We start from the raw sequence: 72,089 nt of genomic DNA on the forward strand, positions 1-72,089 counted from the left end.
CTCACGTGTTGTTCTGCCCAGCGAAGGATTCTTGTGGCCTCCGCAATAGCCGCCCTGCTACTTGTTACGCCTTGACGGTTTATATGCGCCACCACTGTGATGTTGTCCGACTGTACGAGGACAGGACGACCCTGAAGTAGGCTTCTTGCTTGTAGCAGGCCGTTGTAAATGGCTCTTAACTCGAGAACATTTATGTGGAGACAAGCTTCCTGTAGCGACCATTTCCCCTGGAAATTTCTTCCTTGGGTGACTGCGCCCCAGCCTCGGAGACTTGCATCTGTTGTCAGTAGTACCCAGTCCTGGACACCGAACCGGTGCCCTCCTAGGAGGTGAGAACTTTGTAGCCGCCACAGGAGAGAAATCCTGGCCTTGGAAGATAGACTTTTCTTCCGGTGCATGTGCAGGTGAGACCCGGACCATTTGCTCAGCAGGTCCCACTGAAACACCCGGGCATGAAACCTGCCAAATGGAATGGCTTCGTACGCCTCAACCATTTTTCTCAGAACCCGAGTACAGTGATGAATCGACACACTTGTCGGCCTCAGAAGTTCCCTGACCATCGTCTGCAGTTCCAGAGCTTTTTCTTCCGGAAGAAACACTCTCCGTAACTCCGTGTCCAGAATCATGCCCAGAAAAGGCAGCCGAGTGGTCAGAATCAACTGAGATTTTGTCAAATTTAGCACCCAACCGTGCTGTCGCAGAACCGACAGTGACAAACTCACACTTCTCAGCAACCGTTCCTTGGACCTCGCCTTTATCAGGAGATCGTCCAAGTACGGGATAATGGTAACCCCTTGCTTGCGAAGGAGAACCATCATTTCTGCCATGACCTTGGTGAAAATCCTCGGGGCCGTGGAAAGCCCAAACGGCAACGTCTGAAAGTGGTAATGAGAATCCTGTATCACAAACCTGAGGAAGGCTTGATGCGGAGGATATATTGGGACGTGTAAGTAGGCATCCTTTATGTCGACTGACGCCATAAAATCGCCCCCTTCTAGGCTGGAAATCACAGTTCGAAGAGATTCCATCTTGAACTTGAAAACTTTCAAGTATGGATTGAGGGATTTTAGGTTCAGAATCGGTCTGACCGAACCGTCCGGTTTCTGTACAACAAAGAGGCTCGAGTAGAACCCCTTCCCCCGCTGGGACGGGGGAACGGGAACAATGACCCTCTGTTGACACAACTTTTGTATTGCTGCCAGCACCACCTCCCTGTCCGGAAGAGACACTGGTAAGGCCGAAATGAAAAACCGGTGAGGGGGCACCTCCTGAAACTCCAGCTTGTATCTCTGAGATACAATCTCTAGGACCCAAGGATCCAGGCCTGATTGAATCCAGACCTGACTGAAGATTCGGAGACGCCTTCCATTTTTCCCTGTCATCAGAGGGGAAAGGATACGCCATGTAAATTCTCTTGGGAATCTGCCACCTCTTGTCCGGCGACTCCCAAGCCTTTTCACAAAGAGTATTCATTTCATGAGAAGGGGGAAACTTCACCTCAGGTTTTTTCCCTTTGAACAAATAAATCCTTGTTTCCTGCACCGCAGGTTCATCAGAAATGTGTAAAAATAAGAATTTACTCACCGGTAATTCTATTTCTCGTAGTCCGTAGTGGATGCTGGGAACTCCGTAAGGACCATGGGGAATAGCGGGCTCCGAAGGAGGCTGGGCACTCTAGAAAGATCTTAGACTACCTGGTGTGCACTGGCTCCTCCCACTATGACCCTCCTCCAAGCCTCAGTTAGGACACCGTGCCCGGACGAGCGTACACAATAAGGAAGGATTTTGAATCCCGGGTAAGACTCATACCAGCCACACCAATCACACCGTATAACTCGTGATATGAAACCCAGTTAACAGTATGAAACAACTGAGCCTCTCAACAGATGGCTCAACAATAACCCGATTTAGTTAACAATAACTATGTACACGTATTGCAGATAAACCGCACTTGGGATGGGCGCCCAGCATCCACTACGGACTACGAGAAATAGAATTACCGGTGAGTAAATTCTTATTTTCTCTGACGTCCTAGTGGATGCTGGGAACTCCGTAAGGACCATGGGGATTATACCAAAGCTCCCAAACGGGCGGGAGAGTGCGGATGACTCTGCAACACCGAATGAGAGAACTCCAGGTCCTCCTCAGCCAGGGTATCAAATTTATAGAATTTTGCAAACGTGTTTGCCCCTGACCAAGTAGCAGCTCGGCAAAGTTGTAAAGCCGAGACCCCTCGGGCAGCCGCCCAAGATGAGCCCACCTTCCTTGTGGAATGGGCATTGACAGATTTTGGCTGTGGCAGGCCTGCCACAGAATGTGCAAGCTGAATTGTACTACAAATCCAACGAGCAATAGTCTGCGTAGAAGCAGGAGCACCCAGCTTGTTGGGTGCATATAGGATAAACAGCGAGTCAGATTTTCTGACTCCAGCCGTTCTGGAAACATATATTTTCAGGGCCCTGACCACGTCTAACAACTTGGAGTCCTCCAAGTCCCTAATAGCCGCAGGCACCACAATATGCTGGTTCAGGTGAAACGCTGACACCACCTTAGGGAGAAACTGGGGACGAGTCCTCAATTCTGCCCTATCCATATGGAAAATCAGATAAGGGCTTTTACATGATAAAGCCGCCAATTCTGATACTCGCCTGGCCGAAACCAAGGCCAATAACATGACCACTTTCCAAGTGAGATATTACAGATCCACGGTCTTTAGTGGTCCCAAGGTGCCACAGGAGGCACAAACGGGGGCTGAATATGCAGCACTCCTTTTATAAATGTCTGAACTTCAGGTACTGAAGCTAGTTCTTTTTGAAAGAAGATCGACAGAGCCGAGATCTGTACCTTAATGGAACCTAATTTAAGGCCCATAGTCACTCCTGCTTGCAGGAAATGCAGAAAACGACCTAGTTGAAATTCCTCTGTTGGGGCCCTTTCGGCCTCACACCATGCAACATATTTCCGCCATATGCGGTGATAATGATTTGCTGTAATCTCTTTCCTGGCTTTAGTAAGCGTAGGAATGACTTCCTCCGGAATGCCCTTTTCCTTCAGGATCCGGCGTTCAACCGCCATGCCGTCAAACGCAGCCGCGGTAAGTTTTGGAACAGACAGGGCCCATGCTGCCGCAGGTCCTGTCTGAGTGGCAGAGGCCATGGGTCCTCTGATATAAATTCTTGAAGTTCTGGGTACCAAGCTCTTCTTGGCCAGTCCGGAACAACGAGTATCGTTCTTACTCCTCGCCTTCTTATTATTCTCAGTACCTTTGGTATGAGAGGCAGAGGGGAGAACACATAAACCGACTGGTACACCCACGGTGTTACCAGAGCGTCCACAGCTATCGCCTGAGGGTCCCTTGACCTGGCGCAATATCTTTTATAGCTTTTTGTTGAGGCGGGACGCCATCATGTCCACCTGTGGCCTTTCCCACTGGTGTACAATCCTTTGGAAGACTTCTGGAGGAAGTCCCCACTCTCCCGGGTGGAGGTCGTATCTGTTGAGAAGATCTGCTTCCCAGTTGTCCACTCCGGGAATGAACACTGCTGACAGTGCTAACACATGATTTTCCGCCTATCGGATAATCCTTGTGGCTTCTGCCATCGCCATCCTGCTTCTTGTGCCGCCCTGTTGGTTTACATGGGCGACTGCCGTGATGTTGTCTGATTGGATCAGTACCGGCTGGTTTTGAAGCAGAGGCCTTACAGGCCTCAGGGCATTGTAAATGGCCCTCAGGTCCAGAATATTTATGTGTAGGGAAATCACCTGACTTGACCAAAGTCCCTGGAAGTTTCTTCCCTGTGTGACTGCCCCCCAGCCTCAAAGGCTGGTATCCATGGTCACTAGGACCTAGTCCTGTATGCCGAACCTGCGGCCCTCTTGAAGATGGGCACTCTGCAGCCACCACAGTAGAGATACCCTGGTCCTCGGAGACAGGGTTATCAGCCTATGCATCGGAAGATGCGATCCGGACCACTTGTCCAACAGGTCCCTCTGAAAAGTTCTTGTATGGAACCTGCCTAATGGGATTGCTTCGTAGGAAGCTACCATTTTTCCCAGGACTCGCGTGCAATGATGCACCGCTACCTGTTTTGGCTTCAGGAGGTCTCTGACTAGAGATGACAACTCCTTGGCTTTCTCCTCCGGGAGAAACACTATTTCTGGTTTATGTCCAGAACCATCCCCAGGAACAGTAGACGTGTCATAGGAACCAGCTGTGACTTTGGACTGTTTAGAATCCAACCGTGCTGTTGTAGCACTTTCCAAAATAGTGCTACCCCGACTACCAACTGCTCCTTGGACCTCGCCCTTATAAAGAGATTGTCCAAGTACGGGATAATTAAAACTCCCTTTTTTCGAAGGAGTATCATCATTTCGGCCATTACCTTGATAAAACACCCTCGGTGCCATGTACAGTCCAAACGGCAGTGTCTGGATTTGGTAATGGTAATCCTGTACCACAAATCTGAGGTACTCCTGGCGAGGATGGTAAATGGGGACATGCAGGTAAGCATCCTTGATGTCCCGGGATACCATGTAATCCCCCTCGTCCAGGCTTGCAATAACCGCCCTGAGCGATTCCATCTTGAACTTGAATTTTTTTTATGTATGTGTTCAAGGATTTTAATATATAAAATGGGTCACACCGAACCATGCGGTTTCGGTACCCCAAAACGTGTGGAATAGTAACCCCGTCCTTGTTGAAGTAGGGGCACCTTGAGTATTACCTGCTGGGAATACCGCTTATTAATTGCCTCTAGCACAGCCTCCCTGCCTGAGGGAGTTGTCAGCAAGGCATATTTTAGGAAACGGCTGGGGGGAGACATCCCGAATTCCAGCTTGTACCCCTGAAATACTACTTGAAAGAAACAGGGATCCACCTGTGAGCGAGCCCACTAATTGCTGAAATTTTTGAGACGGCCGCCCACCGTACCTGGCTACACCTGTGGAGCACCCGCGTCATGCTGTGGACTCACAGAAAGGGGGGAAGAATTTTGATTCTGGGAACAGGCTGACTGGTGCAGCTTTTTCCCTCTTCCCTTGTCTCTGTACAGAAAGGAAGCGCCATTTGACCCGCTTGCTTTTCTGAAGCCGAAAGGACTGTACCTTTGTCTGTGAGGAAAACCTGAGGTAAAAATATTTCTTCCCAGCAGTTGCTGTGGATACGAGGTCCCAGAGACCATCCCCAAATAATTCCTCACCCTTATAAGGCAGAATCTCTATGCGCTTTTTAAGTCAGCATCACCTGTCCAGTGACAGGTCTCTAATACCCTCCTGACAGAATGGACATTACATTCATTTTGGATGCCAGCCGGCAAAATATCCCTCTGTGCATCCCTCATATATAAGACGACGTCTTTAATATGTTCTCATATTAGCAAACTAGTATGCTTGACAGGGTCACCGACCACGCTGCAGCAGCACGATCTGCAGGTTTCAGTCTAGTACCTGAGTGTGTAAATACAGACTTCAGGATAGCCTCCTGCTTTTTATCAACAGGTACCTTCAAAGTGGCCGTTCCTAAAACGGCAGTGCCACCTTTTTTGACAACCGTGTGAGCGCCTTTTCCACCCTAGGGGATATCTCCCAGCGTAACTTATCCTCCTGGCGGGAAAGGGTACTCCATCAGTAACTTTTTATAAATTACCAGTTTCTTAACGGGGGAACCCACGCTTTTCACACACTTCATTTATTCATCTGATGGGGGAACAAAACACTGCCTGTTTTTTCTCCCCAAACCTAAAACCAATTTTTAGAGGTGCTTGGGTTAATGTCAGAAATGTATAACACATTTTTTATTGCCGGGATCAAGTCACGGATGTTCCTAGTGGATTGTGTATATGTCTCAACATTGTCGACACTGGAGTCAAACTCCGTGTCGACATCTGTGTCTGCCATCTGAGAGAGCGGGCGTTTTTGAGCCCCTGATGGCCTTTGAGACGCCTGGGCAGGCGCGGGCTGAGAAGCCGGCTGTCCCACAGCTGTTACGTCATCCACCCTTTTATATAAGGAGTTGACACTGTCGGTTACTACCTTCCACCTATCCATCCACTCTGGTGTCGGCCTCACAGGGGGCGACATCACATATATCGGCCTCTGTTCCGTCACCATATAAGCCTCCTCATTCAACATGTCGACACAGCCGTACCGACACACCGCAGACACACAGGGAATGCTCTAAACGAGGACAGGACCCACAAAAGCCCTTTGGGGGGACAGAGTGAGAGTATGCCAGCACACACCAGAGCGCTATATAATGCAGGGACTAACTGAGTTATGTCCCCTATAGCTGCTTTTTTTATATATGTATACTGCGCCTAAATTAAATGCCCCCCTCTCTTTTTTAACCCTTTTCTGTGTTGTAAACTGCAGGGGAGAGCTAGGGAGCTTCCCTCCATCGGAGCTGTGAGGGAAAATGGCGCCAGTGTGCTTGAGGGAGATAGCTCCGCCCCTTTTCCGCGGCCTATTCTCCCGCTTTTTTATGGAACCTGGCAGGGGTATTTACCTCATATATAGCCCCTGGGGCTATATATTGAGGTATTTTTGCCAGCCAAGGTGTTTTTATTGCTGCCTCAGGGCGCCCCCCCCCCCAGCGCCCTACACCCTCAGTGACCGGAGTGTGAAGTGTGTGAGAGGAGCAATGGCGCACAGCTGCAGTGCTGTGCGCTACCTTGGTGAAGACTGAGTCTTCATGCCGCCGATTTTCCGGACCATCTTCTTGCTTCTGGCTCTGTAAGGGGGACGGCGGCGCGGCTCCGGGACCGAACACCAAGGACTGGGCCTGCGGTCGATCCCTCTGGAGCTAATGGTGTCCAGTAGCCTAAGAAGCCCAATCCGGCTGCAAGCAGGCGAGTTCGCTTCTTCTCCCCTTAGTCCCTCGCTGCAGTGAGCCTGTTGCCAGCAGGTCTCACTGAAAATAAAAAAATCTAAGACTATTACTTTCTAAGAGCTCAGGAGAGCCCCTAGTGTGCATCCAACCTCGGCCGGGCACGAAATCTAACTGAGGCTTGGAGGAGGGTCATAGTGGGAGGAGCCAGTGCACACCAGGTAGTCTAAGATCTTTCTAGAGTGCCCAGCCTCCTTCGGAGCCCGCTATTCCCCATGGTCCTTACGGAGTTCCCAGCATCCACTAGGACGTCAGAGAAACATCTTTTATAGCCACAATCATGTACTGAATACTCTTAACTAATCGTGGATGTAAAGCAGCCTCAGTGAAATCGACCTCGGAATCAGAATCCGTGTCGGTATCAGTATCTACCACTTGGGTAAACGGCCGCTTTTGCGACCCCGATGGGGTCTGCACCTGAGACAAAGCATCCTCCATGGATTTCCTCCACACCTGTGTCTGCGACTCTGATCTATCTAACCTCTTTGATAAAGAAGCCACATTTGTATTAAGTGTACTTAACAATGTGAGTAAATCAGGTGTCAAGCTGCGCCGACAGAGCCAATTCCAGGCCCGCATCTGATCCCCCAGTAACCTCCTCCGGGGAATAACATTCAGCCTCAGACATGCCGACACTGAGTATCGACACACCGACACACGCACACAATGCCTCAGCTAGGGGACAGGCCCACAAGGAAGCGTGGATAGAAAAACACGGAGGGAGTATGCCAGCTCACACCCCAGCGCCCATATATCACTCCAAATAATATATGTAAATAGCGCTGCTTCAAGGACAATTAAAATGCACCATAAAACTGTGCCCCCCCCCCCCGATTAGCTCCCCGTTACTTGTAGTGGAGCGTTTGGAGGTCCCGGGCCAGCGTCTCATGCAGCCGCGTGTATGAGGGAAAATGGCGCTGGTGAGCCGCGCGACTAATCTCCGCCCCTTCCCGGCGCGCTTCAGCCCGCAAAATTTGAAAACTGAAAATGCCGGCGGGGGCTTGAAAAACGGTGCCGAGGCCCCGAAAAGTCTTCTGCCGGTATCCTAAACCTCAGTAACTGCTGCCTAGGGCGCCCCCCCCAGCGCCCTGCACCCTGTGAGTGCTGTTGGTGAAGTGTGTGGGAGCATGGAGCGCAGCGCTACCGCTGCACTGTACCTCGTTACTGAAGTCTTCTGCCGTCACTGAAGTCTTCTGCCTTCTGCATACTCACCTGGCTTCTTTCTTCTGGCTTCTGTGAGGGGGGTGACGGTGCGGCTTCGGGAACAAGCAGCTAGGCGCACCAAGTGATCGAACCCTCTGGAGCTAATGGTGTCCAGTAGCCGAGAAGCAGAGCCCTTGAAGTAAGAAGAAGTAGGTCCTGCTTCTCTCCCCTCACTCCCACGCTGCAGGGAGCCTGTAGCCAGCAGGTCTCCCTGAAAATAAAAAACCTAACAAAAGTATTTTCTAGAGAAACTCAGGAGAGCTCCCCTAGTGAGTGTCCAGTCAGTCCTGGGCACAAAGTCTAACTGAGGTCTGAAAGAGGGGCATAGAGGGAGGAGCCAGTTCACACCTAGTTAAAGTCTTTTCAGTGTGCCCAAGCTCCTGCGGATCCCGTCTATACCCCATGGTTCTTTTGGAGTACCCAGCATCCTCTAGGATGTAAGAGAAAAGGGAAAATTATGTTCCTGGACAGCGAATAAATGGCGTATAGGTTTCAATAATTTATAGGTTAAACCTATGCAGGTACATTATAAATAGTGCGTGGATTTTATGGACCAAAATATTATTCGGACTGCCCGTATACACACACCAACGCGCCAATATATCTAACGATATATTGGCCGTCGGCTTTACAGCAGGGCTGACGCGATAGGTCTGTGAACTACGGAGTTCACAGACCCATCGCTCGTACACACTGGCTGACGGGCCCGCAATATATCACCCGTTCAAGTGAACGGCCGATATATCGGCCAGTGTGTACGCACCTTTAGGGAAGGTGATATGGCCAGATGACAGTCATCAAGCTTTTAACAGATGAATGCACTTTTGGCACCAACCTACCAATCTCTAGAGCTCTACTGCTGTTTTCCAACAGTAATGGATGTGGATCTGGACTCTGACCCCTCCCCACCATTGATGTCACTTCAAGAGAGTTTTTGCATTAAACACAGGGCCTGATTCTGAGTTGCACACAGTGTCGAAGACGCACACAGTTAGCTGATGTTTTAAGACTGTGCATGCATCCTGATTATTGCGCTTGAAAACACAGAAAAAAACTGGATGCATGGTCTGTGGAATTCAGTGGGATGGCTAAGCAAATGTGGGAGTCTCGCTAGAAGCAGCTCCGTACAAAGACGCACAACCACCCGAACAGACATGTTCAGCCATATGGCCGGTGGATGTTTCTTTGGTGAGACCGATCATCTTGTAGGGTTGGGCAACATGCAGCCCGCGAACCGATCCTGCGTGGCCCACTGTACCCCACCAGTGCGCAATGACAAGCGGCCCGATTGGCTGAGCCACTTGTCATTGCGCTACAGCAGCTCCAAGACGCGGCGCCGCTGAGGAAAGACCGGTCACGTCACAGGGGCTGCTGACCGGGATTTCCTTTTCGACGGCAGGCGCTTGGCGGAGCCAAAGCAGAGGCAGAGTGTGGATCTGTGCAGCGGGCAGCAGCGAATCACCTGGGCAGCTGGACGCCCGGCTATCTCCTGCCCCCTGCCTAACCACCTCGGCCAGCTCTGCCTCATGCCCCTGCTGCAGGTGGAGCATCATGGAGGAACAGCGGCAGCATCCCCCGCACCCTCCCTCCTCCAGGGAGGAGGAGGCAGACCTTGGCCTCCCGGTCACAGTTCCAGCCTCACACCCGAAATTACTGGCGGCACGGCTCCATGGGCTGCACAGCACTTGTTGGGTGACCAGCCTGGATTCCCCTGGCCTGCACCTGGGTCCCGCATGTGACGCCCTGCAGCTCAGTCGAGTGGTGCAGAGAGGTGAGCACCCTGGGAGCCCTGTGCCCCCCCCCCCCCCCTGTGTGTGACCCACTATACCTCATACCTCTGTGTGTCACCCCCACTACCCCTCCGCACCCCTGGTGTGTGTCCCAGTGCCCTCCTACCCCTGTGTGTGTGATACACACCTTCTGCCCCCCCCCCCCGTGTTTTATAGAACCTGCCCGGCAAGGGGGGACAGGGGTGCTAGCTCTGCCCGGTATTGGGGGGGACGGGACTAACAACTGTGCCCAGGGGGGGAGAGTAGCTTGTAACTGTGCTCAGGGAGAGAGAGGAGCTGGCAACTGTGCCCTGGGAGGAGATATTTTGTGTGCGGCCCTCAAATATTCGCTGGAATGTATTAAGTGGCCCCCCAGCTGAAATAATTGCCCACCCCTTACTTAAAGACTCACTGAGATGGATTTGCACTGTTGCTGGAAGTAAGCTCCTCAGTATTCACAAAATCAGCTGCAGCACTAGCAGAAGCAGCCTCCAGTCTCCTATGTAAGCTATTAGGTGGCTGCATGCTCTGATTGCATTGTGTAACAAGTTGTGCAGGCCAAGAAAGTGGCATGTACAGTGAATGTTTCAGTCAGTGGGGAAGATGTATTAAGCCTGGAGAAGTGATAAGTGGAAGGTGATAACACACCAGCCAATCATTATGGTTTTGAAATATAACAGTTTGGAGCTGATTGGTTGGTGTATTATCACCTTTCACTTCTTTATCACATCTCCAGGCTTAATACATTTACCCCAGTGTTTGCTCAGCACACCAACTGGGAAAACTGAAAATGTGCAAGCAGAGGAGGTACTAGAGCTTTAGGAAAAAAATAACAAAAAGAGAGAAGGTAAAGAGCAAGAAACAAAGGGACAGAGGAGAGAAAAAGAGAAACAGGCAGAGGAGCTGGAGAGCAAGGGGGAGGGTAAGAAGGCAAGTGAGAAAGAGACCGTGAAATAGAAAAAAAAAGGAAATAAAGTGATAGGAGGGGAAAGGTGCCAGATGGAGAGGAGGGATGAAAGGGGGTGATAGAGAGATAGAGAAACACTCAGGCAACGTCTGGGGCAACAGCTGTTGGGTGAATATACTCATTTTGTTCTGTGCAAGCAATGGGGGGGGAGCAATTGTGGCCAACTCCAATATTTTATTATTCTCACAACTAGTATATCAGTAAAGACCCAACAAGTAGTTTCAAATTTAACTACTTAGAGGGTAGATATATGTAACTGCACAGAAAAATCAAAAGTAATTTGGCCAACATTTTTATTTCTCCTGGGCAGGACATAACCCCTTTTTAATTCACTGACAGTGTTATCTCAAGAGGCTTTCTGCTGCCAGATGGGACACAATGCTACAACCTCCCCAGTTTTAGGGGTCTATTTACTAAGCCTTGGATGGAGATAAAGGTGGTCATTCCGAGTTGTTCGCTCGTTGCCGATTTTCGCTATGCTGCGATTTGCTGCTAAATGCGCATGGTACGCAGAGCGCATGCGCTAAGTTATTTAACACAAAACTTAGTAGATTTGCTGGTGTTCGTGCAACGCTTTTCAGTCGCACTGCTGATCGGTGAATGATTGACAGGAAGTGGGTGTTTCTGGGTGGTAACTGAGCGTTTTCCGGGAGTGTGCTAAAAAACACAGGCGTGTCAGGGAAAAACGCAAGAGTGTCTGGAGAAACGGGGGAGTGACTGGCCGAACGCAGGGCGTGTTTGTGACGTCAAACCAGGAACTAAACGGACTGAGCTGATCGCAATCTGTGAGTAGGTCTGGAGCTACTCAGAAACTGCAGGGAATTATTTAGTAGCAGTTCTGCTAATCTTTCGTTCGCTATTCTGCTAAGCTAAGATACACTCCCAGAGGATGGTGGCCTAGCCTGTGCAATGCTGCTAAAAGCAGCTAGCGAGCGAACAACTCGGAATGAGGGCCAAAGTACTTTACCAGCCAATCAACTCCTAACTGCCATGTCACAGGTTGGGTTTGAAAAACTGGCTGGTACTTTATCTCTGTGCACTTTATCTCCACCCAAGGCTTAGTAAATAGACCCCTTAAGGAGGGTACACATGGGCCCTCATTCCGAGTTGTTCGCTCGCTAGCTGCTTTTAGCAGCATTGCACACGCTAGGCCGCCGCCCTCTGGGAGTGTATCTTAGCTTAGCAGAATAGCGAACGAAAGATTAGCAGAACTGCTACTAAATAATTCCCTGCAGTTTCTGAGTAGCTCCAGACCTACTCACAGATTGCGATCACCTCAGTCCGTTTAGTTCCCGGTTTGACGTCACAAACACGCCCTGCGTTCGGCCAGCCACTCCCCCGTTTCTCCAGCCACTCCTGCGTTTTTACCTGGCACGCCTGCGTTTTTTAGCACACTCCCTGAAAACGGACAGTTTCCACCCAGAAACACCCACTTCATGTCAATCATACTACGAACACTCGAGCGACTGAAAAACGTTATTCGAGCCTCTGTAAAAATACAAAGTTTTGTGTGAAAGTACTTAGCGCATGCGCTCTGCGTACCATGCGCATAAATGCAGTTTTTTCACTTGATCGCTGCGCTGCGAAAAACGGCAACGAGCGAACAACTCGGAATGACCACCATGGAGAGATCCGTTCTTAAAATCTAAGCAATCTGACTAGATTGCTTAGATTTTAGGCACGGATCTCCTCATGTGTATGCCCCACAGCGATGCGCGGCTCTATCGCCGGTGCTAGATTGGCCTGCATGCAGGCCTCCCCTCACTCAGCACACATCGCGCTGATTGCAACAGTACTCTGGAAAAAAAAAACAACCCTAATACAATAAAAAAGTATGTGCAGGGAGTCCAGCAGTCGGACTGTCGGGTATCTTGCATATGTGCTGTCCGAGTCTATTGTTAGGTACACACTAGACCAGTGGTTTCCAAAATTTTTGAATCACGGCGCCCTAGAATATCAGAATTTTTTTCACGGCACCCCTAGGCCAAAAATTTCTTATTGAGAAATTTAGAAAGAAATATTACATTAAGTAGATCGCGTTTATATGTCATCCTTAGGGTCAGGTGTATGGTGAGGGACAAGATTTGCTTCTGTCTGGCCACATATTTTATGACTGGCAGCCACCAGCACTGGTTTTGCCTATTATATTGACCATGAATAATTTGAATTGGTCCTGGACCACCAACCCAGGGAACCCCTGCAAGTGTCCCGAGGCACCCCAGGGTGTCACAGCACAGTTTGGGAACCTCTGCACTAGACGATATTCTGAACAATATGCCCGATTCAGACATTTCAGGATGCCATATCGTCCAGTGTGTACGCAATACATCAACGACGCACACTCCCGTTGTCCGTACATGCAGGTCAATCTGGGAATGTCGTTGCTGTCGAATTCAGCATAGCACCCTCATATGTTGACATTTTATCCATTTCCTGGGTGTTTACATAAATGTCGATTCTGAATGTATATATAACCTGCAGCCCCCCGGACTCCGAGCCACCTCTGTGCTGCTGCATTCCTATCATGTGAACCGGTCGGTGACAGCGCTAGGGGCAGTTGTTGCTGGTCTTTGCTACACGGTCTCCGTGTACTGCCTAGACCTTGAGGACTAATTCAGAGTTGATCGCAGCAGCAAATTTGTTAGCAGTTGGGCAAAACCATGTACACTGCAGGGGGGGGGGGCATATATAACGTGCAGAGAGAGATAGATTTGGGTGCGTTGTTTTGTTTCTGTGCAGGGTAAATACTGGCTGCTTTATTTTTACACTACAATTTAGATTTCAGTTTGAATACACCCCACCCAAATCTAACTCTCTCTGCACGTGTTATATCTGACCCCCCTGCAGTGCACATGGTTTTGCCCAACTGCTAACAAATTTGCTGCTGCGATCAACTCTGAATTACCCCCTTAGCCCGATTACTTAAGGTAATGAAGGGATGTACTAAAAGGATGATCACAGACAGGGATGATCGGGATGATTACATGCAGTTCACCTCCAAGACACTAGATGTCAGAATTTTTTACTTAAATTTAAAGATTAACAAACAAAAAAAAATCATATAACATCAAATTTTATGTAAGTCAGGCCCAAAAAGTGACTTATAATATATTTATAATTTGCAGTAAAAAGTACATCCCACATTTATTATATAGTATAATATATGTACACATACACATACCATTGCATAAGGTGTTAAAGTACACCTAATTTCTGTTTTATAAACTGTATAAAAATTGATTAAAATTTACATTGGATGACCGCGTTATAATCACATTTCCATATACCTGGGACTGTTTTCTATGCGTTTCCAGTAGGATAATGGCTATATCGCTTTGATTTTCATGGGATGATCACGTTTTTAGCGCAAATATACATACCTGGGACTGTTTTCTATGCGTTTCCAGTGGGATGATGGCTATATCTTTTTTATTTACGTGGGATGATCACGTTATAAGTGCAGATATACATACCTGGGACAGTTTTCTATGCGTTTCCAGTGGGATGATGGCTATATCTTTTTTATTTACGTGGGATGGTCAAGTTTTTAGCGCAGATATACATACCTGGGACTGTTTTCTATGCGTTTCCAGTGGGATGATGGCTATATCTTTTTTATTTACGTGGGATGATCACGTTATAAGTGCAGATATACATACCTGGGACAGTTTTCTATGCGTTTCCAGTGGGATGATGGCTATATCTTTTTTATTTACGTGGGATGGTCAAGTTTTTAGCGCAGATATACATACCTGGGACTGTTTTCTATGCGTTACCAGTGGGATAATGGCTATATCTTTTTGATTTACGTGGGATGATCACGTTTTAGTCCCAGGTATGAAAATGGTAGAGGGTGCCAGGACTCAATATTGATATTAGGATGCTAGTATCCTTATTTAATTATATGGCTTTGTTGATATAAACCGATGCAGAAACAATATAAATGCTGTAACTTTTTTTTTTAACTATGAATATATCATTTAAAAGCTTTATGTGCTTGCTGTAGTTTGTAAATTCTTAGTTGAGGTAAAAAAATATAGTGACATCTAGAGGTGTGAATAGGAACTACAGGCAATCATCCCGATCATCCCTTTCTGTGATCATCCATTTAGTACATCCCGGTAATGAAGCACCTCCATAGCAGCCCCCTCCGGCCTGTATACACACATAGCCGCATTCCTCTACGCAGCGTACAACACCGCCGAACGGCGCCCTGGCCTGCACGGAAACCGGAACAGGAACACGCTCCAGGGCAGCAGCCGGCTCCGCCCACGGTTCAGCGCCAATCGCTCCCCTCCAGCTGGTCCCTCCCTTCCTTTGCCTGCACAAATCAATGATCAGCTGTTGCTGGAGCGAAAGCCTGGCAACGACCTGACTCGGGGATCATCGGGCACAGCAGAGCAGCCACAACAACAATCTGTCTGGGGGCAGCACGGCCACAGCCGACCCGCAGCGCTGTACAGCCCGATGTCGTGGCGCTGAGTAGTTGCGGGGGTATCGCAGAAGACCCGGAGCAGATATAACATGTTGCGATGTGAGTTGGTGTAGTACTGTGTGTTATGTTCTCCGAGTCGGAGCGAGTCAGCCGGCGGGGTATAAAAGGCGGGGCGGAGTGCGGGATCTGTCACACTGGGAGCTCAGGGCAGGCTGACAGGGTGGCGCTCGGAGCAAGTGCCGTGCTAGAGTACAGCGCCCCTCACCCACTACACACCCTCCTTCCCTGTAGGCTGCTGCTAGCGAGCTGTATGAATAGGGCCCGCGCACGTCAGTCATTTGTCCTGCAGCTTGCTGAATGTACCAGTGTCTGACACCACATGTGCAGCTTGTGTGTGTCTAATCTCTTAGCATGTATTAGGCCTACATGGTTTTCATCACCTTATTTATATGTGTTGCTGATTATAAACTAACTTTAGTTTATTATTTGTTACTTAGCAGACTTGTCTATAAAGTTAGCATCACGTGTGCACACCTGGTTATTTTGGCTTTATCACCAAGGTGATTTGTCTGTGACTATTTCTAGCACGTGAAAGACTAGATTGCACAGTATAGGGGCATGGCTGGGTGGCTGATCACTTAGCACACACTGTTATGGAGAATTTGCTTACGTGAGTCTTCATCCAGTGCAATCAAACTTGAAAGGTTTTTAACTGTACATAATAATCCTCTGTGTCTGGGACAGGTCCAGTATGTAAAACCGACAGTCTGTATCCCGGCACTCAGGAGACCACTTCGGGCCTGGTGGCAAGTTTACCACACAGTTATTTTCCCCCTCGGGTGGTGGCGGCTTTGGTCGGAATTCCAACTGGTGGCATTTTGCCGGCAGTCGGGATTCCAGCGTTGGTCTCCTGACTGCCTGGATCCCGTCAGGAACTGAGGTGACGAGGCCAAACCATGAAAACCGCCTCAGACTGTCATTTGTCCTCCACCAAACTTTACAGTTGGCAGTACACAGGCAGGGAGTGTTCTCCTAGCATCCGCCAAACCCAGATTCGTCCATCAGACTGCCAAATTGTGATTTGTCTTGCCAGAGAATGCTTTACTTTTCTCCAGCCGATGTTTGGCATTATAGGTGGTGGTCTGAGGTTTTTGTGTGGCTGCTTGGCCAATTCATAAAGCGCCCAAAGAACAGTTCTTGTGCTAGGGAACTTGGCAGTCATTGGGATCTCTCGTACCTAATCAATTCAGCGCGATGTTATGCCAGAGCTGAGGATTTCTTCTCGCATCCCCGAAGGGTTCAAGCAGAAATCCAACAAAACCCATGGCACAATGCTGTTTTCTGCACTTAGCACGCCAGAACCAGCGTCACTCCTGGCACCAAAGTCGGAGAATGCCATTTCTCGAGACTGAACGTTTAAGGCACAAGAACCAGCATTCTCTGACTTAACCTCAAGCTGAACTGAATAGCTCTGGGAGCTTCCTCCTGACACTGCTCAGGTTGCGTTGAATTGACTCCATTGTTTCAACCAAGGGCAAATCATTTTTACACACTTCAGCACTTGGTGGCCTCATTTTCTTATGTGACCTACTGCTTGGTGGCAGTTGTTGTTACTTTGAGATGTCAACAGTATTTACAGTTGACTGAGGCTGAAATTTTACTAACTTCTTGATAAAGTGGCATCCTATGACAGTTGCACATAGAAAGTTACTGTTCACTACAAACTAATTAATTAATTAATTAATTTGGAATAATGAGATAACTATCCGGTATGTTGATACATGTGTTCTGAAAACGATTGCAGATCACCGCAGTCAGTTTGTTCAGTGTTACAGCACCAACAGGCCACAGTTATGTTTGGTCTTGTCCCATGTATGTGTGGCTAAAATTTAAATTGTGCACTTGCCAGGTTACGGTAACACAGTCTCAAAACAGCTTTAAACAGTGATGTATAGAGTACATCAGAATCGGATAACATGATTGCCTTTGTCCTGTACAGTGTTGCCTGTTTGTTATCTTACCTTTCTCTAACGTCCTAGTGGATGCTGGGGACTCCGAAAGGACCATGGGGGGAATAGCGGCTCCGCAGGAGACTGGGCACAAAGTAAAAGCTTTAGGACTAGCTGGTGTGCACTGGCTCCTCCCCCTATGACCCTCCTCCAAGCCTCAGTTAGATTTTGTGCCCGAACGAGAAGGGTGCAATCTAGGTGGCTCTCCTGAGCTGCTTAGAGTAAAAGTTTAAATAGGTTTTTTTTATTTTCAGTGAGACCTGCTGGCAACAGGCTCACTGCATCGAGGGACTTAGGGGAGAGAAACGAACTCACCTGCGTGCAGAGTGGATTGGGTTTCTTAGGCTACTGGACATTAGCTCCAGAGGGACGATCACAGGCCCAGCCATGGATGGGTCCCGGAGCCGCGCCGCCGGCCCCCTTACAGATGCTGAAGCAAGAAGAGGTCCATAAATCGGCGGCAGAAGACTTTCCTGTCTTCATAAGGTAGCGCACAGCACTGCAGCTGTGCGCCATTGCTCTCAGCACACTTCACACTCCGGTCACTGAGGGTGCAGGACGCTGGGGGGGGGCGTCCTGGGAAGCAATGAATTTACCTTAGTTGGCGAAAAATACATCACATATAGCTCCTGGGCTATATGGATGTATTTAACCCCTGCCAGTTTTCCAGTAAAAAGCGGGAGAAGAGCCCGCCGTGAAGGGGCGGGGCCTATCTCCTCAGCACACAGCGCCATTTTTCCCACACAGCTCCGCTGGTAGGAAGGCTCCCAGAATCTCCCCTGCATCCTGCAACTACAGAAACAGGGTAAAAAAGAGAGGGGGGCACTTATTTGGCAAAATAACAGATATAAGCAGCTATAAGGGATAGACACTTATTGTAAGGTTGTCCCTATACATATATAGCGCTCTGGTGTGTGCTGGCAAACTCTCTCTCTGTCTCCCCAAAGGGCTAAGTGGGTCCTGTCCTCTATCAGAGCATTCCCTGTGTGTGTGCTGGGTGTCGGTACGTGTGTGTCGACATGTATGAGGAGGAAAATGATGTGGAGGCGGAGCAGAGTGTCTGTAACAGTGATGTCACCCCCTAGGGGGTCGACACCTGAGTGGATGTACTGTTGAAAATTACGTGACAGTGTCAGCTCTATATAAAAAAACAGTGGTTGACCTGAGACAGCCGGCTACTCAGCTTGTGCCTGTCCAGACGTCTCATAGGCCGTCAGGCAGATGGCAGATACAGACGCCGACACGGATACTGACTCCTGTGTCGACGGTGAAGAGACAACCGTGATTTCCAGTAGGGCCACACGTTACATGATTGAGACAATGGAAAATGTTTTATACATTTCTGATAATACGAGTACCACCAAAAAAGGGGTATTATGTTCGGTGAGGGAAAAACTACCTGTAGTTTTCCTGAATCTGAGAAATAAAATGTGTGATGATGCGTGGGTTTCCCCCCGATAACAATTAATAATTTCTTAAAAAGTATTGGCTGCATACCCTTTCCCGCCAGAGGTTAGGATGCATTGGGAAACACCCCCTAGGGGGGATAAGGCGCTCACACGCTTGTAAGAACAAGGGCTCTACCCTCTCATGAGATGGCCGCCCTTAAGGATCCTGCTGATAGAAAGCAGGAGGGTATCCAAAAAAAGGTATTTACACACATACTGGTGTTATACTGCGACCAGCTATCGCCTCAGCCTGGAGGTGCAGTGCTGGGTTGGCATGGTCGGATTCCCTGACTGGAAATATTGATATCCTAGATAAGGATAGTATATTATTGCCTATAGAGCATTTAAAAGATGCATTTCTATATATGCATGATGCACAGCGGAATAATTGCCGACTGGCATCAAGTATAAGTGCGTTTTCCAATTCTACCAGTAAAATGGTCAGGTGATGCGGATTCCAAACGTCATTTGGAAGTATTGCCTTTGAAAGGGGACATTTGGGGTCGGTCTTTTAGACCTGGTGGCCACGGCAACAGCTGGGAAATCCACGTTTGTACCCCAGGTCGCCTCTCAAAATAAGACGCCGTATTATCAGGCGCAGTCCTTTGTTGGCAAGCGGACAAAAGGTTCCTCTTTTCTGCTCGTGACAGAGGGAGAGGAAAAAGGCTGCAGAGATCAGCCAGTTCCCAGGAACAGAAACCCTTTCCAGCCTCTGCCAAGCCCTCAGTATGACGCTAGGGCTTTACAAGCTCAGGCACGGTGGGGGCCCGTTCTCAATGAATTTCAGTGCGCAGTGGGCTCACTCGCAAGTAGACCCCTGGATCCTTCAGGTAATATCTATGGGGTACATATTGGAATTCGAGACGTCTCCCCCTCGCCGTTTCCAAAAGTCGACTTTACCGACGTCTCCCTCGGACAGGGAGGCAGTTTTGGAAGCCATTCACAAGCTGTATTCCCAGCAGGTGATAATCAAGGTACCCCTCCTGCAACAGGGAACGGGGTATTATTCCACACTATTGTGGTACCGAAGCCAGACGGCTCGGTGAGACCGATTCTAAAATCTAAAATCTTTGAACACTTACATACAGAGGTTCAAATTCAAGATTGAGTCACTCAGAGCAGTGATTGCGAACCTGGAAGAAGGGGACTACATGATGTCTCGGGACATCAAGGATGCTTACCTTCATGTCAAAATTTACCCTTCTCACCAAGGGTACCTCAGGTTTATGGTACAGAACTGTCACTATCGGTTCAGACGCTGCCGTAGGGATGGTCCACGGCACCCCGGGTCTTTACCAAGGTAATGGCCGAAATGATGATGTTCCTTCGAAGGAAGGGAATTTTAGTTATCCCTTACTTGGACGATTCCCTGATAAGGGTAAGATCCAGGGAACAGTTGGAGGTCGGTGTAGCACTATCTCAGATAGTGTTGCGGCAGCACGATTGGATTCTCAATATTCCAAAATCGCAGCTGGTTCCGTCGACGTGTCTTCTGTTCCTAGGGATGATCCTGGACACAGTCCAGAAAAAGGTGTTTCTCCCGGAGGAGAAAGCCGGGGAGTTATCCGAGCTAGTCAGGAACCTCCTCAAACCGAGCCAAGTCTCAGTGCATCAATGCACAAGGGTTCTGGGTAAAATGGGGGCTTCCTACGAAGCAATCCCATTTGGCAGATTCCACGCAAGAACTTTCCAGTGGGACCTGCTGGACAAATGGTCCGGGTCGCATCTTCAGATGCATCAGCGGATAACCCTGTCACCAAGGACAAGGGTGTCCCTCCTGTGGTGGTTGCAGAGTGCTCATCTTCTAGAGGGCCGCAGATTCGGCATTCAGGACTGGGTCCTGGTAACCACGGATGCCAGCCTGCGAGTCTGGGGAGCAGTCACACAGGGAAGGAATATCCAGGACTTATGGTCAAGCCTGGAAACAGCACTTCACATAAATATCCTGAAGCTAAGGGACATTTACAATGCTCTAAGCTTAGCAAGACCTTTGCTTCAAGGACAACCGGTGTTGATCCAGTCGGACAACATCACGGCAGTCACCCACGTAAACAGACAGGGTGGCACAAGAAGCAGAAGGGCAATGACAGAAGCTGCAAGGATTCTTCGCTGGGCGGAAAATCATGGGATAGCACTGTCAGCAGTATTCATTCCGGGAGTGGACAACTGGGAAGCAGACTTCCTCAGCACGACCTCCACCCGGGGAGAGTGGGGACTTCACCCAGAAGTCTTCCACAGGATTATAAACCGTTGGGAAAAACTCGACAGGTATTGCGCCAGGTCCAGGGACCCTCAGGCAATAGCTGTAGACGCTCTGGTAACACCGTGGGTGTACCAGTCAGGGTATGTGTTTCCTCCTCTGCCTCTCATACCCAAGGTACTGAGATTGATAAGATGGTGAGGAGTAAGCACTATATTCGTGGCTCCGGATTGGCCAAGAAGGACTTGGTAACCGGAACTTCAAGAGATGCTCACGGAGGATCCGTGGCCTCTACCTCTAAGAAGGGACCTGCTCCAGCAAGGACCATGTCTGTTCCAAGACTTACCGCGGCTGCGTTTGACGGCATGGCGGTTGAACGCCGGATCCTGAAGGAAAAAGGGCATTCCGGATGAAGTCATCCCTATCCTGATCAAAGCCAGGAAGGATGTAACCGCAAAAACATTATCACCGCAATTGGCGAAAATATGTTGCGTGGTGCGAGGCCAGTAAGGCCCGACGGTGGAAATTCGACTGGGTCGATTCCTACATTTCCTGCAAACAGGAGTGTCTATGGGCCTGAAATTGGGGTCCATTAAGGTTCAAATTTCGGCCCTGTCAATTTTCTTCCAAAAAGAACTAGCTTCAGTCCCTGAAGTTCAGACGTTTGTAAAAGGGGTACTGCATATACAGCCTCCTTTTGTGCCTCCAGTGGCACTTGGGATCTCAATGTAGTTTTTTTTTTTGGATTCCAAAAGTCACATTGGTTTGAACCACTTAAATCTGTGGAGTTAAAATATCTCACATGGAAAGTGGTCATGCTGTTGGCCCTGGCCTGGGCCAGGCGCGTGTCAGAATTGGCGGCTTTATCCTGTAAAAGCCCTTATCTGATTTTCCATTCGGACAGGGCGGAATTGAGGACTCGTCCTCAATTTCTCCCTAAGGTGTTTTCAGCATTTCACTTAAACCAACCTATTGTGGTGCCTGCGGCTACTAGGGACTTGGAGGATTCCAAGTTGCTGGACGTAGTCAGGGCCCTGAAAATATGTTTCCAGGACGGCTGGAGTCAGAAAATCTGACTCGCTGTTTATCCTGTATGCACCCAACAAGCTGGGTGCTCCTGCTTCTAAGCAGACGATTGCTCGTTGGATTTGCAGTACAATTCAGCTTGCACATTCTGTGGCAGGCCTGCCACAGCCAAAATCTGTAAAAGCCCATTCCACACGGAAAGTGGGCTCATCTTGGGCGGCTGCCCGAGGGGTCTCGGCTTTACAACTTTGCCGAGCAGCTACTTGGTCAGGGGCAAACACGTTTGCTAAATTCTACAAATTTGATACCCTGGCTGAGGAGGACCTGGAGTTCTCTCATTCGGTGCTGCAGAGTCATCCGCACTCTCCCGCCCGTTTGGGAGCTTTGGTATAATCCCCATGGTCCTTTCGGAGTCCCCAGCATCCACTAGGACGTTAGAGAAAATAAGAATTTACTTACCGATAATTCTATTTCTCATAGTCCGTAGTGGATGCTGGGCGCCCATCCCAAGTGCGGATTGTCTGCATTACTTGTACATAGTTATTGTTACAAAAATCGGGTTATTGTTGTTGTGAGCCATCTTTTCAGAGGCTCCTTCTGTTATCATGCTGTTAACTGGGTTCAGATCACAAGTTGTACGGTGTGGCTGGTAATGAGTCTTACCCGGGATTCAAAATCCTTCCTTATTGTGTACGCTCGTCCGGGCACAGTATCCTAACTGAGGCTTGGAGGAGGGTCATAGGGGGAGGAGCCAGTGCACACCAGCTAGTCCTAAAGCTTTTACTTTGTGCCCAGTCTCCTGCGGAGCCGCTATTCCCCCCATGGTCCTTTCGGAGTCCCCAGCATCCACTACGGACTATGAGAAATAGAATTATCGGTAAGTAAATTCTTATTTTTTTTGTTTCGTCCCTCCCCTTCATGTGTTTTCTTTTTGGTTGGAGGTGAATTAGGAAAGGTGTCATTGTACTTTTGTGAGCATATCTAGGCAAATTATAACTGCTGTCTTAGCAGATGTGTCCACTTACATATTTGCTATTTTGCTCAATTTGGCACAACATGCAAAACACGGCTGTTTTTCTCATACGTCCTAGAGGATGCTGGGGGCACTTCAAGAACCATGGGGTATAGACGGGATCCGCAGGAGACATGGGCACTTTAAGACTTTGAATGGGTGTGAACTGGCTCCTCCCTCTATGCCCCTCCTCCAGACTCCAGTTTAGAATTGTGCCCAGGGAGACTGGACACACAACAGGGGAGCTCTACTGAGTTTCTCGAAAAAGACTTAGGTTTTTTATGTTCAGGGAGCACTGCTGGCAACAGTCTCCCTGTATCGTGGGACTTAGGGGAGAGAAGTCAGACCTACTTCTAATGAGTTCAAAGGCTCTGCTTCTTGGCTACAGGACACCATTAGCTCCTGAGGGTTTGGAACACTAGGTACGCCTAGGGGTTCACTCCCAGAGCCTGCCGTCACCCCCCCTTGAAGAGTCAGAAGATAGGTGAGTAGAAGAAGATAGAAGACTTCAGTGGCGGCTTCTGAGGTACCGCAGAGCGATCGCGCTGCGCGCCATGCTCCCACACACAGTGGCACTACAGGACGCCCTGGGCAGCATAAAAAATCCTCATACAAGCTGGCAAAGTGGATAAGATGTGCCAAGGCACAAAATCCTGACCCCCACCAGCGTTTTTATATTATAAAATAGCGGACTGAAGCGCGCCATTGAGGGGGCGGGTCTTAGCCCTCACAGCTCTCAGCGCCATTTTCTCTTCACAAGAAAGCTGTAGAGACGCTGGTCCTTGCCTCCAAAAACGGGGGGGGGGGGGGGGGGGGGGGAGGTCACAGTTAATTTGGCGAGCGCTGGGTTGTGAGCTGGCAAACTCCCTCTGTGTTTCTCTGACAGGCTTTACTGTAGGTCTGTACCCTATCTGTCCAGTGTGTCAGTGGGTGTCGGTACACGTGTGTCGGCATGTCTGAGGCTGAGTTTTCTTCCCAGGAGGAGACTGTGTTAGGGACAGAAACGGCTGTGGGAGTGACCATGTCGGCACCGCTGACTCCTGATTGGGTAAATGTGTTGAATGCCTTGAATGCTAATGTAAATCTATGGAGGATGTGTTATCACAGGTCCAGACCCCCTCGGGGTCATATAAACGTTCATTTGCTCAGTTGGCAAACACAGATACCGACACGGACAGTGTCGACTATAGTGATGCCAAATTAGACCCAAAGTTGGCAAAGACTATTCAGTACATGATTGTGGCAATAAAAGACATGTTAAATATTACTGAGGACCCTGCTGTTCCTGATACTAGGGTCTGCATGTATAAGGGAAAGAAACCTGAGGTAACGTTTCCTCCCTCTCATGAACTGAATACTTTTTTTGAGACAAAAGGATTCAGGTGACGTATCCAATCCCCTCTGGGGATAGAGAAAAGTGGGAGTCTTCCCCCATTTTGGACAAGGCTCTGTCACGGTTGTCTAAAAAAGGTGGCTTTACCGTCTCCTGACACGGCAGCCCTTAAGGATCCTGCGGATCGTAGACAGGAAAATACGTTAAAATCCATTTACGTCACCACAGGTTCACTGCTCAGACCAAACATTGCATCGGCGTGGGTGAGTAGTGCTATGAAAAGTGGGCAGATAACTTGTCATCTGACATAGATACCCTAGATAGGGATAGTATCCTGTTAACTCTGGGTTATATCAGGGACGCTGCGGCCTACCTAAAGGAGGTGGCGAGGGATATTGGCATTTTGGGAGCAAAAGCCAATGCCATGGAAATTTCAGCTAGGAATGCTGATGCTGGCTCTAAGAAGTCTCTCCCATATAAAGGTAGTGTCTTGTTTGGTGAGGGTCTCACTGATTTGGTATCTACGGCTACCGTGATTAAGTCGTCTTTTTTGCCTTATGTTCCTACACAACAAAAGAGAGGCCATTTTCAGATGCAGTCCTTTCGGCCAAATAAATACAAAAAAGGCCGAGGTTATTCCTTCCTCGCTAATAGGGGAAGAGGAAAAGGTAAAAGATTTCCAGCTGTCGCAGCTTCCCTGGAGCAGAAGTCCTCCCCGGCTTCTGCCAAGTCCATCGCATGATGCTGGGGCTCCACTGAGGGAGTCCGCACCGGTGGGGGCACGTCTCAAGCTTTTCAGTCAATTCTGGGCTCGTTCGGCCCTGGACCCATGGGTTTTAGAAATAGTGTCCCAGGGGTACAAACTGGGGTTTCAAGACTTTCCCCCTCACCGATTTTTCAAATTGGCCTTACCAGCTTCTCTTCCGGACAGGCAGGTTGTATGCGATGCAATACAAACGTTATGCCTAAATCAGGTCATTATCAGGGTTCCCCCGTCTCAACAGGGAGAATGCTTTTATTCCAGCCTGTTTGTGGTCCCGAAGCCGGACGGTTCGGTCAAACCAATTTTGAACCTAAAGTCCCTTAATCTTTACCTAAGAAAATTCAAATTCAAGATGGAATCTCTCCGAGTAGTGATCTCCAGTCTGGAGGAAGGGGATTTCATGGTGTCGGTCGACATAAAGGATGCCTACTTACACATCCCCATATATCCTCCGCATCAGGCTTACCTAAGGTTTGCTATTCAGGATTGTCATTACCAATTTCAGACGTTGCCGTTTGGTCTGTCCACGGCTCCGAGGATTTTCACCAAGGTAATGGTGGAAATGATGATTCTCCTTCGCAGGCAAGGAGTCACAATTATCCCTTACTTAGACGATCTCCTGATAAAGGTGAGATCCAAGGACAAACTGGTCCAGGACTTTACGCTATCCCTGACTGTTCTACAACAACATGGTTGGATCCTAAACTTGTCAAAGTCACAGTTGAATCCGTTCTTGGGAATGATTCTGGACACAGAATTACAGAGAGTGCTTCTTCCAGTAGAAAAAGCTCTGGAAATCCAGAGTTTGGTCAAACGGATTCTGAAACCGGCGAGAGTGTCGATCCATCAATGCACTCGTTTGCTGGGAAAGATGGTGGCGGCCTACGAGGCCATTCAATTTGGCAGGTTCCATGCCAGAGTGTTTCAGTGGGACCTGTTGGACAAGTGGTCCGGATCCCATCTACACATGCACCGGAAAATAATCCTGTCCTCCAGGACCAGAATCTCACTCCTGTGGTGGCTGCACACCTCTCACCTCCTAGAGGGATGCAGGTTCGGGATCCAGGACTGGATCCTAGTAACCACGGATGCGAGTTTCCAGGGCTGGGGAGCAGTCACACAGGGAGAAAACTTCCAGGAAAGATGGACAAGCTAGGAAGTTTGTCTACACATAAACGTGCTAGAGTTAAGAGCCATTTACAATGGTCTTCAAGCGGAACGTCTCCTTCAAAACCTGCCCGTACTAATTCAGTCGGACAATATAACTGCAGTAGCGCACATAAATACAAACAAAAAAAACCCGCCAGGGCGGAGCAATGACAGAGGCCACAAAAGTTCTCCGCTGGGCGGAAAGACATACAAGCGCTCTGTCAACAATCTTCATTCCAGGAGTGGACAACTGGGAAGCAGACTTCCTCAGCAGACACGATCTCCATCCAGGAGAGTGGGGTCTTCATCAAGAGGTCTTCACAGAAGTGACAAGTCTTTGAGGAATTCCTCAAATAGACATGATGACGTCTCGCCTCAACAAGAAACTTCAGAGATATTGTTCCAGGTCGAGGGACCCTCAAGCAATAGCTGTGGATGTGCCAGTGACGCCATGGGTGTTTCAGTCGGTGTATGTGTTCCCTCCGCTTCCGCTCATACCAAGGGTGCCAAAGATCATAAGAAGAACAAGGGTTCAGGCGATCCTCATTGTTCCGGACTGGCCAAGGAGGGCTTGGTATCCAGATCTTCTGGAATTACTCATAGGAGATCCCTGGCCTCTTCCTCTACGAGAGGATCTGTTACAGCAGGGGTCGTGCGTATATCACAACTTACCGCGGCTACGTTTGACGGCTTGGCGGTTGAACGCTGGATCTTGGCCCGAAAGGGTATTCCCAATGAAGTCATTCCCACACTTCTTCAGGCTACGAAAGATGTAACGGAAAAACATTATCACCGTATTTGGAGAAAATATGTGTCTTGGTGTAAATCCAAGAGGGCTCCTACGGAAAAATTTCAGCTGGGGCGTTTTCTCCATTTTCTGCAAGCAGGTGTGGATGCGGGCCTAAAGTTAGGCTCCATAAAAGTACAAACTTCGGCTTTATCAATTTTTCTTTCAAAAAGAATTGGCCTCCCTTCCAGAAGTTCAGACTTTCGTGAAGGGCGTTTTGCACATCCAACCATCCTTTGTGCCCCCAGTGTCACCATGGGATCTTAATGTGGTGTTGCAGTTCCTTCAATCTCGTTGGTTTGAACCTATACAGAAGGTAGAGTTGAAATTTCTCACTTGGAAAGTGGTCATGTTATTGGCCTTAGCATCCGCACGACGGGTGTCTGAGTTGGCGGCTTTGTCTCACAAGAGTCCGTATTTAATCTTCCATGAAGATAGAGCAGAGTTGAGAACTCGTCAACAATTTCTGCCGAAGGTGGTTTAATCGTTCCATATGAACCAGCCAGTGGCTACTAAAGCCTTGACGGAATCGAAGTCTCTCGATGTGGTCAGAGCTTTGAAGATTTATGTCACCAGAACGGCTCCACTTAGGAAAACTGAAGTTTTGTTTGTCCTGTATGCTTCCAACAAGATTGGAAATCCTGCTTCTAAGCAGACTATTGCGTGCTGGATCTGTAATACGATTCAGCATGCTCATTCTACGGCTGGATTGCCGTTGCCGAAATCAGTGAAGGCCCATTCTACCAGAAAGGTGGGCTCATCCTGGGTGGCTGCCCGAGGGGTCTCGGCATTACAAATCTGCTGAGCAGCTACGGGTTCAAACACTTTTGCGAAATTTTACAAGTTTGATAGCCTGGCTGAGGAGGACCTCATGTTTGGTCAATCGGTGCTGCAGAGTCATCCGCACTCTCCTGCCCATTCTAGAGCTTTGGTATAAACCCCATGGTTCTTGAAGTGTCCACAGCATCCTCTAGGACGTATGAGAAAATAGGATTTTAATACCTACCGGTAAATCCTTTTCTCTTAGGGGGTAATTCCAAGTTGATCGCAGCAGGAATTTTGTTAGCAGTTGGCCAAAACCATGTGCACTGCAGGGGAGGCAGATATAACGTGCAGAAAGAGTTAGATTTGGGTGGGTTATTTTATTTCTGTGTAAATACTGGCTGCTTTATTTTTACACTGCAAATTAGATTGCAGATTGAACACACCACACCCAAATCTAACGCTCTTTGCACATGTTAAATCTGCCTCCCCTGCAGTGCACATGGTTTTGCCCAACTGCTAACAAAATTCCTGCTGCGATCAACCTGGAATTACCCCCTTAGTCCGTAGAGGATGTTGGGCGCCCGTCCCAGTGCGGACTCTATCTGCAGTTCTTACTTGCTAAGTTTTGGTTATGTTACACACAGGTTGTGTTTCTGTTGTAGTCAGCCTGTTGCTGACATTGTTCATGCCGTTGACTGGATTTCTGTTTAAATGCCATGTTGTACGGCGTGTTTGTGGTGTGGGCTGGTATGTATCCCACCTTAGTTTAACAATAAATCCTTTCCTCGAAATGTCCGTCTCCCTGGGCACAGTTCCTATAACTGGAGTCTGGAGGAGGGGCATAGAGGGAGGAGCCAGTTCACACCCATTCAAAGTCTTAAAGTGCCCATGTCTCCTGCGGATCCCGTCTATACCCCATGGTTCTTGAAGTGTCCCCAGCATCCTCTACGTAGCGAGTGGATGGATTTTACATTTTTTGTTTGCCAAAGTAGCACATTAAAGAAGCAAATTAAGAAAAATCACAAGATATAGCTATATCTGAGTCTATGGCATGCAAAACCGTGCCATACATGGCGGGATATAGCAAAGATGTATGTGGACACATCTGTATACCCAGGCTTTCAGACATCAGACCCAGGAAACTGCTGGGTTTAGCACGCCGGCAAATTCTCTGGTCTGAGTACCATGACCCTGGTCAGGAAAAGGGTCGCTTGCATTCAGACATACCAAAATCCCAGGTTGATGTGCGTTCACGTATAAAGTCGCAGATTAAGCATAAGTGGCGCGAGGCATGGCACGGTTGCTCCTATAGGAACTCAGGTTAGCGACTTATTCGCACACAGAAATACATGAAATGCCAGCGCCAGTCATCAGTGTAATTTCGTTTTTGCATTAATAATGTGAATAAGACCCATTTTGAGAGAAAGTCTCTGCTGAAATGCTTGGTGTGGCTACGTTTGTGGCGTGCCAAATGGGGCTATTTGGTGTGATTGGAGCTAAATGTACTTGTTTACATGTTTGTTTGTTTTCTTAACCTTTGTTCAATATAACGCATAATGATAAATCTTGGACAATAAAAAGTAGTGGATAAAGTGTTGCCCTCTATCGCCTAACATAGGGTGCATGCCGACCAGCAGGGATTTTTCCCACTTCCATCAGACACCCTCCCTGAAAACGATTGGGAACGCCTGCGTTTTTCCAGTCACTCCCAATAAATTGTCAGTTGACACCCACATACGGCCGCCTCCTGTCAGTCACCTTGTGCACGCCTATGTGATCGGATTTTTCGCACCATCCTATCGCTGACTAGAGATGCCCTATGTTGTTATCCGACGCACGTGTGCATTACGGTACATATGCATGCGCAGTTATGACCTGATCGCCCGCTGTGCGAAAACGCACAGCAGCGATCAGGTCTGAATCACCACCATGTTTTTTCCCCTTGGAGAAAGATTTTGCTGCTGCGATCAGGTCTGAATTAGGCCCATAGTCCTATTTAGCCAATAAAAGGTATCGCATCAAAAAAACCTGAGAACTTTTTCTTGCTTATATCAATGTCTAACACGGAACAACACTACAATTAGACAATCCTAGTAAGAAAGGAGATGAGCAGAGTGGGTGTTGGGGTTTTTTGAACACAAGAGCGGTTAATCCCATTCATCTGAGGGAAGAGGTCAGGAAACAAAGGATCCTGACAGACTAACTGGGTGGACACCAGAGGTGGAGTTAACCTTTTGTTCTCCCATTAAAGAGCTGGGGGTGGAAGCGTATACTCTCTCATATGTGATGTGTGGTTCATGCATCTCCCATGAATGCTCAATGTTGCTGTGTTTTCAATATCCCGCAACAGCGATTTAATGCACTCACAGAATATGCGTATCCATCGGAAAGTTACATTACTGGCAGCAGGATTATCAAAAGCAGGTAAGAAGCTTATAAACATAACACGATTGATTCAAGGAATTTTTCTGATTGCTGTCCTTAAGGTCAAAAGGAATCACCCCTTATGTGATACTGACGTGGCAGCAGTCACACTGGGGGGTTTATGCCCTCCCCTGGATAAAGGAACAATGAATAGTATTTTTGAAAGGTTGATCTTAATAGACTTGTGCCTTTTTTCAACCTTACTTATGAATTATGTAAAATAGGAAAATCTTCCAGTTCCGGGACACCCAGAAACCTAGTACTAGTAATACTTGTGCCTGTAAGTACTGTGACCAAACATAAATGTTGTTCTAGAGCAGTCACAGGTCTAGCAGTACTGAACTATGTACCCTGCTAACAAAATATAAACTGTGGCCAATAAGATGGGTATTGGTACATTTAAGCACAGAGTGACCAGAGAACAGCAGCTAATGGTCATTAGTAAACCATGAAGACATAACACACGCATGTGCAGACACTCACACATACAGGGGGTAATTCCAAGTTGATCGCATCAGGATTTTTGTTAGCAATTGGGCAAAACCATGTGCACTGCAGGTGGGGCAGATATAACCTGTGCAGAGAGAGTTAGATTTGGGTGGGGTGTGTTCAATCTGCAATCTAATTTGCAGTGTAAAAATAAAGCAGCCAGTATTTACCCTGCACAGAAACAAAATAACCCACCCAAATCTAACTCTCTCTGCAAATGTTATATCTGCCTCCCCTGCAGTGCACATGGTTTTGCCCAATTGCTATCAAAAATCCTGCTGCGATCAACTTGGAATTACCCCCACAGTATATAATATTGAGTCAGTGTTTACACAGCACTTTGCAAGAGACCATGCAGGGAAGGGTGACCATGCAGTGCAATAAATGCAAACCAGACTTGGACAATATGAGAAGACCAGACCATTTATCTTTAATTCAGTTTGGTATGTATTCAGGCTGAAGGTGCAGGATGAATGGTTGTGATTTGACACAAGGTAAGTGCCAGGCATGCCTGAGCCTGCCTAAATTCTTTATTCACTGAATGCTTAATTTTGGTGTAGGGGAATTAAGGACCCATGATGTGGGAATAAATGTTTTGATCAAAATATGACTGACTCATACTTTCATGTGGGGGGGTGAAAATGGAGAAATCTGCCTGTACCCCCCAAAAAAAACATATAGAATAACTATATAAGTGTATTACTGGTCACAAAATTATTTAGGGGGAACTTAATTGGGTCAAATGGGTGTTATATGCGTTTTTCTATTAAAGTGAAAAATGATAGCAAGCAAGTGGTTTTTGTGCAGAACAAATACTCTACATATATTAGGTGTGAATAAAAACGGGTATAAGTATATATATATTTGGGTTATTATTTTAGACCACTTACACAAAAAAAAATCACTCTCACCTGCAAGCCTAAAAAACTCGCCCCAATAATAAAGCACCTCAATTTACCTTTCTCTATCGTCCTAGTGGATGCTGGGGTTCCTGAAAGGACCATGGGGAATAGCGGCTCCGCAGGAGACAGGGCACAAAAAGTAAAGCTTTTCCAGATCAGGTGGTGTGCACTGGCTCCTCCCCCTATGACCCTCCTCCAGACTCCAGTTAGATTTTTGTGCCCGGCCGAGAAGGGTGCAATTCTAGGTGGCTCTCATAAAGAGCTGCTTAGAGAAAGTTTAGCTTAGGTTTTTTATTTTACAGTGATTCCTGCTGGCAACAGGATCACTGCAACGAGGGACAGAGGGGAGAAGAAGTGAACTCACCTGCGTGCAGGATGGATTGGCTTCTTGGCTACTGGACATCAGCTCCAGAGGGACGATCACAGGTACAGCCTGGATGGTCACCGGAGCCGCGCCGCCGGCCCCCTTGCAGATGCTGAAGTAAGAAGAGGTCCAGAATCGGCGGCTGAAGACTCCTGCAGTCTTCTAAAGGTAGCGCACAGCACTGCAGCTGTGCGCCATTTTCCTCTCAGCACACTTCACACGCAGTCACTGAGGGTGCAGGGCGCTGGGGGGGGGCGCCCTGGGAGGCAAATGTAAACCTATATAAAGGCTAAAAATACCTCACATATAGCCCCCAGAGGCTATATGGAGATATTTAACCCCTGCCTGTATTCACAAAATAGCGGGAGACGAGCCCGCCGAAAAAGGGGCGGGGCCTATCTCCTCAGCACACGGCGCCATTTCCTCTCACAGCTCCGCTGGTCAGGACGGCTCCCAGGTCTCTCCCCTGCACTGCACTACAGAAACAGGGTAAAACAGAGAGGGGGGGCAAATTTAATGGCAATATCTTGATATATATAAAGCAGCTATAAGGGAGCACTTATTATAAGGCTATCCCTGTCATATATAGCGCTTTTTGGTGTGTGCTGGCAGACTCTCCCTCTGTCTCCCCAAAGGGCTAGTGGGTCCTGTCTTCGTTTAGAGCATTCCCTGTGTGTCTGCTGTGTGTCGGTACGTGTGTGTCGACATGTATGAGGACGATATTGGTGTGGAGGCGGAGCAATTGCCAAATATGGGGATGTCACCTCCTAGGGGGTCGACACCAGAATGGATGCCTTTATTTATGGAATTACGGGATAGTGTCGACACGCTAAAGCAGTCGTTTGACGACATGAGGCGGCCGGACAATCAATTAGTGCCTGTCCAGGCGCCTCAAACACCGTCAGGGGCTGTAAAACGCCCTTTGCCTCAGTCGGTCGACACAGACCCAGACACAGGCACTGATTCCAGTGGTGACGAATCAACCGTATTTTCCAGTAGGGCCACACGTTATATGATTTTGGCAATGAAGGAGGCGTTACATTTAGCTGATACTACAGGTACCACTAAACAGGGTATTATGTGGGGTGTGAAAAAACTACCTATAGTTTTTCCTGAATCAGAAGATTTAAATGACGTGTGTGATGAAGCGTGGGTTGCCCCTGATAAAAAGCTGATAATTTCAAAGAAATTATTGGCATTATACCCTTTCCCGCCAGAGGTTAGGGAGCGCTGGGAAACACCTCCTAGGGTGGACAAGGCGCTAACACGCTTATCAAAACAAGTGGCGTTACCTTCTCCTGAGACGGCCGCACTTAAAGATCCATCAGATAGGAGGATGGAAAATATCCAAAAAAGTATATACACACATGCAGGTGTTATACTACGACCAGCTATAGCGACTGCCTGGATGTGCAGTGCTGGGGTAGTTTGGTCAGAGTCCCTGATTGAAAATATTGATACCCTGGACAGGGACAATATTTTACTGTCGTTAGAACAAATAAAGGATGCATTTCTTTATATGCGTGATGCACAGAGGGATATCTGCACACTGGCATCACGGGTAAGTGCTATGTCCATTTCGGCCAGAAGAGCTTTATGGACGCGACAGTGGACAGGCGATGCGGATTCAAAACGGCATATGGAAGTTTTGCCGTATAAAGGGGAGGAGTTATTTGGAGTCGGTCTATCAGATTTGGTGGCCACGGCTACAGCCGGGAAATCCACCTTTCTACCTCAAGTCACTCCCCAACAGAAAAAGGCACCGACTTTTCAACCGCAGCCCTTTCGTTCCTTTAAAAATAAGAGAGCAAAGGGCTATTCATATCTGCCACGAGGCAGAGGTCGAGGGAAGAAACAGCAACAGGCAGCTCCTTCCCAGGAACAGAAGCCCTCCCCGGCTTCTACAAAAGCCTCAGCATGACGCTGGGGCTTCTCAAGCGGACTCGGGGACGGTGGGAGGTCGTCTCAAAAATTACAGCGCGCAGTGGGCTCACTCGCAGGTAGATCCCTGGATCCTGCAGATAATATCTCAGGGGTACAGGTTGGAATTAGAGACAGATCCACCTCGCCGTTTCCTGAAGTCTGCTTTACCAACGTCCCCTTCCGAAAGGGAGACGGTTTTGGAAGCCATTCACAAGCTGTACTCTCAGCAGGTGATAGTCAAGGTACCTCTTCTACAACAAGGGAAGGGGTATTATTCCACTCTATTTGTGGTACCGAAGCCGGATGGCTCGGTAAGGCCTATTCTAAATCTGAAGTCCTTGAACCTGTACATAAAGAAGTTCAAGTTCAAGATGGAGTCACTCAGAGCAGTGATAGCGAACCTGGAAGAAGGGGACTTTATGGTATCCTTGGACATCAAGGATGCGTATCTCCACGTTCCAATTTACCCCTCACACCAGGGGTACCTCAGGTTCGTTGTACAAAACTGTCACTATCAGTTTCAGACGCTGCCGTTTGGTTTGTCCACGGCACCTCGGGTCTTTACAAAGGTAATGGCCGAGATGATGATTCTTCTTCGAAGAAAAGGCGTATTAATTATCCCATACTTGGACGATCTCCTAATAAGGGCAAGGTCCAGAGAACAGCTAGAGATGGGATTAGCAATATCTCAAGAGGTGCTAAAGCAGCACGGATGGATTCTGAATATTCCAAAATCCAAATTAATGCCGACAACTCGTCTGCTGTTCCTAGGGATGATTCTGGACACGGTTCAGAAAAAGGTTTTTCTTCCCGAGGAAAAAGCCAAGGAGTTATCCGACCTGGTCAGGAATCTCCTAAAACCAGGAAAGGTGTCTGTACATCAATGCACGCATCTTCAGATGCACCTGCGGATAACCCTGTCTCCAAGGACAAGGGTATCTCTTCTGTGGTGGTTGCAGAGGGCTCATCTATTGGAGGGCCGCAGATTCGGCATACAGGATTGGATCCTGGTGACCACGGACGCCAGCCTGAGAGGCTGGGGAGCAGTCACACAAGGAAGAAACTTCCAGGGAGTGTGGTCGAGCCTGGAAAAGTCTCTTCACATAAACATTCTGGAACTAAGAGCAATCTACAATGCTCTAAGCCAGGCGGAACCTCTGCTTCAAGGAAGACCGGTGTTGATCCAGTCGGACAACATCACGGCAGTCGCCCATGTAAACAGACAGGGCGGCACAAGAAGCAGGAGTGCAATGGCAGAAGCTGCCAGGATCCTTCGCTGGGCGAAGAATCACGTGATAGCACTGTCAGCAGTGTTCATCCCGGGAGTGGACAACTGGGAAGCAGACTTCCTCAGCAGACACGATCTTCACCCGGGAGAGTGGGGACTTCATCCAGAAGTTTTCCACATGCTAATAAACCGTTGGGAAAGACCAATGGTGGACATGATGGCGTCTCGCCTCAACAAAAAACTGGACAGGTATTGCGCCAGGTCAAGAGATCCGCAGGCAATAGCTGTGGACGCGCTGGTAACACCTTGGGTGTACCAGTCGGTGTATGTGTTTCCTCCTCTGCCTCTCATACCAAAGGTATTGAGAATCATACGGCAAAGCGGAGTAAGAACGATACTAGTGGCTCCGGATTGGCCAAGAAGGTCTTGGTACCCGGAACTTCAAGAGATGGTCACGGACGATCCGTGGCCTCTACCTCTAAGACAGGACCTGCTTCAGCAGGGACCGTGTCTATTCCAAGACTTACCGCGGCTGCGTTTGACGGCATGGCGGTTGAACGCCAGATCCTAAAAGGAAAAGGCATTCCAGAAGAAGTCATTCCTACCTTGATTAAGGCAAGAAAGGAAGTCACCGCGAAGCATTATCACCGCATTTGGCGGAAATATGTTGCGTGGTGCGAGGATCGGAGTGCTCCGACGGAGGAATTTCAACTGGGTCGTTTCCTACATTTCCTGCAATCAGGATTGTCTATGGGTCTCAAATTGGGATCTATTAAGGTTCAAATTTCGGCCCTGTCAATATTCTTCCAAAAAGAATTGGCCTCAGTTCCTGAGGTCCAGACTTTTGTCAAAGGAGTACTGCATATACAGCCTCCTGTGGTGCCTCCGGTGGCACCGTGGGATCTAAATGTAGTTTTAGATTTCCTCAAATCCCATTGGTTTGAACCACTAAAAAATGTGGATTTGAAATATCTCGCATGGAAAGTGACTATGTTACTGGCCCTGGCGTCCGCCAGGAGAGTATCTGAACTGGCGGCTTTATCTTATAAAAGCCCTTATTTAATTTTCCATTCGGATAGGGCAGAGCTGCGGACGCGTCCGCATTTTCTCCCTAAGGTGGTATCAGCGTTTCACCTGAACCAGCCTATTGTAGTGCCTGCGGCTACAAGCGACTTGGAGGACTCCACGTTGTTGGACGTTGTCAGAGCTTTAAAAATATACATTTCAAGGACGGCTGGAGTCAGAAAATCTGACTCGCTGTTTATACTGTATGCACCCAACAAGTTGGGTGCGCCTGCTTCTAAGCAGTCGATTGCTCGTTGGATTTGTAACACAATTCAACTTGCACATTCTGTGGCAGGCCTGCCACAGCCTAAATCTGTTAAGGCCCATTCCACAAGGAAGGTGGGCTCATCTTGGGCGGCTGCCCGAGGGGTCTCGGCATTACAACTCTGCCGAGCAGCTACGTGGTCAGGGGAGAACACATTTGTAAAATTCTACAAATTTGATACCCTGGCAAAGGAGGACCTGGAGTTCTCTCATTCGGTGCTGCAGAGTCATCCGCACTCTCCCGCCCGTTTGGGAGCTTTGGTATAATCCCCATGGTCCTTTCAGGAACCCCAGCATCCACTAGGACGATAGAGAAAATAAGAATTTACTTACCGATAATTCTATTTCTCGGAGTCCGTAGTGGATGCTGGGCGCCCATCCCAAGTGCGGATTATCTGCAATACTTGTACATAGTTATTGTTAACTAATTCGGGTTATTGTTTAGGGAGCCATCTTTCAGAGGCTCTTCTGTTATCATACTGTTAACTGGGTTTAGATCACAAGTTGTACGGTGTGATTGGTGTGGCTGGTATGAGTCTTACCCGGGATTCAAAATCCTCCCTTATTGTGTACGCTCGTCCGGGCACAGTACCTAACTGGAGTCTGGAGGAGGGTCATAGGGGGAGGAGCCAGTGCACACCACCTGATCTGGAAAAGCTTTACTTTTTGTGCCCTGTCTCCTGCGGAGCCGCTATTCCCCATGGTCCTTTCAGGAACCCCAGCATCCACTACGGACTCCGAGAAATAGAATTATCGGTAAGTAAATTCTTATTGTCTCATACCTTGTACCCCGATATCCATTACTTTGCACTTTTTCAGCCTAAAAATTACATGACATTATTGGGCAATTAAAAATTAATTACAGTATCAGGGGTTTTGGAGTAATCTGCGGGAAGGAGGGGAAGTGGGGGTGGCACCACCGGGAAAGGTTAGGCTGCGGGGGGTTAAGGTCAGGATGCAGGTAAGGAAGGTTAGGGATTAGGTTTAGCATACTTACCTGCTAGTTGTTGGGATACTGAGTGACGTTGACGTAATTTTGACTGCTGACACCCCAAGCGCCGGGATCCCGATACTATCCATACTAATAACACTAATGTAAATGTCAACATTATGACCGTGTCAACATTTATGATGCATCTAGCATTATTTATTATACTGATGGAATTTGTAAAATTAAGAGGTGTGTTATGAAATGTCTACATTCATGATGTAGACGCCATAATGTCAACGTGGCCTGAATGAATGAGATTTTAGCCTGACTAAAGCTGGCCATAAACACAAAGATTTATTGTCCGATCTGGCTGGTTGGAATGAAAATCTGGTAATGGATGAGAGCAAATGGCAATTGACCATTTGCTCATAAACACTGGAGAACAGACAAAATGGTCAGACAAAATGGTTGAATCCATTTGATTTAACCAATTTGTCTGAACGACTCTTTTCGTCCATTTTACAGCATTTAGAAGCAAATGGTAAATTGCCATTTGCCCTCATCCATTACCAGATTTTCATTCCAACCAGCCAGATCTGACCGATAAATCTTTAGGTGTATGGCCAGCTTTACCCTGATTGCAGCCTAAAAGCCCATATAGACGGGAGAGATGTGTGCTGAGCGATGCGGGGGAGGACGGGGGGCTGCTCATTTCACCCAGCGGGTGAAATGAGCGACGTGCTAGATTGGCCTGCATGCATGCCAGTCTAGCACCGGCGATAGCGATGTGCGGGGTCGCGCATAGCTAGCGCTGAGGGGGGTACACACGAGTGATCTGTGCTTAAAATCTAAGCAGTCTAGTCAGATTGCTTAGATTTTAAGCATGGATCTCTCCGTGAGTACCCCCCTTAATTTGATTTTGCTAACATAGTCTGTCGAAAATCAGAATGCCAATTTTGAAACATACAGACCATGTAGACATTATGGTTGTCGACATTCTGACTGCACTCCAAATGAAGTAAGGCTGAAACAATAGCGATGCATACATCTAGCCTCAATACGCCATGCAGCGCGAGATGCCTGGCCTGAGAAAGCAGCCATGTCCCGTGCAACTGTGCTAACATCAGGAGTCTTTTTCTTTTGCCAAAAATGCTTTAGTCGCAACGCAGTGTGACTAAGACGCACGAGGCGACTGTGCTGATTAATCTGATGTGACACTTGTGTATTGTGTGTGACGGAGTCTGTATATGAAGCACAACGGAACTTGTATTTTGGGGGGAAAAACTGCGGCTTAATTTACAGATTCAGAGACTCGGTCGCACACAAATATGCAAGTGCCACATATCAAATTAATCAGCACAGTCTCATCGTGTCCTAGTGGCATTGCATTGCAAAAAAGACTCCCTGGCACTAGAAGATACTCACACGACCAGGCACGCCAAGAGGGGCTGTTTGGTGTGGCTTCAGCAAAGATGTATGAGGACACATCTGTAGTGAAGGTTTATTAGATTTTGGATAGAGTTAAAGTACCAACCAATCAGCTCCTGTAAGTTTTCAAAAACAGCCTGTAACATGGCAGTTAGGAGCTGATGGTTGGTACCTTATCTCCAAGCTTTGATAAATCTTCCCCAATATATTCTAACACTACGAGGTATAATTACTTAACTGCAGCTTTTTAAGGCTACCAATTGTTTTTTGTATGTTACACCTGCTTTAAAATGGCAGTAATGTTAAATACAAAACCATTTTTGCAGCTAATATTATTGCGGTTTTAAGTTCTGCCAGTTGAAAATTTACACTTGTCCCCTGATATAGATGCTTCCCATTTCCAGTGATCGCAAAAACTCGCCATAGCGCGTATTTTACCCAATACTGCGGACCAGGGACTGGCTTTTTCTGAATGGGTGGGTCCCCGGGGACGTGCTCAACTGGTATTGGCAATAGGTTTAGTGATTGATGTCTCACTTGCCCAGCTGCAGAGAAGACTGAAAAAGTGGAGGAGGAGCCAGCTGGGCAAGGGAGAAATCAATCACTAAACCTCTAGCCAATCCCAATAGAGTGTTTCACAGTGGGCCTACCCATTCGAAAAAAGTGCATATGCTGCTTCTCTGGGCGCTCCGGCGATGAGTGTCCGTCTGTGCAGTACATAACACAGCAGCTATCAGCCTGTTCAGTACTGGTGCTGCTGTCCTGCTTGGCAGATGCGGCTCCTTTACATGTAGACCACAAGGAGGGCTCCACTAAGCGCAGCAATGGCGGGGGGGGGGGATGTTCCAGGTACACAAGAGAGTCCGGCAGTGAAGGAGGGAAGAGGCCGCAGCGCTACCACAAACGCGGGTCCCAACCAGGAGTCCACTGACAGTATAGGTAAAAGGCTACTGTGCTACCTCACACATAAGTCCAGGCTAGGAGTCCAGTCTTCACTGAGTGCAATAGCCGGGGGGAGAAGGAGGAGTTAGAGGAGGACTAAAGACTACAACACGGTTCTGCACCAGAGGTCCAGTAGTGAAGGGAAGGTGTTGCAGCACTGCCGCATACATAGGTCCCGACAAGGAGTCGCACCACCAGCCCTGTATCAAAACTCCAATGGAGAGGAGTAGGGTCTGGCTGATGGACCAACTGATGCCAGCTAAAAGGGTCTATTGATTGCGCCTGCACAGATCCACCATGGACCAAAAAAAAAAAAGGGTGAAAACATTGCAGGGGCAGAGAGGTGCTGATGACACACTCTCACCCCTGTTGGTCATACCATCATCGGGATCCCGGTGTCCGTATTATGACCAATGGGATTCCCAGTGCTGGCATTTCATACTGGACCCAGGAACAATAGGATTGAATAGCTTTTAGAAAAAGGTGCCCCACAGAGGGTATCGCCCTGCCCTTCCTGGCTGATCTTATTCAATTCCCTCTATCAGGTATCATTGTGCAGCTCACCCACGGTCTCCTTAGTCACCCACAATCTACCTCAACTTCTCCCTGCCTCTCCCCCCATAATATGTGATGAAACATAGGAACAGTGGAATAGGACCATCATTTTTCTAAAATAATGGACCCACAATTTTTTTTTTGCTCAGCACGATCACTGCATTTCTATACTTTACATCCAGATCCGTGTATATTGACAAGTATGAAGATATCACGGGTGGCTTTGGTTTCATAAGAAGGCCTGATTCAGAGATGGACACACAGAGCCGGCCCTAACCAATATGATGCCCTAGGCAAGATTTTGGCTGGTGCCCCCTAGCACCGCCGCTAGTTCCACCTCTGACCCTGCACCCCTTTCCCAGCACCATCACCCCCCACCCATAGCAGTCCTTTTTTTTTTTTTTTCCCTACCCCCTGCAAATTAAATAAGAACAGTGTGCACATTCGGCATACAGCCCAAAAAGGTATGTGTTTTTGCTGGCAAGGGGCATGGCCAAACAATAGTACCCCCAATTCAAATTATGCTTCACAGTAGTGCAACTTTATTCACAATTTATCATGCGATAGTGTCCCTTATTCACATTACATCACACAGTAGTACCACTTTACCTTATATACGTTACTCCTCACAGTAGTGCCCCTCATTCACATAACATCATACTGAATTGCTCCTTATTCACATTACACCACACCATATTGCTCTTTATTCTCATTACACCATACCATATTGCTCCTTATTCACATTACACCACACCATATTGCTCTTTATTCACATTGTTAATGCCCTTATACACATGACACACATAATGTCCCTTACACATATGCCGCACATTATTAGTGCCCTTATACACATAATGACACACATAGTGCCCCTTACACATATGTTACACATTATTAATGACCTTATACACATAATGACACATATAGTTCCTGGCGTGAGTTAACTGGCAGCTCTGCTAATGCTGGGTGCCTATTATTTATGAAAATGCATCTTATTTGCATTGCTAAGTGGCTAGGACGCACAAGCAGCTTCTGCTGATTAAAATGATATGCGGCATGCCTATATACTGTGTGCGACTGTGGCTGTATCTGCATACAAAATGCTACACACAGAATATAGGCATGCCGCATATCATTTTAATCAGCAGAAGCTGCCTGTGCCCCTAGGCATACCAGATGCCCTAGGCAATTGCCTAGTTTGCCTATACCTAGGGCCGGCTCTGTGGACACAGAACACATAGTTGCTCCGTCTTTGGACACAGCAGTGATGAGAAAAAATGCTAATGTAGCAGGAGGCATCTATAGGAAAAACACGTCTCCTGCCACCATCTGCGATCCCAGTACTGCATCCCAAAACACAGTTCAGAATGACCGCCGGAACTTCTTAGCTTGATCCGTGAAACCTGCGGCTTGGGCACTGCACGCCATGATGCAGGATCCATTCTGCACATGCGCAGAACAGGTGCTGCGCATGCAGTCCACCCGCCATTGGCCCCATAGTCTGTTATATAAATATGATCTTAATAGACATAAACACAACATTTACTACATACACTTACAGTAACTTTGAATACTTTGTTTAATTAAAACCAGTTGCTAAAAATTAGTTTTCATTTACACCTTAACAGTCATCTTTGTTTCTGCAGAATAAAATCCTTATGAAAGAAGTTGAGTGGACACAGATGAAAATCACAACCTAACTTATGCTACAACTCTACTAGCTGGATAATGTCTCCCACCAGCACCACAAAGGCTCCTGGTACATACCCGGAAGTCACTCCAGGACTTGTGTGTCTGCCTCCTATTTCTGATGATCTTCAGTTGATTTGGACTCAGGCAGAACAGACTAATGAGTTAGATGATAACCCTCAGCTCCTCCAGACGTTCAGCTACTTTCCATATCCTAGCATGCCAGAGATTGCCTTACTCTGCCTACGGTATGGGCTTCAAATGGAAAAAGTGAAAACCTGGTTCATGGCACAGCGCATTCGCTGTGGCATAAGCTGGTCTTCAGAGGAAATAGAGGAGACTCGCTCACGTCTCCTTTATAATCAGGACCAGCTACATTTTAAGCCTTTAGTGGCTCTGGCTAAGAAATCGAATGCGTTTAAGAACTTGGAAAAACTTCCCATACCTGCCCCAAAAAGTAGTGCAGGACAAGAAGTTTTACCTCCCTCCCCTTGTTCAACTTCAGGTGATGCTGCACCAGAACCCAAGAAATTAAGATTAAACTGTATGACGTCAGAAAGAGAACTACAAATGGCTACCAAGTTTGCCACTGAAAACAGAGTGCAGTTCCCTAGATGGGAAATACCAGGTTCTTATAGACCCTGTTCAACAGCTTCAAACCTTAACACTGAGCCAGAACAGGTACTTACGAATTCCATCAGGCACCCTGTTGCAAACCAGGTGTTGGGAGTTGATGGGATGGACAGAACCTCAGCTGTGTCATGCCTTTCCACCGAGGAGGAACGCCAGAAGACAGCATGGGCTACATCCTGGAATATGGATGACTGCAAAGGATTTCTAGCTGATAGGTATACCAATCAAAATGATGGGATCCATAACCTCAGATTGGAAGATTACTACATGCCAGTCATGAGGCGCCAGCGCAAAACCAAAGAACAGCTGTCCGTTCTGAAATCTTTTTTTTTGCAGTGCCAATGGGCAGGCCGTGAAGACTACAAGAAGCTGGAAGATATCACTGGACTTCCAAGATCAGAGATTATCCAGTGGTTTGGAGATACACGCTATGCTCTAAAACATGGCCAGCTTAGGTGGTTCCGCGATAATGCCCAAGATCGCCCCAGCTGGCTAGATGAACCACAACATCTTGTTGTTCAAAATGGAAGACAAGGAGAACCGTTGTCTGGAGAAAATGCTGGAGTCCGAACATTGGCTACAGAGCTAGGAGCCACAGATTCGGACTCCAGAACTACAGTTCCACCATTAACATCTTCAGCAACACAAGCAGTGACCTCTTCTGTGGTACAAAGACCAATGGTAAAGACGACAGCATCATTTAACAACCATACAGGACAAAATATGGGAAAATTACCAGAAGTGCATAATAAATATGCAACTGCTTCTAGAATATCAAATACTGCATATAACATTTCAAATGCAAAACCTCTCTTAATAAACTGTCCAAAACAGGAGTCTCCTCCCCAGGATGCCATTCAATGCACTACCTTTCAAGAAAAGCTTGATGTGCTAGAAAGGTACTGGTGTGCTCATTATGACTTGCAGGAGGGGGACTTGCAGTCACTAGTGACAGAGTCTGGCTTAACGCAGCAGCAGGTACTGGACTGGTTTAGCAACAAATCTAATAAACCTGCTGAGGTAGAGGTATGTATTGATGAGGAGGAAGAAGAAGAAGATGACGATGATGATGTTGTACTCATTCAGGACTAGTATGCCACTACTGTAAACTTTATTTTTCCTAGCAATGGTCTTTGAATAAAAAAGAAAAAATTCATATGCAACAGGAACTTGTCTTGTGACTTCATCAAAAAGCTTTTATATTTATATTTTTTTCATAACCTAGGGCGTACTAAAGCTTCTAAAAGTGAAAAGTGGCGGTGTTGCCAATAGCAACAAGAGTTGAGCTATCATTTCTCTATTGCTTCCAAGAAAATTACATAACCTGACTGGTTGCTATGGGCAACGCTGCCAATTTAAATTTTTAGAAACTTTAGTAAATCTACCCCAGGTTTGTCTATTGAGGAATGTGGTGGTTCTATTTTCTTTGGAGTTCTGCAAGGTGGAAGAGTAACAGGAGTCTGATGCAGGATACTGATCTGCTGAAAAGTGATTCTATTTTTCACCAATCATGATCACCAATAACAGTCCTTTATAAGAAACTATTGCTAGATCTCATACCTACTCTACTAGTTTTCTAAATGATATTTAGATTCAATTACTGTACTTGAATGGTTTTTGCAGTTTTCTAGTTGTGTAGAACATCCTCCGCATAGATGGAGATTAGATGATCTCCATAAGCTCCAGGCCAGGTACCACTGCCTGGTCTGCGGTGGTGTCGGGGCAGCTGGGTGCCTGGTGTGCTATGCTGGCAGGCAGCTGGTCTTGCTAATTACAATAGAGTTAGATGGAGGGAAAACACCTTTAGAAATGACACTTTTTTTATATCCGTCTTGACATTACTGTACATATTTCATGGTATGTAGTTAAATTGTCTTTGGTTACAATGTCGATAGCAGAAGGTCAACATTGATAATGTCAACCTAGTTAAAAATGTCAACATCATTATTGTTGAACCCTGCAAAATGTCAACATCGGAAATATCAATCTTGTCATAATGTCGACTCTTCCATGAGGGTTAGGGTTAGATATAGAATTAGACTAAAGTAGCACATCAACAAAATACCATACTATATACGTTTTTATATGTCCAGATATGTGAAGTTCCACTGCTCATTCTGCTGCTGTCAATATGAAGCCTTAATAGGCATCTTTTGAGTACTCCTCTGCTTAATAGATAACCAAATTGCACACACTTGTAAGTGTATTCTTATAACCATACAATAAAATGTAAAGATCTTATAAAATATTCCCTATTGTTACTGTTATACTCTTGAATAACTGCTAAAACCAGCAAATAAGGACTTGGGGCATACCAATTATTATCGGTGTTATTAAGACTGAATGACTTTTACTTTATGGTATATTAATGCAGTAATAACTCTCTCTCTCTATATCTCTCTCTCTCTCTATATCTATCTCTATATATATATATATATATATATATATATATATATATATATATATATATATATATATAATATTATACAAAAGCATTCATTTACCCACTCGCTGACTCATCACTAATTCTCTCACTTCCCGATATGATAGGTAGATGACATTTAACAAAGGCATTCTTCAGGTGGAAAATAGGAAAACTGCGTAATTAGAATTTTAATAAACCTCCCCTAAGGGGATGAAAAGACGGGTTGACATAATGACATCATTACCGATGCGTGGCTTGCGTTGTGTGAACGATAACGCCCAAACTGACAATCGGATCAAAATTTGGATTGCACCACCAGTGGGTGGAGTTTAATAACCTACAAAAAATGGTCCTGTCACTTTTTAACATATCTGCTACGGGTGCTCCTCTGGTAACGCCAAGAACCGTGGATTAATTTAAGATGTCTCTAATGTACATCTCTATAGACTTACCAAATTTAATACTAATTTATATTTACAACCATGAAAATCAGAAACTCCCGTGCGAAGAATGGGTAGAACAGCTAGTAAAAATATATATAAAGTGCAGTTTTAGGTGATTAGAAATATAAAGTTTATAACTGTGACTAAAACAGATCTACCCTGTGCATTCTTACAAAGAGAATACACGCATATGCACAAATGTAGAGTTGGCTGCAGCTGACACTTCCGCTTTCATGTCTGGACACGCAGGACAAGGAGCATGTAAATATAGCCCAAGTACTTTAATATAGTGCTTATACAAAAGTGGTCTGAAATATCTCTGCAGTGATACACTTGTCAGTAGGCGTAATCTTTTAGGAGTGCTTGAGGGATGGTGCAAAAGTAGGTGCTGAGAATGATCATCAGTGTGGACCTTTGCACTATTTTAAAATAAATGAAAAATAAGTATCTGCGTATGCTGTAGCAGCAAAATAAGGACAAATAGAGTGTTCTTATTAAACACCCCTAGTGGTGTGTGTGTGTGTGTGTGTGTGTGTGTGTGTGTGTATTTTTTGCTGGTTCATCATACAGTAGGTACCAGCAAGTCCTGGCATGCTTAAAGTGTTTGGGTGGTGTAGTGTAGTACTAAGAGTTCCAGCATAGCCATGACTTAAAGAGCAGGTTTCCACTTGTAGAACGTCAAGCACTGACATGCCCTGGCATAAAGTGACGACTCAGACCTGTAGAGCACTCTCGTTCATGGAATGGGATCCTCTTCATCTTGGTAATCTTGGAAAAAATTGAAACCCTGCATAGAAATCTTATGGCCACGTCATAGTGTTGGGCAGCATCAGACTCTGTACTGCTACAAATCTCTCGCCCATTATAAAATAGCGCGGTTGGCTGGCAGGAACAGTCAGCCGGTGTAAATTGTAGCGAGAGCAAGTGCAGTGTCTCAGTGGCCATGTCTCAGACACCCTTCAATACTGACAACCGCAAGTCGCTTAAAGAGGGTAATTCAGAGTTGATCGTAACAGCAAATTTGGTAGCAGATGGGCTAAACCATGTGCACTGCAGAGGGGGCAAATATAACATATGCAGAGAGAGTTATATTTGGGTGGGGTGTGTTTAAACTACCTGTCTGTTGATATGGTTATGTGTGCTGCTTGTAATTCTACCCCTTCTTCAGCGGGATGCCTCATGTGTGAACAGTGTTCCTGATCTCCTCAGGGACACAGTTCACAGGCACCTGACTGGCTAGATAGTTTTAAAAGCATGATTCAGAATGTTAATTCAGAATTAGCTGCAGCTAAAAAGAAGAGACAGGTGTTAAAGCAGTCAATTGATTTTATGGTAAAAGCAGCAGATACCAGAAAGGCTTCTCCACCCCCTCTTTTGGTTTCACATAAACGCTCACTGCCACAGGTGCTCCAGTCTGATTCTGATCAGCCTGATGTTGATGATGATGATATGGATGAGGACAGCTCTCTGTCCCCTTGGGTGGAGGCCCTCATTTTTGCTGTAAGAGAGGTTCTTCACATACCGGATCAGGAGGCAGAACCAGATGAGGAGTTGTACTTTTAATGTTAGACCAAAGACCTCAGCAACTTTTCCTGTGTCTTAAGAATTAAACTCCCTGGCCAGGGAAGCATGGTTAAACCCTGATAAGAAATGTAAATATCCTCAGAGATTTTTAGCTACCTTTCCCTTCCCAGCTGAGGACAGGAAGGTATGGGAAAAAACCCCATCAGTCGATACGTCTGTGTCCAGACGGTCTAAGAAATCAGTACTGCCGCTGCCAGGGGCTATAGCCCTAAAAGAGCCAGCTGACCATAAAATTGAGACCACTCTCAAGGCAATATATACGGCAGCAGGCATAGCACAGCGCCCCACAATTGTTTGTGGGTGGATTTCCAGGGCGGTAGCCAAGTGGTCTGATAATGTTATTGATGGTTTAGACCAGAGTTTCCCAACCACGGTCCTCCAGGCACACCAACAGTGCAGGTTTTAGTGATAACCATGTTTGAGCAGAAATGGTTCAATCCAAATAACTGAGGTACTAATTAAATCACCTGTGATCAGGTATGGTTATCCTTAAAACCAGGACTGTTAGTGTGCCTTGAGGACCGTGGTTGGGAAACACTGGTTTAGACTCTCTGCCCCGAGAGGTCATTACTCTGCTGCAACATATACAGGATGCTGCAAATTTTATGAACGAGGCTATAAAAGAATTGTGTAAGATAAATGGGCGCACTACTGCTATGGCTGTTTCGGCATGCAAAGCTCTGTGGTTACGTCAATGGTCAGCAGACTGATTCCAAGAAGGGTGTAGAAAATCTTCCCTTTACAGGTGATGCCTTGTTTGGCGACAAATTAAATGGATCTCCCAGGCAACGGCAGGTAAGTCTACCTATCTGCCGTTGGCTGCGCCACCTGCTAAATGTTCTTACACAGGACTTTCGTGTGGCACGGTTCAGAGGAAGGGGCCGGGGAGTCTCCACCACTCCGAGAGGATCTCGTGATAAGTCCCGTAAACCTGCAACTGCTGCATCCCTGGACCAGACCACCGGATCCCCTGCCGCTAAGCCTTCCGCGTGACGGTTGGCTCCCTCGGCAAGGAGAATTTTAGGTGGGGTCAAAAAATACAAAATCTGAGACAAAAAATACAACTTCTGAGACATAGTAAAAACTGCGTATGCACTACGAAAAGTAGGCATGTAGGGGGTGTACGGAAGGGCTGGTCTTGCAAAAACTACGAGCAGGGGCGTGTTGTGGGCGTATACTGATGATCGGTAGGCGGTGCATACGCAATTTTTGCAAGCTGACCTCAGTTGTAGTATGTGTGATGTATACTGCAATCATTGCTTTATTACACCCAGCTGAAGCAGCTCACGCTGCTGACCACAATTCAGTTTATTCAGCTGCATTGAAACTTAACAACATGTAAGTGAGGTTTAAACTATTTTACACATGTATTACTCTAAAATATATGTTAGTAGTAACCTAATAATTCTTTCTCTAACGTCCTAGAGGATGCTGGGGACTCCGTAAGGACCATGGGGATAGACGGGCTCCGCAGGAGACATGGGCACTTTAAGAAAGACTTTAGTTCTGGGTGTGCACTGGCTCCTCCCTCTATGCCCCTCCTCCAGACCTCAGTTTGATACTGTGCCCAGTGGAGACTGGGTGCTTTTCAGGAGCTCTCCTGAGCTTTCTGACAGAAAGTATTTTGTTAGGTTTTTTATTTTCAGGGAGCACTGCTGGCAACAGACTCCCTGCATCGAGGGACAGAGGGGAGAGAAGCAGCCCTACTCTCTGAGTTGCAAGGTCCTGCTTCTTAGGCTACTGGACACCATTAGCTCCAGAGGGATTGGTACGCAGGATCTCACCCTCGCCGTCCGTCCCAGAGCCGCGCCGCCGTCCCCCTCGCAGAGCCGGAAGATAGAAGCCGGGTGAGTATGAGAAGAAAAGAAGACTTCAGAGGCGGCAGAAGACTTCATGATCTTCACTGAGGTAACGCACAGCACTGCAGCTGTGCGCCATTGCTCCCATACACCTCACATACTCCGGTCACTGTAAGGGTGCAGGGCGCAGGGGGGGGGCGCCCTGGGCAGCAATATAAACCTCTTTTTGGAAAAGATATAACATATATACAGCTGGGCACTGTATATATGTATGAGCCCCCGCCAATTTTACAGTTTAAGCGGGACAGAAGCCCGCCGCCGAGGGGGTGGGGCTTCTCCCTCAGCACTCACCAGCGCCATTTTTCTCCACAGCACCGCTGAGAGGAAGCTCCCCGGACTCTCCCCTGCTTATACCACGGTAGACAAGAGGGTTGAAAAGAGAGGGGGGGCACATAATTCGGCGCAAATTACATACAGCAGCGCTACTGGGTAAACATTAAGTTACTGTGTTATTCCTGGGTTATATAGCGCTGGGGTGTGTGCTGGCATACTCTCTCTCTCTGTCTCTCCAAAGGGCCTTGTGGGGGAACTGTCTTCAGAAAGAGCATTCCCTGTGTGTGTGGTGTGTCGGTACGCATGTGTCGACATGTCTGAGGAAGAAGGCTATGTTAGAGAGGAGCGGGAGCAAATGAATGTGGTGTCTCCGCCGACACCTGACTGGATGGATATGTGGAATGTTTTAAATGCTAGTGTAAACTCATTGCACAAAAGATTAGACAAGGCTGAAGCTTTGGGACAGTCAGGGTCTCAACCCATGCCTGATCCTATGTCGCAGGGACCGTCAGGGTCTCATAAGCGCCCACTATCCCAGATTGTTGACACGGATACCGACACGGATTCTGACTCCAGTGTCGATTACGATGATGCAAAGTTACAGTCAAAATTGGCAAAATCCATTCGATATATGATTATGGCAATAAAAGATGTTTTGCACATCACAGAGGAACCCCCTGTCCCTGACAAGAGGGTACATATGTACAAGGGAAAGAAGCCTGAGGTAACCTTTCCACCCTCACACGAGCTGAACGAGTTGTGTGAAAAAGCTTGGGAATCTCCAGATAAAAGACTGCAGATTTCCAAAAGGATTCTTGTGGTGTATCCTTTCCCGTCAACGGATAGGTTACGATGGGAATCCTCCCCTAGGGTGGACAAAGCATTAACACGCTTATCCAAGAAGGTAGCCCTCCCGTCCCAGGATACGGCTACCCTCAAAGACTCTGCTGACCGCAAACAGGAGATTACCCTGAAATCTATTTATACACATTCAGGTACCTTACTCAGACCGGCAATTACGTCGGCCTGGGTGTGTAGTGCTGTAGCGGCATGGACGGATACCTTATCTGAGGGGATGGATACCCTAGATAAGGATACTATTTTATTGACCCTGGGGCATATAAGAGATGCTGTCCTATATATGAGAGATGCTCAAAGAGACATTAGTCTACTGGGTTCTAGAATAAACGCTATGTCGATTTCTGCCAGAAGAGTCCTATGGACACGGCAATGGACAGGTGATGCCGACTCAAAAAGGCATATGGAGGTTTTACCTTACAGGGGTGAGGAATTGTTTGGGGAAGGTCTCTCGGACCTAGTCTCCACAGCTACAGCTGGAAAATCAAATTTTTTACCTTATGTTCCCTCACAGCATAAGAAAGCTCCGCATTATCAAATGCAGTCCTTTCGGTCACAAAGAAACAAGAAAGTGCGAGGTGCGTCCTTTCTTGCCAGAGGTAGGGGCAGAGGAAAAAAAATGCACAACACCGCTAGTTCCCAGGAACAGAAGTCCTCCCCGGCCTCTACAAAATCTACCGCATGACGCTGAGGCTCCACTGGCGGAGTCCGGCCCAGTGGGGGCACGTCTTCGGAGTTTCAGCCACATCTGGGTTCACTCCCAGGTGGATCCCTGGGCAATAGAAATTGTTTCTCAGGGTTACAAGCTGGAATTCGAAGAAGTGCCTCCTCGCCAATTTTTCAAATCGGCCCTACCAACTTCTCCCCAGGAAAGGGAGATACTGTTATATGCAATACAAAAATTGTATCTTCAACAGGTGGTGGTCAAGGTTCCCCTCCTCCAACAAGGAAAGGGATATTACTCGACCATGTTTGTAGTCCCGAAACCGAACGGTTCGGTCAGACCCATATTAAATTTGAAATCCCTGAACCTATAATTGAAAAGGTTCAAGTTCAAGATGGAATCGCTAAGAGCGGTCATCGCAAGCCTGGAAGGGGGGGATTTTATGGTGTCCCTGGACATAAAGGATGCATACCTTCATGTCCCCATTTATCCACCTCATGAGGCGTACCTCAGATTTGCGGTACAGGACTGTCATTACCAATTTCAGACGTTGCCGTTTGGTCTCTCCACGGCCCCGATAATTTTCACCAAGGTAATGGCGGAAATGATGGTGCTCCTGCGCAAGCAAGGTGTCACAATTATCCCGTACTTGGACGATTTCCTAATAAAAGCGAGATCAAGAGAGCAGTTGCTGAACAGCGTATCACTTTCACTGAAAGTGTTACAGCAACACGGCTGGATTCTCAATATCCCGAAGTCGCAGTTGGTTCCTACGACTCGTCTGTCTTTCTTGGGCATGATTCTGGACACGGAGTAGAAGAGGGTTTATCTCCCGATAGAAAAGGCCCAGGAACTCATGACTCTTGTCAGGAACCTATTGAAACCAAAACAGATGTCAGTGCATCACTGCACTCGAGTCCTGGGAAAGATGGTGGCATCATACGAGGCCATTCCCTTCGGCAGGTTCCATGCGAGGACTTTCCAATGGGACCTACTGGACAAGTGGTCCGGGTCACATTTACAGATGCATCGGTTGATCACCCTGTCCCCCAGGGCCAGGGTATCACTCCTGTGGTGGCTGCAGAGTGCTCACCTTCTAGAGGGCCGCAGATTCGGCATTCAGGGCTGGATCCTGGTGACCACAGACGCAAGCCTCCGAGGTTGGGGAGCAGTCACACAGGGATGAAATTTGGTCAAGTCGAGAGACTTGTCTTCACATCAACATCCTGGAACTAAGGGCCATATACAACGCCCTACGTCAAGCGGAGACCTTACTTCGCGACCAACCGGTTCTGATCCAGTCAGACAACGTCACCGCAGTGGCTCATGTAAACCGCCAAGGCGGCACAAGGAGCAGAGTGGCGATGGCAGAAGCCACCAGAATTCTTCGCTGGGCGGAGAATCACGTAAGCGCACTGTCAGCAGTGTTCATTCCGGGAGTGGACAACTGGGAAGCAGACTTCCTCAGCAGACACGACCTACATCCGGGAGAGTGGGGACTTCATCAGGAAGTCTTCGCACAGATTACAAGTCGGTGGGAACTGCCACAGATAGACATGATGGCATCCCGCCTCAACAAAAAGCTACAGAGGTATTGCGCAAGGTCAAGCGACCCTCCTGCAGTAGCTGTAGACACCCTAGTGATACCGTGGGTGTTCCGGTCGGTCTATGTATTTCCTCCTCTTCCTCTCATACCCAAGTTGTTGAGGATAATAAGACAAAGAGGAGTGAGAACAATCCTCATTATTCCAGATTGGCCACGGAGGACCTGGTATCCGGATCTGCAGGAAATGCTCACAGAAGATCCGTGGCCTCTTCCTCTAAGACAGGACCTGTTGCAGCAGGGGCCCTGGCTGTTCCAAGACTTACCGCGGCTGCGTTTGACGGCATGGCGGTTGAACGCCGGATCCTAGCAGAGAAAGGCATTCCTGTTGAGGTCATCCCTACGCTGATAAAGGCTAGGAAGGATGTAACGTCAAAACATTATCACCGTATATGGCGAAAATATGTTTCTTGGTGTGAGGCCAGGAATGCTCCTATGGAAGAATTCCATCTGGGCCGTTTCCTTCACTTCTTACAAACTGGAGTTAATTTGGGCCTAAAATTAGGCTCTATTAAGGTCCAGATTTCGGCCTTATCCATTTTCTTTCAAAAAGAATTGGCTTCTCTTCCAGAAGTTCTGACTTTTGTAAAAGGAGTGCTGCATATTCAGCCTCCTTTTGTGCCTCCGGTGGCGCCTTGGGACCTTAACGTGGTGTTAAGTTTTCTAAAATCACACTGGTTTGAACCACTTAAAACGGTGGAGTTGAAATATCTCACGTGGAAGGTGGTCATGTTGTTAGCCTTGGCTTCGGCTAGGCGAGTTTCGGAATTGGCGGCTTTATCACATAAAAGCCCATATCTGGTTTTCCATATGGATAGAGCGGAGTTGCGGACCCGTCCTCAATTCCTACCTAAGGTGGTCTCATCCTTTCATATGAACCAATCTATTGTGGTGCCTGTGGCTACGCGTGACTTGGAGGATTCCGAGTTACTTGATGTGGTCAGGGCTTTGAAAATTTACGTGGCCAGGACGGCTAGAGTCAGGAAAACTGAATCGCTGGTTGTCCTGTATGCAACCAACAAGGTTGGCGCTCCTGCTTCAAAGCAGAGTATTGCTCGCTGGATTTGTAACACGATTCAGCAAGCGCATTCTACAGCTGGATTGCCTTTACCGAAATCGGTCAAGGCCCATTCCACTATGAAAGTGGGCTCTTCTTGGGCGGCTGCCCGAGGGGTCTCGGCACTACAGCTGTGTCGAGCTGCTACTTGGTCGGGTACAAACACCTTTGCAAAATACTATAAGTTTGGTACCCTGGCTGAGGAGGACCTCATGTTTGCTCAATCGGTGCTGCAGAGTCATCCACACTCTCCGGCCCATTTGGGAGCTTTGGTATAATCCCCATGGTCCTTACGGAGTCCCCAGCATCCTCTAGGACGTTAGAGAAAATAAGATTTTAAACCTACCGATAATTTTTTCTCGTAGTCCGTAGAGGATGCTGGGCGCCCGTCCCAAGTGCGGACTTCTTCTGCAATACGTGTATATAGTTATTGCTTCAATAAGGGTTATGTTATAGTTGCATCGGTCCTGCACTGATGCTATGTTGTTTTTTCATACTGATAACTGGGTAGTTTATCACAAGTTGTACGGTGTGATTGGTGTGGCTGGTATGAATCTTGCCCTGGATTAACAAAATCCTTTCCTCGTACTGTCCGTCTCCTCTGCGCACAGTTTCTCTAACTGAGGTCTGGAGGAGGGGCATAGAGGGAGGAGCCAGTGCACACCCATAACTAAAGTCTTTCTTAAAGTGCCCATGTCTCCTGCGGAGCCCGTCTATCCCCATGGTCCTTACGGAGTCCCCAGCATCCTCTACGGACTACGAGAAAAAGATTTACCGGTAGGTTTAAAATCTTATTTTAAATTAATAACAATGCAGGTTTGTCAAGAACACACTTGTTTTTTTTTTGCTGTTGTTTGGTTAATGGCTTTTTGTTTAAAAGCTGAGGTTTTTATTCTGATTTAAAGCAACAAACAATTATTATCTTCAGAAATCATACCCACATACATGTGTAAGGATTTTTTTTCCCCCTTGATAAAGAAACATGTTTAATAACATCACCACAATAATTGTGATTTTGTGGACATTTTAATCATGCACCACTATTTTTTTTTTAATAAATATTTCTCCGACGTCCTAGTGGATGCTGGGGACTCCGTAAGGACCATGGGGAATAGCGGCTCCGCAGGAGACTGGGCACAAAAGTAAAGCTTTAGGACTACCTGGTGTGCACTGGCTCCTCCCCCTATGACCCTCCTCCAAGCCTCAGTTAGATTTTTGTGCCCGAACGAGAAGGGTGCACACTAGGTGGCTCTCCTGAGCTGCTTAGTGAAAAGTTTAGTTTTAGGTTTTTTATTTTCAGTGAGACCTGCTGGCAACAGGCTCACTGCATCGAGGGACTAAGGGGAGAAGAAGCGAACTCACCTGCGTGCAGAGTGGATTGGGCTTCTTAGGCTACTGGACACCATTAGCTCCAGAGGGATCGAACACAGGCCCAGCCATGGAGTCCGGTCCCAGAGCCGCGCCGCCGGCCCCCTTACAGAGCCAGAAGCAAGAAGAGGTCCGGAAAATCGGCGGCAGAAGACATCCTGTCTTCACCAAGGTAGCGCACAGCACTGCAGCTGTGCGCCATTGCTCCTCAGCACACTTCACACTTCGGTCACTGAGGGTGCAGGGCGCTGGGGGGGGCGCCCTGAGCAGCAATAAAAACACCTTGGCTGGCGAAAATACATCACATATAGCCCCCAGGGCTATATGGATGAATTTTAACCCCTGCCAGAATCCATAAAAAAGCAGGAGAAAAGTCCGCGAAAAAGGGGCGGAGCCTATCTCCTCAGCACACTGGCGCCATTTTCCCTCACAGCTCCGTTGGAGGGAAGCTCCCCTGGCTCTCCCCTGCAGTCACTACACTACAGAAAGGGTTAAAAAAGAGAGGGGGGGCACTAATTAGGCGCAGTATTAACAATACAGCAGCTATAAGGGGAAAAACACTTATATAAGGTTATCCCTGTATATATATATAGCGCTCTGGTGTGTGCTGGCATACTCTCTCTCTGTCTCCCCAAAGGGCTAGTGGGGTCCTGTCCTCTATCAGAGCATTCCCTGTGTGTGTGCTGTGTGTCGGTACGTTTGTGTCGACATGTATGAGGAGGAAAATGATGTGGAGGCGGAGCAAATTGCCTGTAATAGGGATGTCACCCCCTAGGGGGTCGACACCTGAGTGGGTGAACTGTTGGAAGGAATTAACAGTGTCAGCTCTTTACAAAAGACAGTGGTTGACATGAGACAGCCGGCTACTCAGCTTGTGCCTGTCCAGACGTCTCATAGGCCGTCAGGGGCTCTAAAGCGCCCGTTACCTCAGATGGCAGATACAGACGCCGACACGGATACTGACTCCAGTGTCGACGGTGAAGAGACAAATGTGACTTCCAGTAGGGCCACACGTTACATGATTGAGGCAATGAAAAATGTTTCTCTGACGTCCTAGTGGATGCTGGGAACTCCGTAAGGACCATGGGGAATAGCGGCTCCGCAGGAGACTGGGCACATCTAAAGAAAGCTTTAGGATCACCTGGTGTGCACTGGCTCCTCCCCCTATGACCCTCCTCCAAGCCTCAGTTAGATTTCTGTGCCCGACGAGAAGGGTGCACACTAGGGGCTCTCCTGAGCTCTTTGTGAAAGTTTTAGTTTAGGTTTATTATTTTCAGTGAGACCTGCTGGCAACAGGCTCACTGCATCGAGGGACTAAGGGGAGAAGAAGCGAACTCACCTGCGTGCAGAGTGGATTGGGCTTCTTAGGCTACTGGACATTAGCTCCAGAGGGACGATCACAGGTTCAGCCTGGATGGGTCACCGGAGCCGCGCCGCCGTCCCCCTTACAGAGCCAGAAGAGCGAAGAGGTCCGGAAAAATCGGCGGCAGAAGACGATCCTGTCTTCAGATAAGGTAGCGCACAGCACCGCAGCTGTGCGCCATTGCTCTCAGCACACTTCACACTCCGGTCACTGAGGGTGCAGGGCGCTGGGGGGGGGCAGCGCCCTGAGACGCAATAAATCGATAAAAAAACCTTATATGGCTAAAATAAATGCATCACATATAACTCCTGGGCTATATGGATGCATTTAACCCCTGCCAAAACATACAGAAAAAGGATGATAAGGACGCCGAGAAAGGGGCGGAGCCTATCTCCTCAGCACACTGGCGCCATTTTCCCTCACAGCTCAGTTGGAGGGAAGCTCCCTGGCTCTCCCCTGCAGTCACTACACTACAGAAAGGGGTTAAAAAAGAGAGGGGGGCACAAATTAGGCGCAGTATATAACAATACAGCAGCTATAAAGGGAAAAACACTTATATAAGGTTATCCCTGTATATATATATAGCGCTCTGGTGTGTGCTGGCAAACTCTCCCTCTGTCTCCCCAAAGGGCTAGTGGGGTCCTGTCCTCTATCAGAGCATTCCCTGTGTGTGTGCTGTGTGTCGGTACGTTGGTGTCGACAAGTATGAGGAGAAAAATGATGAGGAGACGGAGTAGAGTGTCTGAAATTGTGTTGTCACCCCCTAGGGGGTCGACACCTGAGTGGATGTACTGTTGAAATTGGCGTGACAGTGTCAGCTTTGTATAAAAGACAGTGGTTGACATGAGACAGCCGGCTACTCAGCTTGTGCATGTCCAGACGTCTCATACAGGGGCCCTAAAGCGCCCGTTACCTCAGATACAGACGCCGACAGGGGTACTGACTCCTGTGTCGACGGTGAAGAGACAACCGTGATTTCCAATAGGGCCACACATTGCATGATTGAGGCAATGGAAAAAGTTTACACTTTTCTGATAATATGAATACCACCAAAAAAAAAGGGGTATTATGTTTGGTGAGGAAAAACTTCCTGTAGTTTTCCTGAATCTGAGAAATAAAATGAGGTGTGTGATGATGCGTGGGTTTCCCCCCGATAACAATTGATATTTTCTAAAAAGTTATTGGCAGTATACCTTTTCCCGCCAGAGGTTAGGGTGCGTTGGGAAACACCCCCTAGGGTGGATAAAGCGCTCACACGCTTGTAAAAACAAGGGCTCTACCCTCTCCTGAGATGGCCGTCCTTAAGGATCCTGCTGATAGAAAGCAGGAGCGTATCCTAAAATGTATTTACACACATACTGGTGTTATACTGCGACCAGCAATCGCCTCAGCCTGGATGTGCAGTGCTGGGTTGGCGTGGTCGGATTCCCTGACTGGAAATATGATATCCTAGATAAGGACAGTATATTATTGCCTATAGAGCAATTAAAAGATGCATTTCTATATATACAGGATGCACAGCGGAATATTTGCCGACTGGCATCAAGTATAAGTGCGTTGTCCAATTATTCCAGTAAAGTGGTCAGGTGATGCGGATTCCAAACGGCATTTGGAAGTATTGCCTTAAAAGAGGGGATGTACCCCAGGTCGCCTCTCAAAAGAAGACGCCGTATTATCAGGCACAGTCCTGGTTGGCAAGCGGACAAAAGGGTTCCTCTTTTCTGCTCGTGACAGAGGGAGAGGAAAATGGCTGCAGAGATCAGCCAGTTCCAAGGAACAGAAACCCTTTTCCGCCGCTGCCAAGCCCTCAGTATGACACTAGGGCTTTACAAATTCAGGCACGGTGGGGTCCCGTTCTCAATGAATTTCAGTGCGCAGTGGGCTCACTCGCAAGTAGACCCCTGGATCCTTCAGATAATATTTCAGGGGTACAAATTGGAATTCGAGACGTATTCCCCTCGCCGTTTCCAAAAGTCTGTTTTACCGACGTCTCCCGCTGACAGGGAGGCAGTTTTGGAAGCCATTCACAAGCTGTATTCCCAGCAGGTGATAATCAAGGTACCCCTCCTGCAACAGGGAACGGGGTATTATTCCACACTATTGTGATACCGAAGCCAGACGGCTCGGTGAGACCGATTTTAAAATCTAAAATCTTTGAACACTTGCATACAGAGGTTCAAATTCAATATTGAGTCACTCAGAGCAGTGATTGCAAACCTGGAAGAAAGGGACTACATGATGTCTCGGGACATCAAGGAGGCTTACCTTCATGTCAAAATGTACCCTTCTCACCAAGGGTATTTCAGGTTATGGTACAGAACTGTATCAGTTCGGACGCTGCCGTAGGGATGGTCCACGGCACCCCGGGTCTTTACTGAAGTAATGACCGAAATGATGATATTCCTTCGAAGGAAGGGAATTTTAGTTATCCTTTACTTGGACGATTCCCTGATAAGGGTAAGATCCAGGGAACAGTTGGAGATCGGTGTAGCACTATATCAGGTAGTGTTGCGGCAGCACGATTGGATTTTCAATATTCCAAAAATCGCAGCTGGTTCCGACGACTTGTCTTCTGTTCCTAGGGATGATTCTGGACATAGTCCAGAAAGAAGGTGCTTCTCCCGGAGGAGAAAGCCAGGGAGTTATCCGAGCTAGTCAGGAACCTCCTAAAACCGAACCAAGTCTCAGTGCATCAATGCACAAGGGTTCTGGGTAAAAAATGGTGGCTTCCTACGAAGCAATCCCATTCGGCAGATTCCACGCACAGTGGAACCTTCTGGACAAATGGTCCGGGTCGCATCTTCAGATGCTTCAGCGGATAACCCTGTCACCAGGGACAAGGGTATCCCTCCTGTGGTGGTTGCAGAGTGCTCATCTTCTAGAGGGCCGCAGATTCGGCATTCGGGACTGGGTCCTGGTGGCCACGGATGCCAGCCTGCGAGGCTGGGGAGCAGTCACACAGGGAAGGAATTTCCAGGGCTTATGGTCAAGCCTGGAGACATCTCTTCATATAAACATTCTGGAACTAAGGGCCATTTACAATGCCCTAAGTCAAGCGAAACCCCTGCTTCAGGGTCAGGCGGTATTGATCCAATCGGACAACATCACGTCAGTCGCCCACGTAAACAGACAGGGCGGCACGAGAAGCAGGAGGGCAATGGCAGAAGCTGCAAGGATTTTCGCTGGGCGGAAAATCATGTGATAGCACTGTCAGCAGTGTTCATTCCGGGAGTGGACAACTGGGAAGCAGACTTCCTCAGCAGACACGACCTTCACCCGGGAGAGTGGGGACTTCACCCAGAAGTCTTCCACCTGATTGTAAACCGTTGGGAAAAACAAAAGGTGGACATAATGGCGTCCCGTCTAAACAAAAAACTAGACAGATATTGCGCCAGGTCAAGGGACCCTCAGGCAATAGCGGTGGACGCTCTGGTAACACCGTGGGTGTACCAGTCAGTGTATGTGTTCCCTCCTCTGCCCCTCATACCAAAAGTACTGAGAATCATAAGAAGGAGAGGAGTAAGAACTATACTCGTGGTTCCGGATTGGCCAAGAAGGACTTGGTATCCGGAACTTCAAGAGATGCTCACGGACGAACCGTGGCCTCTACCTCTAAGAAAGGACCTGCTCCAGCAAGGGCCTTGTCTGTTCCAAGACTTACCGCGGCTGCGTTTGACGGCATGGCGGTTGAACGCCGGATCCTGAAGATCCCTACCCTGGTCAAGGCCAGGAAAGACGTAACCGCAAAACATTACCACCGCATTTGGCGAAAATATGTTGCGTGGGGTGAGGCCAAGAAGGCCCCTACAGAGGAATTTCAACTGGGTCTTTTCCTCCATTTCCTGCAAACAGGACTGTCTATGGGCCTAAAATTAGGGTCCATTAAGGTTCAAATTTCGGCCCTGTCGATTTTCTTCCAAAAAGAACTGGCTTCAGTGCCTGAAGTTCAGACGTTTGTAAAAGGGGTACTGCATATACAGTCTCCTTTTGTGCCTCCAGTGGCACCTTGGGGATCTCAATGTTGTGTTGAGTTTCCTAAAGTCACATTGGTTTGAACCACTCACCACTGTGGACTTAAAATATCTCACATGGAAGTGACGAGTTAGCCCTGGTTTCAGCCAGGCGGGTGTCAGAATTGGCGGCTTTATCATATAAAAGCCCTTACTTAATATTTCATTCTGAAAGGGCAGAATTGAGGACTCGTCCTCAAATTTTCTACCTAAGGTGGTTTCTGCATTTCACATGAACCAACCTATTGTGGTACCTGCGGCCACTAAGGACTTGGAGGATTCCAAGTTGCTTGACGTGGTCAGGACCCTGAAAATACATGTTTCCAGGACGGCTGGAGTCAGAAAATCTGACTCGCTGTTTATCCTGTATGCACCCAACAAATTGGGTGCTTCTGCTTCTACGCAGACGATTGCTCGTTGGATTTGTAGTACAATTCAGCTTGCCCATTCTGTGGCAGGCCTGCCACAGCCAAAAATCTTAAAATGCCCACTCCACAAGGAAGGTGGGCTCATCTTGGGCAGCTGCCCGAGGGGTCTCGGCTTTACAACTTTGCCGAGCAGTTACTTGGTCAGGAGCAAATACGTTTGTAAAATTCTACAAATTTGATATCTTGGCTGAGGAGGACCTGGAGTTCTCTCATTCGGTGCTGCAGAGTCATCCGCACTCTCCCGCCCGTTTGGGAGCTTTGGTATAATCCCCATGGTCCTTACGGAGTTCCCAGCATCCACTAGGACGTCAGAGAAAATAAGAATTTACTTACCGATAATTCTATTTCTCGTAGTCCGTAGTGGATGCTGGGCGCCCATCCCAAGTGCGGATTGTCTGCAATACTGGTACATAATTATTGTTACCAAAAAATTCGGGTTATTGTTGTAGTGAGCCATCTTTTCTAGAGGCTCCTCTATTATCATGCTGTTAACTGGGTTCAGATCACAAGTTGTACAGTGTGATTGGTGTGGCTGGTATGAGTCTTACCCGGGATTCAAAATCCTTCCTTATTGTGTACGCTCGTCCGGGCACAGTATCCTAACTGAGGCTTGGAGGAGGGTCATAGGGGGAGGAGCCAGTGCACACCAGGTGATCCTAAAGCTTTCTTTAGATGTGCCCAGTCTCCTGCGGAGCCGCTATTCCCCATGGTCCTTACGGAGTTCCCAGCATCCACTACGGACTACGAGAAATAGAATTATCGGTAAGTAAATTCTTATTTTTACACATTTCTGATAATACGAGTACCACCAAAAGGGGTATTATGTTCGGTGAGGAAAAACTACCTGTAGTTTTCCTGAATCTGAGAAATTAAATGAGGTGTGTGATGAAGCGTGGGTTTCCCCCGATAAAAAAGTTATTGGCATTATATCCTTTCCCGCCAGAGGTTAGGGTGCGTTGGGAAACACCCCCTAGGGTGGATAAAGCGCTCACACGCTTGTCAAAACAAGGGCTCTACCCTCTCCTGAGATGGCCGCCCTTAAGGATCCTGCTGATAGAAAGCAGGAGGGTATCCTAAAATGTATTTACACACATACTGGTGTTATACTGCGACCAGCAATCGCCTCAGCCTGGATGTGCAGTGCTGGGTTGGCGTGGTCGGATTCCCTGACTGAAAATATTGATACCCTAGATAGGGACAGTATATTATTGCCTATAGAGCATTTAAAAGATGCATTTCTATATATGCGTGATGCACAGCGGAATATTGCCGACTGGCATCAAGAGTAAGTGCGTTGTCCATTTCTGCCAGAAGAGGGTTATGGACACGACAGTGGTCAGGTGATGCGGATTCCAAACGGCATATGGAAGTATTGCCTTATAAAGGGGAGGAGTTATTTGGGGTCGGTCTTTCAGACCTGGTGGCCACGGCAACAGCTGGGAAATCCACGTTTTTACCCCAGGTCGCCTCTCAACATAAGAAGACGCCGTATTATCAGGCGCAGTCCTTTCGTTCCCATAAGGACAAGCGGGCAAAAGGTTCCTCATTTCTGCCCCGTGACAGAGGGAGAGGAAAAAGGCTGCAGAAATCAGCCAGTCCCCAGGAACAGAAGCCCTCTCCCGCCTCTGCCAAGCCCTCAGCATGACGCTGGGGCTTTACAAGCGGACTCAGGCACGGTGGGGGCCCGTCTCAAGAATTTCAGCGCGCAGTGGGCTCACTCGCAAGTAGACCCCTGGATCCTTCAGGTGGTATCTCAGGGGTACAAATTGGAATTCGAGACGTCTCCCCCTCGCCGTTTCCTAAAGTCGGCTTTACCGACGTCTCCCTCCGACAGGGAGGCAGTTTTGGAAGCCATTCACAAGCTGTATTCCCAGCAGGTGATAATCAAGGTACCCCTCCTGCAACAGGGAAAGGGGTATTATTCCACACTGTTGTGGTACCGAAGACGGACGGCTCGGTGAGACCGATTTTAAATCTAAAATCTTTGAACACTTACATACAGAAGTTCAAATTCAAGATGGAGTCACTCAGAGCAGTGATTGCGAACCTGGAAGAAGGGGACTACATGGTGTCTCGGGACATCAAGGATGCTTACCTTCATGTCCCAATTTACCCTTCTCACCAAGGGTACCTCAGGTTTGTGGTACAGAACTGTCACTATCAGTTTCAGACGCTGCCGTTTGGATGGTCCACGGCACCCCAGGTCTTTACCAAGGTAATGGCCGAAATGATGATACTCCTTCGAAGGAAGGGAGTTTTAGTTATCCCTTACTTGGACGATCTCCTGATAAGGGTAAGATCCAGAGAACAGTTGGAGGTCGGTGTAGCACTATCTCGGGTAGTGTTGCGGCAGCACGGTTGGATTCTCAATATTCCAAAATCGCAGCTGGTTCCGACGACTCGTCTTCTGTTCCTAGGGATGATCCTGGACACAGTCCAGAAAAAGGTGTTTCTCCCGGAGGAGAAAGCCAGGGAGTTATCCGAGCTAGTCAGGAACCTCCTAAAACCGAGCCAAGTCTCAGTGCATCAATGCACAAGGGTTCTGGGAAAAATGGTGGCTTCCTACGAAGCAATCCCATTCGGCAGATTCCACGCAAGAATTTTCCAGTGGGACCTGCTGGACAAATGGTCCGGGTCGCATCTTCAGATGCATCAGCGGATAACCCTGTCACCAAGGACAAGGGTGTCCCTCCTGTGGTGGTTGCAGAGTGCTCATCTTCTAGAGGGCCGCAGATTCGGCATTCAGGACTGGGTCCTGGTGACCACGGATGCCAGCCTGCGAGGCTGGGGAGCAGTCACACAGGGAAGGAATTTCCAGGGCTTATGGTCAAGCCTGGAGACATCACTTCACATAAATATCCTGAAGCTAAGGGCCATTTACAATGCTCTAAGCTTAGCAAGACCTCTGCTTCAAGGTCAGCCGGTGTTGATCCAGTCGGACAACATCAGGGCAGTCACCCACGTAAACAGACAGGGTGGCACAAGAAGCAGGAGGGCAATGGCAGAAGCTGCAAGGATTCTTCGCTGGGCGGAAAATCATGTGATAGCACTGTCAGCAGTATTCATTCCGGGAGTGGACAACTGGGAAGCAGACTTCCTCAGCAGACACGACCTCCACCCGGGAGAGTGGGGACTTCACCCAGAAGTCTTCCACATGATTATAAACCGTTGGGAAAAACTCGACAGGTATTGCGCCAGGTCAAGGGACCCTCAGGCAATAGCTGTAGACGCTCTGGTAACACCGTGGGTGTACCAGTCAGTGTATGTGTTCCCTCCTCTGCCTCTCATACCCAAGGTACTGAGAATTATAAGATGGAGAGGAGTAAGCACTATATTCGTGGCTCCGGATTGGCCAAGAAGGACTTGGTAACCGGAACTTCAAGAGATGCTCACGGAGGATCCGTGGCCTCTACCTCTAAGAAGGGACCTGCTCCAGCAAGGACCCTGTCTGTTCCAAGACTTACCGCGGCTGCGTTTGACGGCATGGCGGTTGAACGCCGGATCCTGAAGGAAAAAGGCATTCCGGATGAAGTCATCCCTATCCTGATCAAAGCCAGGAAGGATGTAACCGCAAAACATTATCACCGCATTTGGCGAAAATATGTTGCGTGGTGCGAGGCCAGTAAGGCCCGACGGAGGAAATTCAACTGGGTCGATTCCTACATTTCCTGCAAACAGGAGTGTCTATGGGCCTGAAATTGGGGTCCATTAAGGTTCAAATTTCGGCCCTGTCAATTTTCTTCCAAAAAGAACTAGCTTCAGTCCCTGAAGTTCAGACGTTTGTAAAAGGGGTACTGCATATACAGCCTCCTTTTGTGCCTCCAGTGGCACCTTGGGATCTCAATGTAGTTTTTGGGTTCCAAAAGTCACATTGGTTTGAACCACTTAAATCTGTGGAGTTAAAATATCTCACATGGGAAGTGGTCATGCTGTTGGCCCTGGCCTGGGCCAGGCGCGTGTCAGAATTGGCGGCTTTATCCTGTAAAAGCCCTTATCTGATTTTCCATTCGGACAGGGCGGAATTGAGGACGTTTCACCTGAACCAACCTATTGTGGTGCCTGCGGCTACTAGGGACTTGGAGGACTCCAAGTTGCTAGACGTTGTCAGGGCCCTGAAAATATGTTTCCAGGACGGCTGGAGTCAGAAAATCTGACTCGCTGTTTATCCTGTATGCACCCAACAAGCTGGGTGCTCCTGCTTCTAAGCAGACTATTGCTCGTTGGATTTGTAGTACAATTCAGCTTGCACATTCTGTGGCAGGCCTGCCACAGCCAAAAATCTGTAAATCCCCACTCCACAAGGAAGGTGGGCTCATCTTGGGCGGCTGCCCGAGGGGTCTCGGCTTTACAACTTTGCCGAGCAGCTACTTGGTCAGGAGCAAATACGTTTGTAAAATTCTACAAATTTGATACCCTGGCTGAGGAGGACCTGGAGTTCTCTCATTTGGTGCTGCAGAGTCATCCGCACTCTCCCGCCCGTTTGGGAGCTTTGGTATAATCCCCATGGTCCTTACGGAGTCCCCAGCATCCACTAGGACGTCAGAGAAAATAAGAATTTACTTACCGATAATTCTATTTCTCGTAGTCCGTAGTGGATGCTGGGCGCCCATCCCAAGTGCGGATTGTCTGCAATACTTGTACATAGTTATTGTTACCAAAAATCGGGTTATTGCTGTAGTGAGCCATCTTTTCTAGAGGCTCCTCTGTTATCATGCTGTTAACTGGGTTTAGATCACAAGTTATACGGTGTGATTGGTGTGGCTGGTATGAGTCTTAGCCGGGATTCAAAATCCTTCCTTATTGTGTACGCTCGTCCGGGCACAGTATCCTAACTGAGGCTTGGAGGAGGGTCATAGGAGGAGGAGCCAGTGCACACCAGGTAGTCCTAAAGCTTTACTTTTGTGCCCAGTCTCCTGCGGAGCCGCTATTCCCCATGGTCCTTACGGAGTCCCCAGCATCCACTACGGACTACGAGAAATAGAATTATCGGTAAGTAAATTCTTATTTTTCACATTAAACAATAACATAAGGAATATTAATAATAATAACAAAGAAACAGGGGGCCCGGGCAGCATGTAAATCCTCTTTAGACCTGGCAAAAGTGGTTTTTAAGTGCCTAGGCACTGAATCCGGGCCCCCGCCAGTATAAATATTGAATAAAATAGCGGGGCTGAAGCGCGCCATTGAGGGGGCGTGGCTTAGCCCTCACAGCTCTCACCGGCGCCATTTTCTCTCCACAGAGCTGCAGAGACGCTGGCCTTCCTCTCCCCTGCTGTACAAGTAACGGTGCAAAAAAAGGGGGGGGGCACAGTATATTTGGTGCTATTTAATGTAATATAAAGCGCTAACAGGTCTGGGACTTTAACCGGGATAAGCGCTGGGTTGTGAGCTGGCAAACTCCCTCTGTGTTTCTCTAACAGGCTTTACTGTGGGTCTGTCCCCTATATGCCCAGTGTGTTTGTGTGTGTCGGTGCACGTGTGTCGACATGTCTGAGGCAGAGTGCTCTTCCCAGGAGGAGACTGGATTAGGCTGAGGGAGTGACCCTGTCGGCACCGTCGACTCCTGATTGGGTAAATGTTCTGAGTGCTTTGAATGCGAATGTGGCTCGGTTGAATAAAAGATTGGATAAATCTGAGTCTCGAAACCAGGCATGGAAAAAATCCGTAGAGGATGTGTTTTCCCAGGTTCAGACCCCCTCAGGGTCACAAAAGCATTCGTTTACCCAGATAGCAGATACAGAGACCGACACGGACTCTGATTCCAGTGTTGGCTATAGTGATGCCAGATTAAATCCAAAACTGGCTAAGAGCATTCAGTACATGATTGTGGCGATAAAAGACGTGTTACATATCATGGAGGACCCTGCTGTTCCTGATACAAGGGTCTGTATGTTTAAAGGAAAGAAACCTGAGGTAACGTTTCCTCTCTCTCATGAACTGAACACGCTTTTTGAACAGGTCTGGTAAAATCCTGGCAAGAAGTTCCAGATACCCAAGAGAATTCCGGTGGCATATCCGTTCCCCTCGGGGGATAGGGAAAAGTGGGAGTCACCCCCCAATGTGGACAAAGCTTTATCACAGCTGTCCAAAAAGATGGCGCTGCCGTCCCCTGAAACGGCAGCCCTAAAGGAACCTGCGGATCGTAAGCAGGAAAATACTTTGAAATCCATTTATGTCACTACGGGTACGCTGCTCGGACCTGCTGTGGCTTCAGCATGGGTAGGTAGCGCTATTGAAATATGGGCAGATAACTTGTCATCTGATATAGATACCCTGGACAGGGATAGCTTTCTTTTGACACTGGGTCATATCAGGGACGCTGCAGCCTATCTAAAGGAAGCTGCGAGGGATATTGGCCTTTTGGGATCAAGGGCCAATGCCATGGCAGTCTCAACCAGGAGAGCATTGTGGATTCATCAATGGAATGCTGATGCGGACTCTAAGAAGGCTATGGAGTCTCTGCCGTATAAAGGTGGTGTCTTGTTTGGTGACAGCCTCACTGACCTGGTATCTACGGCTACCGCGGGTAAGTCGTCATTTTTACCTTATGTTCCTGCACAACAAAAGAAAACGCACAAGTCCTTTCAGCCCAATAAATACAAAAAAGGCAGAGTGACTTCCTTCCTTACTTCTAGAGCAAGAGGAAAGGGAAAAAGGTCACCGGCTGTGGCAAGTTCCCAAGAGCAGAAGTCCTCCCCAGCTGCTGCCAAATCCACCGCATGACGCTGGGGCTCCTCTGAGGGAGTCGGCACCGGTGGGGGCACGTCTCAAACTCTTCAGTCAATTCTGGGCTCGTTCAGCCCTAGACCCATGGGTTTTAGAAATAGTGTCCCAGGGTTACCAACTAGAGTTTCAAGATGTTCCCCCTCGCCGATTTTTCAAATCAGCCTTACCAGCTTCCCTTCAGGACAGGGAGGTAGTATTCGAAGCAATACAAAAATTGTGTCTAAATCAGGTCATTGTCAGGGTTCCCCTGTCGCAACAGGGAGAAGGCTTTTATTCCAGCCTGTTCGTGGTCCCGAAGCCAGACGGCTCAGTCAGACCAATCATGAACCTCATCCCTCAATTTCTACCTAAGGAAATTAAAATTCATATGGAATCTCACCGGGCTGTGATCTCCAGTCTGAAGGAGGGGGAGTTTATGGTGTCGGTAGATATAAAGGATGCCTACTTGCATGTTCCCATTTATCCTCCACATCAGGCTTATCTGAGGTTTGCGATGCAGGATTGCCATTATCAGTTTCAGACGTTGCCGTTTGGTCTGGCCACGGCTCCGAGAATTTTCACCAAAGTAATGGCGGAAATGATGGTTCTCCTGCGCAAGCAGGGAGTCACAATTATCCCGTACTTGGACGATCTCCTGATAAAAGCGAGATCCAAGGAGCAATTACTGTAGACAATTACGCTCTCCCTGACAATTCTGCAACAACATGGTTGGCTCCTAAACCTGCCAAAATCACAGGCTGTCATTCTTGGGTATGATTCTGAACACAAACTTGCAGAGAGTCTTTCTTCCAGTGGAAAAGACTCTGGAAATTCAGAACATGGTCAAACAGATTCTGAAACCGGCAAGAGTGTCGATTCATCAATGCACTCGGTTGCTGGGGAAGATGGTGGCGGCCTACGAGGCCATTCAGTTTGGCAGATTCCATGCCAGGGTATTTCAGTGGGACCTGTTGGACAAGTGGTCCGGGTCGCACCTACACATGCACCGGAAAATAATCCTGTCCTCAAGGACCAGAATCTCCCTCCTGTGGTGGCTGCACAGGTCTCATCTCTTAGAGGGCCTCAGGTTCGGGATTCAGGATTGGATCCTGGTGACCATGGATGCAAGTCTCCGAGGCTGGGGAGCAGTCACACAGGGGGAAAATTTCCAGGGAAAATGGTCAAGACAGGAAGCTTGTCTGCACATAAACATTCTGGAATTAAGGGCAATTTACAACGGCCTTCTGCAAGCGGAACATCTTCTTCGTGGTCTGCCCATCTTGATTCAGTCGGACAACATAACAGCAGTGGCGTACATAAACCGCCAGGGCGGAACAAAGAGCAGAGCGGCAATGGCAGAGGCCACAAAAGTTCTCAGCTGGGCGAAAAGACATGCAAGCGCTCTGTTAGCTGTCTTCATTCCAGGCGTGGACAACTGGGAAGCAGACTTCCTCAGCAGACACGATCTCCATCCAGGAGAGTGGGGTCTTCATCAAGATATCTTTGCAGAAGTGACAAGTCGTTGGGGAATTACTCAAATAGACATGATGACGTCTCGCCTCAACAAGAAACTTCAGAGATATTGTTCCAGGTCGAGGGACCCTCGAGCAATAGCGGTGGACGCCCTAGTGACACCATGGGTGTTTCAGTCGGTCTATGTGTTCCCTCCACTTCCACTCATTCCAAAAGTGATAAAGATCATAAGAAGAACAAGGGTTCATGCGATACTCATTGTTCCAGACTGGCCAAGGAGGGCCTGGTATCCGGATCTTCAGGAATTACTCATAGGAGATCCCCGGCCTCTTCTTCTACGAGAGGACCTGTTACAGCAGGGGCCGTGTGTGTATCAAGATTTACCGCGGCTGCGTTTGACGGCATGGCAGTTGAACGCCAAATCCTAGTCCGAAAGGGTATTCCCAATGAAGTAATTCCCACACTGCTTCAGGCTAGAAAAGAAGTACATTACCACCATATTAGGAGAAAATATGTGTCTTGGTGTGAATCCAAGAAGGCTCCTACGGAGGAATTTCAGGTGGGACGTTTTCTCCATTTTCTGCAGGCAGGTGTGGATGCGGTTCTAAAGTTAGGCTCCATTAAAGTACAAATTTCGGCCATATCAATTTTTTTTCAAAAAAATTGGCCTCCCTTCCAGAAGTTCAGACTTTCGTGAAAGGAGTGCTACACATTCAACCTCCCTTTGTGCCCCCAGTGGCACCATGGGATCTTAATGTGGTGTTGCAGTTCCTGCAATCTCATTGGTTTGAACCTTTACGTAAGGTTGAATTGAAATTCCTTACTTAGAAAGTGGTCATGCTGTTGGCCTTGGCATCCGCAAGGCGGGTGTCTGAATTAGCGGCTTTGTCTCACAGAAGCCCCAATTTAATCTTCCATGCAGATAGAGCGGAGTTGAGAACTCGTCAGCAATTTCTGCCAAAAGTGGTTTCATCGTTTCACGTGAACCAGCCTATTGTGGTGCCAGTGGCTACTGAAGCCTTGACAGAATCGAAGTCTCTCGATGTGGTCAGAGCTTTGAAGATTTATGTCGCCAGAACGGCTCAGATTAGGAAAACGGAGGCTCTGTTTGTCCTGTGGGCTCCCAACACGATTGGGGCTTCTGCTTCCAAGCAAACTATTGCACGCTGGATCTGTAATACGATTCAGCAGGCTCATTCTACGGCGGGATTGCCGTTACCGAAATCGATGACAGCCCATTCTACCAGAAAGGTGGGCACATCCTGGGCGGCTGCCCAAGGGGTCTCGGCATTACAGCTTTGCCGAGCAGCTACTTGGTCAAAATCAAACACCTTTGCGAAGTTTTACAAATTTGATACCCTAGCTGATGAGGACCTCTTGTTTGGTCAATCGGTGCTGCAGAGTCAACCACACTCTCCTGCCAGTTCTAGAGCTTTGGTATAAACCCCATGGTTCTTGAAGCGTCCCCAGCATCCTCTAGGACAGAGGTTCTCAAACTCGGTCCTCGGGGGCACACACAGTGCATGTTTTGCAGGTAACCCAGCAGCTGCACAGGTGTATTAATTACTCACTGACACATTTTAAAAGGTCCACAGGTGGAGCTAATTATTTCACATGCGATTCTGTGAGGAGACCTGCAAAACATGCACTGTGTGTGCCCCCGAGGACCGAGTTTAAGAACCTCTGCTCTAGGACGTATGAGAAAATAGGATTTTAATACTTACCAGTAAATCCTTTTCTCTTAGTCCATAGAGGATGCTGGGCACCCATCCCAGTGAGTACTGTATCTGCAGTTATTAGTTATGGTTAAACACATGTTGTGTTGTGTTGTGTTGTGTTAAGTCAGACTGTTGCTGACATTATTTGTGCCGTTGCATGCGTTGTGTTGAATGCCATGATAAAGCTAAATATTTATCTTATTTAAAACCCTTTAAGAGGCCTAAGAACACTGTACGCTATTGACGTATGGAGTACCGTAAGGGTACGCACGTTGCGTAACAATCGCTTAGCCGTGGTCGAGACGCTCAAGCGTCACGTTCGCTCACGGCCAAGAGATCACAGGCAGGCACGCTATTGGCTGCTGACTAACGTAATGGTTCGCTATAGCGTAGCGGACGCTCGGGACCACGAGGAGATCACCAGCGGCGCAGACGCTCACAATGTTAAACCTTTATATCTAAACCATAAACAATGTAATATGCAGTAAAACCTTAGTGTAGAGATAGGGTGTAGATGCAACACAGTGTAACCTTTATTAACTTAAAAGTTGTTCGAGCGTCACCAACGCTCTGAGAATACTTAACACTATAATGAACACACAACTACCGGGCTTAGGGTCTAACGCCTTATGAATATGTTATACTTGCAAAAAGAATAATACAGTACAAGTCATACACTACAATATAACATAGACTACCTAACCAGAAAAACTACACGTGAAATACAATATCAGTACAATAACTATATAAGAGAAACGAGAGAGAAAGAGAAGAGAGAGAGAGATATGGCCCACAATAACAAGAAATACAATATGATTGCGGAGAAAACTTACGCACAAAGGGGAACGATCGCATGCGCCTCTGGACATCCAGCTCCCGATTATCAGCAATGAGAACCGTTGAAGAGTGAGAGCTGGATGTGATCGGCTTGTCTATTTATGCCCCACACACAATACAATTCAATGGTCCCTACAATCTCATTGTTCATTGGACACAGGAATTCCTCCTCGCATTATAACAAAAGGTCATAGGTTGATTCATACAGGTGGGCTGTGACAATTTCCAACTGCTCAGGTGGGTGGGAAACTAGGTTTCCCGCCGCATGGATAAGTAAGTGCAAATAATAGTAAATGGACATAAACTTCTTATGTCCTTAACTATTCGCACGAGCGATTAATTCGCTTCAAACCAACACCGGAATATTGCTAATTAAATACTCTTCCGATGGATACTAAACACCACTGTATTACTCCTGTCTGACCCTTCGTATCAAACAAAGAGGGATTTCTCCGTCCATGAACATTCTACATTAACCAAACTTTCAGATTCTATCAAAGGGACCATAATCTACAAAATACATTATATGGTGAAAATATGTAACGACAGAGTCGCCCGCTAGACGCATACAATCTCTACCGTAAATGCGCATACCGTGCGCCTGCGGGTGCCCGCAACAGCGAGTATGCGCACGCACGGGAGAGCGCACGCATGCGCAGCAGGGACACATATGAGGTGCAAATATGGCAGTGTGCATCGTGATATTTTTCTGACTTTGACAGTCCACCCTTTGGCAGTCAACAATAACTGCCACTTCCTAAAACATTTCAAAAAGAGAAAAATATATGTCAAGTGTAAATACATTTCCATGGTTGGGTAGGGGAGGAGAGGAGAA

General features: G+C 47.7%; 1 protein-coding gene across 4 annotated transcripts; it reads left to right on the top strand.

The window, feature by feature from the left end:
* The first annotated feature begins 15,115 nt into the window (after positions 1-15,115).
* On the top strand, positions 15,116-43,749 carry HOMEZ (homeobox and leucine zipper encoding). Of its 4 annotated transcripts, none has more exons than XM_063913624.1 (2): positions 15,116-15,356; positions 41,911-43,749. In XM_063913624.1, the coding sequence occupies exon 2, from the start codon at positions 41,993-41,995 to the stop codon at positions 43,676-43,678; it is 1,686 nt and encodes a 561-aa protein (XP_063769694.1). In that variant the 5' UTR covers positions 15,116-15,356; positions 41,911-41,992; the 3' UTR covers positions 43,679-43,749. The 4 variants fall into 4 exon arrangements, with proteins under 4 accessions (XP_063769694.1, XP_063769695.1, XP_063769698.1 ...); XM_063913625.1 differs by lacking the exon at positions 15,116-15,356 and adding an exon at positions 30,022-30,173; XM_063913628.1 differs by lacking the exon at positions 15,116-15,356 and adding an exon at positions 31,005-31,105.
* The last annotated feature ends 28,340 nt before the right edge of the window (positions 43,750-72,089 follow it).

This window comes from Pseudophryne corroboree, chromosome 1 (assembly GCF_028390025.1).
Source record: "Pseudophryne corroboree isolate aPseCor3 chromosome 1, aPseCor3.hap2, whole genome shotgun sequence".
In the NCBI taxonomy this organism is placed as follows: domain Eukaryota; kingdom Metazoa; phylum Chordata; class Amphibia; order Anura; family Myobatrachidae; genus Pseudophryne; species Pseudophryne corroboree.

What these genes read in the sequence shown, in the direction of transcription:
- HOMEZ (XM_063913624.1), top strand. Translation starts at nt 41,993, where the DNA reads ATGTCTCCCACCAGCACCACAAAGGCTCCTGGTACATACCCGGAAGTC.